The sequence below is a fragment of the Arachis stenosperma genome, chromosome 6 (assembly GCF_014773155.1).
Source record: "Arachis stenosperma cultivar V10309 chromosome 6, arast.V10309.gnm1.PFL2, whole genome shotgun sequence".
Lineage (NCBI taxonomy): Eukaryota > Viridiplantae > Streptophyta > Magnoliopsida > Fabales > Fabaceae > Arachis > Arachis stenosperma.
In genome coordinates, this window is record NC_080382.1 from 16,768,940 (window position 1) to 16,829,887 (window position 60,948).

General features: G+C 33.2%; 3 protein-coding genes and 1 pseudogene across 7 annotated transcripts; 2 read left to right on the forward strand and 2 right to left on the reverse strand.

Moving 5' to 3' along the window:
- Positions 1-26,281: 26,281 nt before the first annotated feature.
- Positions 26,282-28,156, forward strand: LOC130935046 (gibberellin receptor GID1B-like). The gene is made up of 2 exons (XM_057864592.1): positions 26,282-26,516; positions 26,599-28,156. Exons 1-2 carry the CDS (start codon positions 26,478-26,480, stop codon positions 27,631-27,633), a joined length of 1,074 nt encoding a protein of 357 aa, XP_057720575.1. The 5' UTR covers positions 26,282-26,477; the 3' UTR covers positions 27,634-28,156.
- A 2,930-nt stretch (positions 28,157-31,086) lies between these two features.
- On the reverse strand, positions 31,087-32,190 carry LOC130933762 (uncharacterized; annotated as a pseudogene).
- Positions 32,191-42,363: 10,173 nt separating this feature from the next.
- Positions 42,364-45,390, reverse strand: LOC130936346 (pentatricopeptide repeat-containing protein At2g30780-like). Of its 5 annotated transcripts, none has more exons than XR_009068096.1 (3): positions 44,921-45,390; positions 43,255-44,655; positions 42,364-42,873 (listed from the first exon to the last, which is right to left on the reverse strand). XR_009068096.1 is itself a non-coding variant. In XM_057866407.1 (3 exons), the coding sequence occupies exons 1-3, from the start codon at positions 45,338-45,340 to the stop codon at positions 42,812-42,814; spliced, it is 1,398 nt and encodes a 465-aa protein (XP_057722390.1). In that variant the 5' UTR covers positions 45,341-45,390; the 3' UTR covers positions 42,366-42,811. The 5 variants fall into 5 exon arrangements, 3 of the variants coding, with proteins under 3 accessions (XP_057722388.1, XP_057722390.1, XP_057722389.1); XR_009068097.1 differs by having other exon boundaries at positions 42,364-42,876; XM_057866407.1 differs by having other exon boundaries at positions 42,366-42,873; positions 43,740-44,655.
- A 9,071-nt stretch (positions 45,391-54,461) lies between these two features.
- On the forward strand, positions 54,462-55,207 carry LOC130933763 (phytochrome C-like). Its single transcript, XM_057863378.1, has 4 exons — positions 54,462-54,581; positions 54,668-54,733; positions 54,817-54,892; positions 54,981-55,207. Exons 1-4 carry the CDS (start codon positions 54,462-54,464, stop codon positions 55,205-55,207), a joined length of 489 nt encoding a protein of 162 aa, XP_057719361.1.
- The last annotated feature ends 5,741 nt before the right edge of the window (positions 55,208-60,948 follow it).

Here is a 60,948-nt window from a genome sequence, read left to right on the forward strand (position 1 = left end):
GATTGTGATGCCACACATTGACCGGATGTAATGGAGGTTCCTCTTGAGGCAACCAAAGGAGGCCAATCTCTCATGGGTGGTGGAATTCTACTCCAACTACCACTCACCTCTGCTCACATCAATATTTGTGCGCCGAAAGCAAGTGTCGGTCACAGTGGAAACCATCCGAGAAGTCCTTGGGATTGGACCGTTGACGGATGGATATGATGCCTACCAAGAGGTCTTGGCTACATACGATGACCGTGCATTCGATTGGGGCGCGATCCTCCGCGTCATTGCCTTACCCGACGCATATTGGATTCGGGGAACCATAAAGCAAAGACCAAAGGATTTAGATGTCCGCCACCTCACTCAAGAAGCCACGGCATGGGCTCAAATTCTAGCTCACTACGTGCTCCCAAGCACACATGGGTCATCCATTACCGCCGAGCTTGCCCTATTGATATTGTGCATCTTAACCGAGAAACCGGTCGACATCTCGCATGCCATTCGCCAATCCATGGGGCGCATTTATGCCAAGGGAAATCTGCCGTTCCCCGCTATGGTGACCGAATTAGTCGCAAAGGCCGGGGTCAACCGGGAGGCCAAGGATAGAAGAACCGCGATTCCGGTCGAAGGCGATGTTATTCCGACCAAGAGGTGCCTCAAGCCTCCAGAAATCACCAAGGACATTGGACTAGCCACACCAACTCGCAACACTACCACCTCATCTACACCACAAAAATCAGCCACCCAACGCCTTGACGACCTTCACAAGAAATTGGACCGTTATGAGAGGCGTAACCAACGCCGATATGCTCATGTGAAGAAACTTCTAAGCGTAGTCACCCCGCCTATGGAGGAACCAGATATCTCCACATCCACCGCAACTTCAAGCGGAGATAGCAATGACATTGGGGATGAGGGACACTCGGGACTCGACCACCAATTGCGCCTAACCTATAGCACGGAGGACCGTGCTAAGTTTTAAGTGTGGGGAGGTCGGCCGACCGATCTCCGTAGGTAACATCCAAATAAATTTTGTTCCTTGAACTCCATTGTAATTAGGATAGGTTGCATGATTAGGTTTTAGTTGACACCATTCGCATGATAAGTTTACTTGGTTGGAAAATGAAACTCTTTCTTAGGAAACCAACACTTTGGGGGCAACCGTGGTATTGCCAATTTTTAAAACAACACTTTGGGGGCAACCGTGGTATTGCCAATTTTTAAAACACTTTGATGTCAAATTTGCATGAAGAATTATATTTTGGAACATGGATTTTGAGTTAAGAACACAAGCTAGTGAGTTTTGAGCCTAATTGCGTGGTTACCTCTTATAACCACTTATTCTCCTTCATATGTGCATTATTCTCTTTCTATGATTGTAATCCTTGATTTGTTTGATTTTTTATGTCCAGTATTCTGTGTATTCATGCATCTATATGATTGAGACCACCATTTCATTAGCCCACTTACCCAAATGGCCTTGCCTTTGATCTTCCCTTGTTAGCCAAAGTTGAGCCTACAATTAACCCACTTTGTTCTTAATTTAGCACATTACAAGCCGTAGAGCGAAAAACAATGAATGACCTTGATTTGGATCTTTGATTAGCTTAGGCTAGTGTGTGTGAGTATCATTCAAGTGTGGGAACCTTGGGACATTGGGCGAATCAAAGGGGTAGTTTTGTATTTTTATTGAAATTATTGGAAATTGGGTGTATGCTCATGTATTGATCAATTGTAAAACCGTATGCATTGATGCTCTTGTATATGGGAAGAAAGAAAAAAAAAAGAGAAAAAAGAAAAAGAGAAAGGAAAGAAGAAAAACAATATGGAAAAGAAAAAAAAAGAGAGAGAAAAAGAGAAGGAAAGAAAGAAATAGGAAAAAAAAGGGGGACAAAATGCCCCAAAGTAATGCTCAATGAAAGTCAATGCATATGTGTTGTGAAACGAAAAGAGAATGCATGAGTATGCGGAAAGGTGAAAAATGGGTAGTTAGGTTAGAACTTAATTGTATAGGATGTCATAGGTTAGATGGGGAGTCTAAGCCTATCGAAGATTCAAATCTCAAGCTCACTTGACCAAATATGCATCCTACCTCAACCCTAGCCCCATTACAACCTAAAGAAAAGACCTCATGATAATTGTATGCATGCATTGAATAATTGTTGATTGTTAGAAGAAAAACAAATCTTGGAAAGCATGAATAGGGGAGAATTGAGTGAATCGACCCCAAACACCGAGCGACTAGAGTGTAAACACTTCCGGTGAGGGTTCGATGCTCAATCCATTGATTCCCGGCTCTCACAAGCATTCCTCATGCAATTGCATATAACGCATTTGATGCTTAAAAAATTGGCAAGCCCCATACACTGACCACCATCGTGCCCCATATGCTCGCATATATCATGGGAAGGTTGATTTGTTCCTAACCAAGTAGATAATAGCATTAGTCATAGTTACATTCATATAACTAGGTTGCACCTCATGAGTCTTATACTTTTGTGATCCCTCGGTCTTCTGTGTTTCTTTTGCATTTCTCTAAGCATGAGGACATGCTAGAATCTAAGTGTGGGGAGGTTGATAAACCCCATTTTGAGGGGTTTATCTTGTGTTGATTTCAGGGGTTTTATCAATGATTTCACACACTTTCTATATGAAAATACAAGATTTTGTGTTCCTTTCCTAGTTTTGCCCCATGGAGGAGAACATGCTTATTTTGCACTAAAATAGATATATTTCTAATCTTCTCTTGATGCCATTCGATGTCGTGACTTGTGTGTTAAGTGATTTCAGAATATAGGGCATGGATGGACCGGAAGAGAGAAGGAGGATGGGTGCAAAGGAAGGGAGCATGAGAATTGAGTCTTGGAGATCTCAGCATGGGCGCGTGCGCGCACTTGACGCGTCCGCGTGGATAGAGCAGCTAGAAGTCGAAGCTGAGAGCCAAGCCGTGAGCCGACTTGTGTAGCGGCTAAGCCACGATCTTCATGGGCGCGCACGCGTACATCACGCCTCCGCGCACATTTCCAGATGGTGGCGCATGCGCGCCGATGTTCGAATATGATTTTTTTAAGAAGTCACGTGACTTAGGCGTGGAAGCAGTTGGGAATCCCACTTTGGGGAAATGCCTTGGCGGGAAAAGCTTAAAAAGACCAAAAGAGCAAGGGTTAAGGACTTTTAGTTCATTTTTCTAGATTTTAGATATTTTGGGGGAGATTAGTTAGTCACACTTTTGGAAAAGGAGAGAGAGATTCCAAGCTTTACTAGGGTTCATCTTCATCCAATTTCTGAATTTTCAATCACTTTTTGGTGAGATCCATTGCAATTCTCACTTCACTTTGTTCATGTCATAGATTTTCTCCTCCAATTTCAAGTAGTAATTGTAATTGCTCAAGTCTCATAGATCTAGAATTCAACTTTGTAATTTTGGATTTCATCAATACTTTGAGAATTTGATTTTCATTGTTGCTCTTTGATACTTGTTGTTAGTTCCTTGTGTTGCAATACTTTTAATTCCACTTTTCTTCTCATTTTACTATGACTTTCTTTCTTGCTCATCACATGTTTGATAAAATGTCAACACTAGTTACGGAGTAGAAATATCTCACTTGGCATAGGGTTGGGCTATTAGAAGAAGTTGAATAGTTGAGTCAATTGTTGATTTAAAATTAGGGATTGCTAATTGACTTGGAGTGCACTAAAGCTAGATTCCCAAAAGGTGAAGCTAGGACTTGTGACTCAAGTTGATTATCTTCATGTGACTTTCCTCTATACCTAGGGGATAACTAAGTGAGGCAAGGCCTAATTGTTGTCATCATTGAATAAACTATAAGGATAGAAATTCTAATGCCAACCCTAAGCCAAGTCTTTTAATGATTGATTGTTTGTTTCATATTACCTTACTAAGACCTTCAAAGAATCCCAACAACGCTTTCTAATCAATAAGATGCACACTTTGGCAATTCCAAGGGAGGACGACTCGGGAGACTTGTACTCTCGGATATAGATTATAGGATTGTTTGGTACGAAATTTAAGTGTCGATTAGACTATACTCACGATCATATTCATCCTTGGATTCTAATTCGACATGCTAAATTTCGTTTATCAATAATTCCAAATTGTCTCCTGCAGAATTGGAATTTTCGCTGCTAGCAGGTGCAACTTTATGAGAACTTGGATTTTGAGGAACTGGTTCAGTGTTTTTGGGTAATTTAGCTTCAAAACCTGGACTATCATCAATGCAAACACTAGGAACATTGTTAGACTCACATAATGTGACATGCATAGTCTCCTCAACAGTTTTGGAGTTCTTGTTATAAATTTTATATGCCTTGCTATGAGTGGAATAACCAAGAAAAATGCCTTCACGTGTTTTAGGATCAAATTTTCCTAAATTTTCTTTGATATTCAGTATGAAACACTTGCAGCCAAACACATGAAAGTAACTAAGATTGGGAGGATGCCCTTTCCAAAGTTCATATAGGGTTTTCTTCAAAAACTTTCTAATGGTGGTTCTATTTAAAACATAGCAAGCTGTATTCACAACTTCAGCCCATAAGAACTTGGGAATTTCATATTCACATAACATAGCTCTAGCCATTTCTTGTAAACATCATATTTCTTCTTTCTACAACACCATTTTGTTGAGGTGTTCTAGGACAAGAGAAGTTATGTGATATGCCTAGTTCATCAGAAAAAGATTCAAAGTATTGATTTTCAAATTTTTTGCCATGGTCACTTCTAATTGAAACAATTTTTAAACCTTTTTCATTTTGAATCTTTTTGCTGAATTTTTTAAAAACAGAAAATGCTTCATGTTTATGAGCTAAAAAGAACACCCAATGGTTCGTATTTTACAACCACACTACTAATCGGCAAGTGCACCGAGTCGTATCAAGTAATACCTTACGTGAGTAAGGGTCGATCCCACGAGAATTGATGGATTAAGCAACAATAGTATTTGATAGGCTTAGTTAGGCAAGAAGAAAAGAGTGTTTGGGTGTTCAAAAAGTTTAAGTTGAAAATATCAAAAGACAGGCACACAGTAAATAAGTTGGGAATAAAATATGAGAGAAAACAGTTAAGGCTTCAAAGTTATCTATTTTTCCGGATTAACTTTTCTTACTAACTATTTTAATTATGTAGGATTTAATTTTTGGCAAATTATATGTGATTAGACCCTAATTCCTTAGACATTTCTAGTCTCATCTAAAATTCATTAACTGATAATTCTTTGGTCAATTAATTCAAATTAGAGGGTGATAATCAATTTCTAGTTTATATGCCACAAAAATTCTAATTGCTCAAGAAATAAAAGGATTATATGTCACGTATCCTGTCGAATTCAGATCATTAAAATTTAGGAGAATTTGTTTTCAAGCTGTTGTTCAAGTATAGAGTTTTTCCAAGTTATACAAGAACTCAAATAGAAAGAGGGTCATAATTCCGTTCCACCCAAATTCATAAGATAAAGAGTGAAAACAATTCTTAAATTATAAATCCATACATGAATTAAAATAGAAAAAGCAATAAAATCAATCCATACAAATAGACAGAGCTCCTAACCTTAACAATGGAGGTTTAGTTGCTCATGAAATACGAAATGTAAAATTGTATATAATTTCCTAATGGAATTCCCCTAATGGAACCTATCAATAGAAGAGAAGTCTCCCCTTTTTATAACTAATCTTAATTAATTTAAAATCTAATATTTAAAATTAAGATAATATCTTTTCCTATTTTAAAATCAAATTTGAATTTAAATTAGAATTAACTAACTACTCTGCGTCTTGTAACGTGGGGACCACTTGGCTTCACTGGATCCGCGCCTAACTTGGGTGCTAAAATGGGGCCCAGAAATCACCCCTAGCGTTTTCTGCGTTTTCTACATATGGCGCATGTCACGCGTACGCGTCAGTCACGCGTACGCGTCGATGGTCTTTTTCGCAAGTCACGCGGATGCGTCGGTCATGCGCACGCATCGCTGAGTAAATCTTCAAATCACGCGTACGCATCAGTCACGTGCACGCGTCGCCATGGAAAGCTCCAAGTCACGCGTACGCGTCGCTCCTCGCTGCCATCTCTTTTGATTCTTGTGTTGCAGAAACTCCATCAAATCTAGCCGAATGCTACCTAAAATAAACAGTATTGCACAAAACTCAAAATAGCATCCATAGTAGCCAAAATATAATTAATTCTTGATTAAACTCAACAAATTAGATGCAAATTCACTAGGAAAAGATAGAAAAGATGCTCACGCATCACAACACCAAACTTGAACTACTGCTTGTCCTCAAGCAACCAAAACTAACATAGGCTTAGGACGTGAATTTGCATGAGAATGAGAGTTCGATTAAACTCATGTCTCATTTTATAGTGGGGTTTATAACTGTAATCCTGGATAAGTTTGGCATCTCACTCTCCTTTGAATCAGGAGGATGTCATTGTCATTCGGAATTAGAATCTGGATAATATTATGAATTCTCTTATCTTTACATTTCAGTTTAATCGTCAAACACAGCAAAATTGACTTTAATTTATTTTTTTTCTTTGGTTCTTTGCACCTTGAGCATAGCCGTGACTTTAAATGTTTTATCTCAATGATTACTTGACACAGAAACACCACAAGCACTTAACTGGGAGACTCTCTTTGAGTCATGATTTTTCTTTCAGTTGCTCCCAGACAGTGGTGCCCAAAGCCTTTGGCATACTTTGTTAAACGCACTTGGTCTCGACTCTAAGTGTTCTATCTTAAGAATTACTTGACCCAATCACACCACAAGCATATGACTAGGGAAACAACTCTTTGAGCTTTTAATCATGTCTGACATCCCTAGTCATTGATGCTCAGAGCCTTGGACCTTGGTTTTATTATTATTTATTTATTTATTATTTTTTTCTTTTGCTGTTTCTTTTGCTTCAAGGATTAAATTTTTGTTTAATTCAGAGAAGTCATAATAATTCTCTAAATTTCTATTCCTTATATATCAACATCCCTTGATTCAAATTCAAATATACACTATTCATATCATGCATTCAGAATTACAATTAATACCACCACATTTAAGTAAATAGGACTACCCTTAAAATTAACTCAATTTCTCATGCAATACATCACTTCTGTATTTTTTATTTTTTATTTATTTTTATTTTTTTATTTTTTGAATTCAAGCTCAGTGGGTAATACATGAGACATCTTTTCAGAATTAAAGCATTTAAGGGGAAATTAAACTAGGCCTAGGATTCTCACTAATAATGGATCATGCAATAGACAAGGCAAAATAGTAGAAAATCGAAACATAACATAGAAAAAAAGAGGAGAAAAAAAATGAAAGGAACTCAACCACCTTAGTTATCCTGGCGGTCACTTTATTCATCGGGTTGTGCTCTTTCGTGAAGATGATTTGCGTCTCTTTTGGTGCCATAGGAATAAACAGAAAAAACCTTAAGCAAAGCGTCAACACCAAACTTAAAGGTTTGCTTGTCCTCAAGCAAAGAAGAATTGAAAATAAAAACAAATAGTGAGAGAAAAGAAGAATATAAAGATAAAAGAACAAGAGAGATTTAGGATTGGGAGAGAGAAAGAAAAGTAAAAACTGTGCGGTGAAGGCGACGCGTACGCGTGCAACATGTGTACGCGTGGGTCGCGAATTTTCTTAATGACGCGTTAGCGTCACGCACGCGTCCGCGTTCCCCTTGGTTTTGTGCGACTCGCGCGAAGGTAGCCGCGTGCCCGCACAACTCTCTGTTTGCGTGGCTTGGGAACCAAAACTTTCAAACGACGCGTGCGCGTCATTCACGCGCACGCGTGGATGGCCATCTGTGCAGATGACGTGCACGCGTCAGTGACGCGTACGCGTGATCAAATTTGTGCCTCTAGCACACTTCCAGCCCCAAGCCAGCACAAGTCTCTGCCCAAACACATATTGACGTCGATTTTTAAGGTCATGCGTACGCGTCATCGACGCGTACGCGTGGAATTCCAAAATCACGAATGACGCGCACGCGTCATGGACGCGTACGAGTGGGCTTGTTTGTGCGAAAGGCATCATTCATGCGCCACTCCCGCGCAACTCTCTGTTCACTCTTTATTTTTCACGCGTACGCGTCAGCAATGCTTGCGCGTCGTGTGCTCGTTTTTTTTCGGTTCCTGTTCTAAAATAGCTGCATGATCAGAAAATTAGTAAGAACTCAATAAAAATCAAATAAGTAAGAAAACTTGGTGCGGATTTTACAACCACACTACTAACCGGCAAGTGCACCGGGTCGTACCAAGTAATACCTTATGTGAGTAAGGGTCGATCCCACGAGGATTGATGGATTAAGCAACAATAGTATTTGATAGGCTTAGCCACTTAGTTAGGCAAGCAAAAAAGAGTGTTTGGGTGTTCAAAAGGTTTAAGTTGAAAATATCATAAGACATGCACACAGTAAATAAGTTGGGAATAAAATATGAGAGAAAACAGTTAAGGCTTCAGAGTTATCTATTTTTCGGATTAACTTTTCTTACTAACTATTTTAATTATGTAGGATTTAATTTATGGCAAACTATATGTGACTAGACCCTAATTCCTTAGACCTTTCTAGTCTCCTCTAAAATTCGTTAACTGCCAATTCCTTGGGCAATTAATTCCAATTAGAAGGTGATAATCAATTTCTAGTTTATATGCCACAAAGATTCTAATTACCCAAGAAATAAAAGGATTATATGTCACGTATCCTGTTAAATTCAGATCATTAAAATTTAGGAGAATTTATTTTCAAGTTGTTGTTCAAGTATAGAGCTTTTCCAAGTTATACAAAAACTCAAATAGAAAGAGGGTCATACTTCCGTTCCACCCAAATTCATAAGATAAAGAGTGAAAACAATTCTTAAATTATAAATCCATACATGAATTAAAATAGAAAAATAATAAAATCAATCCATACAAATAGACAGAGCTCCTAACCTTAACAATGGAGGTTTAGTTGCTCATGGAATACGGAATGTAAAATTGTATAGAATTTTCTAATGGAATCCCCCTAATGGAACCTATCAATAGAAGAGAAGTCTCCCCTTTTTATAACTAATCTTAATTAATTTAAAATCTAATATCTAAAATAAAGATAATATCTTTTCCTATTTTAAAATCAAATTTGAATTTAAATCAGAATTAACTAACTACTCCGCCTCTTGTAACGTGGGGATCACTTGGCTTCACTGGATCCGCGCCTAACTTGGGTGCTAAAATGGGGCCCAGAAATCACCCCCAACGTTTTCTGCATTTTCTACATGTGGCGCATGTCACGCGTACGCGTCGATGGTCTTTTCCGCAAGTCACGCGGACGCGTCGGTCACGCGCACGCGTCGCTGAGCAAATCTTCAAATCACCGTACGCGTCAGTCACGCACATGCGTCGCCATGGAAAGCTCCAAGTCACGCGTACGCATCGCTCCTCGCTGCCATCTCCTTTGATTCTTGTGCTGCAGAAACTCCATCAAATCTAGCCGAATGCTACCTAAAATAAACAGTATTGCACAAAACTCAAAATAGCATCCATAGTAGCTAAAATATAATTAATTCTTGATTAAACTCAACAAATTAGATGCAAATTCACTAGGAAAAGATAGAAAAGATGCTCACGCATCACCCAACCAAACCTAGTATAGTCATCCACAATTACCATGCCACAGCTTTTTCCTCCAAGACTTTGAGTCCTAGTTGGTCCAAACAAATCAAGATGCAACAACTCCAATGGTTTCTTAGTTGAGACGTCTTCCTTGGGTTTGAAAGAGGTTTTTATTTGCTTACTCAATTGACAAGCATCACAAATGATGTCCTTATCAAATTTTATATTAGGAAGACCTCTTATTAAGCCTCTTTTTACAAGCTTAGAGATTTGGAACATGCTAGCATGTCCTAATCTCTTATGCCACATCCATTTTTCAGATTCCATTGAAGAGAAACAAGTTACATTTTGAATTTTGAGATCATCTAGTGTAAGACCATAAATATTGTCACTTCTTTTAGCAACAAATAAAACAGCCCCTGTTTTCTCATTAATAACTCTACAATCAAATTTCTTAAAGGTTACAGCATATCCAAGGTCACACAATTGACTTATACTCAATAGATTATGCTTTAACCCCTCAACTAAAAAGACACTATCAATGCAAATAGAAAAATCTTTGGCAATCTTACCAATGGCAATTATTTTACCTTTATCATTATCTCTGAAAGTAACAAATCCTCCATCATACTTGTTGAGTTTAATGAAGAAAGTATCCCTTCCAGTCATATGCCCTGAACATCCACTATCAAGATACCACATGTCCATTTTCTTCTTGGATGTAAGGCAAACCTGCATGTTCTTCAACTAACCTTAGGTATCCAAATCCATTTGGATTCTTTTATGTGAAATCTTCTTGGTTGCCCAAGAGCATTAAAATCATGAACAACTTTATATAATTTACTATCATTACCAAAAGACTTAAGAAAGATGAAACATTGAGGAGGATCATGACCATTTCTATTGCACTTGTAGCAATGATTCTTGCCCACTAATTTCTGACGTTTGCTGAATCCTTTTGGTTTGAAAAGCTTGGAAGAGGAGACTTTAGATTTTTGAATGTTTTGTTTGAAAATAGCTTTATTTTCCTCTTTGAATCCAAGTCCAAATTTTTCAGACCTAAACCTTTGACAAGCAAGCAGTTTGTTCAGATTTTGAGAACCTTGAACAACTTTGCTAAGTCTTCATTCAAATTTTTAATTTGTTCATTCAGCTATTTGTTTTCAGAAATCAAAGCAGTGGAAGCAGTAACTTTATGCTTGAGTTTGAACTTCTCTAATTCAGCTCACAAAGCACTATTTTCTTCTTTTAAAAAATTTTCATTACCAGTTTTGGTAGCCTTAACCTTTTTCAAAAGAAGATCATTTTCTTTCCTCAATGCCTCGTTTTCTTTTTTACATTTTGCATACTTATCCAAGAGTTTCTTAGAGTTCACAGAAATGTCTTTGATAATGTAGTGTAGTTCATCAATAGATAAGTCAGAGAGATCTACCTCATCTTCATCATCATGATCTGCCATCAGACATAGTTGAGCTTCTTGATCTGAGCTCTTTGAGCTTGTGTCATTCTCCAAGTCCTCCCATGTTGCCATCATCACCTTCTTTTTGTCTTTCTTGGATTTTTTGCCTTTTTTAAGTTGCAGGCAATCTGACTTGAAGTGTTCAGGTTCCTTGCAGTGGTGGCATGTGAACTTGACTTGATCTTTCTTAAAGTCTTTGGATGAAGAGCTTCTTTTGCTTTTGCTTTTGTATCTCAGTAGTCTTCTCATTTTTCTTGCAAATAGCACCATTTCTTCATCTAAGAAATTGTCATCAGATTCTTCTTCTTTGATTGTCATTCTTTATTTTAGTGCTATACTTTTCTTTTTGTCATCTTTGTCTTGAGACATGTGAGTGGTTTCATAAGCCAGCAGCTTGCCTCTTAGCTCATTATAGGTGATTTAGATCAAATCATTCTTTTCAGAGATGGCTGTGCTTTTTTACTTTCCATTTCTTAGTAAGACTTCTCAGGATCTTCCTTACTAAGGTTTCTTCAGAATAGTTCCTTCCCATGGCATCCAGATTGTTTATGATTATTGAAAACCTTTCGAACATTTGATCGATGCTCTCATCTTCCTTCATGCTGAACATTTCATACTCCTTCATCAACATGTCAATTCTGGTCTTCCTCACTTGCTTAGTACCTTCATGAGTGAGTATGAGCTTGTCCCATATTTCTTTAGCCATTTTGCACCTTGACACTTTTATGAACTCTTCAAAATTGATTGCACAATGCATCAGGTTGATTGCCTTGGCATTGAGTTCAACCTTCTTCTTTTCTTCATCTGTCTACTCGCTGTCTTCTTTTGCCACAACCTCTCCATCAGCATTCTATTTAGCGGAAACATCTGGTCTGTTGAGAATGATCTTCCAGATGTTGTAGTCAAATGACTGCACGAAGATTCTCATTCTTTCTTTCCAGTAATAACAGTTACTACCATTGAAGTAGGGAGGTATATTATTGGACTGCCCTTCAGTGAGAGTGAAAGCCATGATGTTGGGACTCATATTGTTGGCCATGGATCTTTACTCCAAGCTGTGAAGCTTGACTCCTTGAGACCTTGCTCCTGATACCAATTGATGGTTCTACTAGAACTTAAAAAGGGGGGGTTGAATCAAGTTGGATTAAAACTTAAAGTTTCAAACTCTGTTTTAGCGGAGGTTAAAGTTGCAGGAGATTATTTCATTTTGTCTCGTGTGCAGAATAAGTAAAGAGTAGGAAAGAGGAGAAAAAGGCCATCATGTATCCTGGTTCGGATTTTTTGTGCAATGAATCCTACGTCCAGTCTCCACCACAAACCATGGTGAAATTTTTACTATATTCCACTTGATTATATACACCAATACTATTGAATTAATCCCTAATTCAACTAGTATCTATCCCTAAGCCCTCATCACCAAAGATTAGCTACCCAAAGTGCTGTCCCAACTTGGAAGGAGAATCTAGACCGATTCAAAACTCACCAAGTGCTAACCCAATTTGGCAAGGGGAGCTAATCCTAGTTCAACAACTCAATACATCAGAAATCAGTGGCTATTATGCATCACTCATGCTTTTTCTCTCTTGGCTTTTCAACCTCACAAGATCAGCCTTTTTTCAAAACAGAAAATGACACAAGACAGCCATAACACAAAGATCAAAAATTAAGCTTGCGTAGAAGAAAAAGATTTCAACTCAATGTTTGAGATAGTGCTATGGGTGTGTGCTCTCTTTTTCTTGTCTTCAAATGTTGGAAGGAGGTTGATTATATATCTTCAGCTTGCCTTTAATTTTTGCCTCTTCCTTTTGTTTGTCCTTGCTGCCCGTTGGAGCTGTTACAGCTAGCAAGTAGTCCTTCTTCATCATGCTCCACTACATCTGCTGGATGAGGAGCTCGACCACTACCTCTGCTGTCCTTTGTTTTTCTTTCTTCCTTGACATGCACTTCTTTTTTGTTTTGGTCCATTTCCCTGCTACTACTGCTCTAAGCAACTTTGTGTTTTTTACTCACCCACTAGCTGAATGTTGCTCAACTAATGTCCTTGAATTAATGGAGATGTCCTTGTGTCCTTTCTTGCTTTTACAAAGCAACACTTGTATTTTCTCTTGTCCAGCTGTCCTCTTGTAACATTTAGCTAATACATAGTCATTCAATTTGCTGAACGGTACTTTGAGAAGCATTGGGCTTGTTTATTACACTTAGAGCACTAAGGAGCAAATAAGCACTAAGGGTTGTAGCTTTAGCATGTTGATTTGCTGAAGCTTATGCTGGTTTGGGCTGGTGCATCATGAACTTGGACAATTGGGCCTGCAACAATTAAAACACCCATTAAACAGCATTGGATTTTCAACCCAAAGAAATGTGTCATCTGTAAACCCAAAATCAACTTAGACTTAACATAAATTAATAAAATTTATTTATTAAAAATAATTTAGTATTTATGTTAGTTAAATAATGACAAAAATATTAAAAGTTACTAACTTCACGAATTTTTATTATATTATTAAAATTTTTAAATTAGAATAGACAAATTATATCATTTAAAGTGATGGTTATAATATCTAAAAATATTTATTTAATTTATCAAAAAAATTAAAAATTAATATTTAATTTTAAAAATATAAAATAAATAATTATTAAATATTTAAAATTTTTCATAAAAAATAAATTAGATAAAAATTAAACACCATAGAATTCACGTCATTTAATAACAAGCCTAAGGATAATTCACCTAAAATAGAATTCTAGCTACCCTAAATAATAACCAATCTAATATCCATTTACTCTATCCATTGTTGTTGCCCAAAAGATTTCTCACCATATGAACCTGTGTTTTGTTTTTTGACCAGACCAGATGACTCTTATTACCAAGGTTCAGAAAATCAGACCGATTATCGCTTTAACTACTAATTTATTGGTTTATTGGTCCAACTGGTTTAACCGGTGGTTCAATCGAAGGAACCGTTTCAGAATAAAATAATAAATAAATTATATATAAACATCATAAAACATAATTATAGTCTAATATAAATCTTAAATATCTTCTAAATTTAAAACATTATATGAAATGTCAACCAAATCCATACGATCTTATCAAAATACAAAGTTAAATAGTGAAAAGAGCAATGGTGTAAACTGCAACAATACAACTAGAAATAATCATTAATCACTCCTAAATTAATTCAAAATAGTAGCATAACAAATAATCACCCCTAAATTAATTCAAAACAGCAGCATAACAAAATCACTAATCACAAATCACAAATCACTTATCACAAATTCAAAATTCAAAACACTCAGTGCCATAATTCCATAACAAAATAGCAGTATAAGTGCATAACAAGTTAACAACAGCAGCTTAACAAGTCACTAATCAGTAATCACAAATTCTAAACTCAAATCAGCAGCATTACAAAAGACCCAAGAAATCACAAATCACAAATTCAACCTCAACTCTCTAAAAGAGTAACACAGACTCAACTTTCCACAAATCTCAAATTAGTAAATCAGTAAATCAGCATTGATCAAACTAAATGTATACCAGCTACCTTCAATTTATTTTTTATTTTGCAACCCCTGGTTTTGTTTTGCAGTTTTGATTCCTTCCACTTGATCACATTAGATGTATTGAATCTAATTGCCAACGCTTCATCCAATGGCATAGCCCCCTTAACTGAAAGCCACAATTTGGTCCAGCCCCACTTGCCCATTAATGTCTCCCACAAATTGGTGCAGAAGGTTGCATATTCAGATTGACAAAAATGTCAGAGCTTCCATTTCCACCAACCTCAGAAATTTAACCTAAAATCCCTGAAAACAGAGTAACACAAACACGATGAAAATTAACAGCATGTTCTTAACCACAACACAAGACCATATCAGCAATTCTACCTACAAAAATCTACCTACAGCATTCAGCCATTCAACAATATTGCAAAATAGAGTGAGTTTCCACTTTTCAGCATTAATAAAACAGAGTAACAAATTAACAATTTGCTACACAACAATATTGCAAAACAGAGTAAGTGTAAAAGTGCAAAAGTGCAAAATAGCATTCAACCAGTTAACAATTTGCTACAGCATCCAGCCAGTCAACAATTACAAAGTAGCAAAAGCACAAAACACTAAAACACCAGTAGCCCTCTTCATCGTCTTCATGTTTCTGTATCAGAGGGTGAATTTTGAATACAATAAAAAAACTTACTAACCAATAAACAGAAATTGCAATTGAAATACAATAAAATAGAAGACCAGAATTAATTTAATTTTCAGATTATTTATTTCTTATACTAACCAACAAACAGAAATTGAGCAGAGGAATGAAGAACGAAGAAGATGAGCAGAGGAAGTTCATAGAAGATGAACATTGAAGACGACGACTCACTCACTTGGGTTCGATGGAGGGCTATTGGGCTAGGAGCCTGGAAATGCTTCAGTTCAGAGTTCAGAGGGCTAGGGTTCACTGGGCTGGGAATCAGGCGACGATGGAGGGCTACTGGTGCTGAGGACCAGGCAACGGCGGTGGCACTGACGACCTGAGACCATGGTGACGATGGAGGGCTACTGGGCTGAGAGCCTAGGAATGCTTCAGTTTAGAGGAGGAGGGTTAGGATTCACTGTGAGACTGAGATGAATGAATGGGGCTCGTGGGAAGAAGGGGGGTTGGGTTTGCGAGTGGGTCCTGGGTCGGGTCGGGTTTCAATTTTTATTTTTTAAACAATTACAAAAAAGTCGCCGTTTAGAAGAATCGGCCGGTCACCGGTCCAGTCCAACCGGCCGGTTTTTGACCGGTTCACCAGTTTTCAAGCGATTTTTTGTCTGACAATTATTAGAGGAGGATCGGACCACTTGTGTCGTCGGTTTGCGGTTAAACTGGTCGAATCGGCCGGTCTGGTCCGGTTTTCAAAACCTTGCTTATTACAAGCTTGGTATGAAATACAACTCTGTGAATCTGTAAGCCCATAAATATGCATTTGTTGTGTCGCATCACTAAACCCGTTATCCCAATTGCAATTCAGGCTTGTTTATTTTTTTATTGATTTGGTCCAATAAGAATCCAAAACCAAAACAGACTTATTCACGAAGCTGTCCACCAAGTTCAACGGATTACCAAGACAACAAAAAACAAAAAAACTCAGTTATGTATTTAGTTTAAGGTCTAAAAGATTAAATTATGTTTTACTATTTTATTTGATTTGAAATAAATATAAAGAGATAAGTCCTAATTTGTTTTTAAAAGGGGTAGAATTAGAATTTAAAGGATTAAATGAAGATATTTTTTAAGAAAATGTTATTAAAGTTTCAGTTTTTTTTTTTAAAAATTTCAATAACCTATTGTTTCTATTTTCTGAATATATTAAAAAAAAAATTTTAGTTTTAGTCTCTAATTACTAAATATAATACTAAATCTCAGTTTCTTAGTTTCAGTCATAGCCTCTGTAAACAAATGTGACGATAAAATCTTCTAAAGAAAGATGATGATTTTTGCCTTGCAATAGGTGTACAGTGTACACAAGATTTGAATATGGTTAGTGGTGCATTAAAATTTTTGGTGCTTGGTGTTCGAGTGTAAAGTATGTGTGAATATTGTAATAGGAAAAGTCTAGGGGCCAGCAGTTTTATTGAATTTGGGCCAGCATGTAACCAGCAGAGAAAGGTGAGTCATTAGATGAAATCACATACCAATCTCACACCATCAAATCATGATTGATGGCTAGTTGATGGCTAACAATTACAAAAACTGCTGGCCCCCTAGCATTGCTCTATTGTAATATTGTAATGATTAAAGTTGAGAACGGTCCAATCCATTATGTAAAACAAAAAAAAGGTAAACAACAAAATATTTTAGGTCGATATACACATATTTATGCATTCATATATATTTTCATTTTCCTAAATATTGATTGTTTAGAAGTAATGTTAGTTATGATTCCTTTTAATTTACAGTTGATAAGTGCTTATCCGAATTGATGTGGTTGTGAGAAAAGTAAGATATAACATGGACAAGGCAGGGCCTAACTGCCTTCTCAATCTCATTATTAAGGGCCTGTTCCTTGCAGAGATAAAATTAAACTATGGTTGATTAATTGGACATGATAGAAGCATATGAAACACATGCTTTATAGAAATGTGGTTGCCAATTTCTTTGAAATTGTGGAAGCTAAATATCCCACGCCACCCTATTCTCATTTGCACGTAAATTCACTTGATATGACATTCTGTGTCACTGATGATGCTGCCTACCATGAAAACATGCTCCCCACCATGGATTCAATTGTTAGGTAAGATTAAAATTAAAGTAAGTTCCCATAAGATTCGCTAGCTAGCAAACATATATGTAAATCTCAAATGAAGTTTAACTCTACATCTATATTGCCGTTTCTTTTTTTTTTTTTTAATGGTCGATCTTTTGTATGAATTTTGGTAATTCGTTCTTCATGTTTTTAAGCATGATACTTGACTACTTATTAAAAAAGAAGAAAAAATTGGGGTTGATCCCTTCTACAGATACATTATATATTATATATATTTGCACTATTTCTTTATACATATATGTCAACCCATTTTTTATTTTTTAGTTTGACTTTATATATTATATTTAAGAGAATGTTAAAGGGCTGCTATAAGAATTTATTGTTTTTGGCCATTAATTATTTATACAATAATATTAGAAAAAAACTCAAATATATTTTATTTAACATTTGTTTTAGCTGTTTTTTCTGTTTTTGAAATATTATATTAATATTTAAAAGTGTGGGTTAAATTATATTATTAGATTATTAAATTAAAAAAATTGGATTTATGACTAAAAATATTAAACATCATATTTTTCTTATATTTATTGTAAGTGAATTTATTGTTGTATATCTGAGCATAAACAATAATAATAATAATGAAGCCGGATAGATACAAGGAATGCTATAATAAGTACAAATATTGAAGATTGTACAGTCTAACTAAAATTAGTATCACATTTTGTGTTCCCAATTAAATAAGCTTAGAATATATACTAGACTAATATTGGTAAAGAAAAAATAATAATTAAATGTTTCTATTTAATTTAAGGAAATATCTCTATTTCAGCCCACTACAAATTAAAGCAGTCACCGAGTTATATGGAATTTCATTGTCATGCAATGAAGCTAGACTGCACATTTTTGTTGATTATGTATGAGGTATGATAATCATCATCCAACAATCTGCTTCACCTATAAAGGGTTGTCACATACAAATAAAGTTAGGTTTGGCACCTCTTTTTACGTGTGAGTGCAACGAATTAAATAATGATTGGACTACTAAATCTATAATAAGATTTCCCAAGATATATAAGCCAGCTTATTAAAAAAAAAAATGGTTACCGCTATAAATTAAACTTTGGCTAATGAAATTGAAGACACTAGATAGTAGATAGCTACTTTTGGTCAATGAAGAATCTTACGGATTAATCAGCGAATATTGACACAAATGCATTGCACCAAGTTCGGTGGGTATTTGACTAAGTTAAGTTTTCACAGCAGAGGGAATCAATATTTTTTTATTGTCTATATTATCTTTTAATTTGATAAATTAATAATTAATTTATTACAGATTTAAGATTTATTTAAAGATTAAGTAATGTTAGAGAGATAAAAAAAAAGAGTCAGAATTTATTTTATTTAGCATTCATTAATTATCGCAACAATTAATGAATGCTAAATAAGATAAGTTATAATTGTTTTTGGTTGATTTTTTTTGTTAGTAAATATTTTCGTTAAAAATTTATCAATGATCAATAAATTACTGTATGTATAAAATAAGATTCAAATTTTAATATTTATTTAATCGAACAAATAAACTGATTACTTGACTAACTTAAATTGGTTGCCAAGGGAATCAATATAATCCCGCCAGAAACAACCAAGCATTCATTGCATGTAACAGCATTATTGTCTTCATATACTCAATGAAAAAGGTAACCCTAGTGGACTTAAAAAGGAGCCCTAAATAAAGGCAATGCTTTGTACAATCATATATGTGTATATATATTAATTAATTAATCAAATTGCTACTTACATATAAATATATGGATGTAGTTGGAAAACATTGATGGTAATAATATTATTAATTAATTATAAGCGTTTGATGAGTATATCTATTATTGTGAATGATGATCCACTAGGACTGGTCAGTGGTTACCTCAATGAACAGTTGGATTCCATGCATGCATCCTTCCAACAAATATTGCAAAGTGAAGAAGGTCTCATTAATTAAAGTGGCCCTGGTAAAGGAACTAATAACCCTATAATCAATCACGCACGTAATTTATAAGAAGCTTACATTTAATGGTCGTATCTTATTGTTATTAAATAATTAAGAGGAAGATATATATATATATATATATATATATATATATAGCTCTAAAAGTTAAAGGAATGGGTTAGAACTTTTCAAAGACAGAAGCATATAGTAGGTTCCAAATTCCAATACAATAAAAATTATTTATATAGTGATAAATTTTTAATAATTAATAATACTCCCTATATATCTCATTTGTAAAAAAATTACTAAGAATTTAATTTATATTTTTATAATTATTATATATTTATTGTTATTATTGCATGTTATGATAATAATTATATATTTATTGTGACTATTAAAAAAATATTTACAAACAATTATATAATTATTATTAAAAATTTAAAATTTTTAATAATAAAATATAATACGAATAATATCTAATTATCAGTAAATATATTAATGATATTTTTATTGACATTTAAAATAAAATAAATAATCGTAAAAAATTAAATAACTTTTTCAGTCGTGTTCGATCAATCATTATTAATAGTTAAAAATCCAGCTAAATAAAAAAATTAATAATAGTAAGGGCTCGTGATAAGAAGGACAAATAATAGGAACAAAGATAGAGACTATTAGATGAAAATAGATAGATTGATGAATAGACATGAATATAGAGCCAGATGGAGGGGACACAATTACATAGATAGAAAATTGCAAAAGACAAAAATCAATTAGAGAATTAATTAGTTAATTAATTAGTATTGAATATAATCCAAATCCACACGCGGATTGGTTCCTTGGTAGAATTGTGTTAGGTTAGAACAAAGCAATTACTAAATTATTAAATTACAATATATATCTTGTTGCCCATTGTATTTTTTAATCTGACAGACTAAGAATTAATTTATCGTAAATTAAAATTTTATTTAAGAATTTATTGTTGATCAATAAATTACTATATATATAAAATGAAATTTGAATATCCAAAACTTACTTAAATGAGTGAGTGAGCTAACTATTCGATTAATCGAAATTGGTTATATTTATATGTATGTATATACGTGTGACGATGGAACAGAGAGAGGCATAAATGAAGTGTTTTGTTTTCCACAAACGGCACAAAAGGCCAAAAGGTGTTTCTAGTTGTTGACCTAACGCACAAAAGGCCAAACCCAAAGTTGGCCCTCACGTTATCTTTTATTTTATTATTTAAATCAATAAAACCAAAGAAGACAAAAACAATGAGAGAGAAAGAATGCATTCATTACCCAAAAAGAAATAAAATGGCCCATTGAGTAGAGAGAACCAGAGAAAAGGAAGAAACAAGGAAGCAGTAAACAACACGTCAGATATGTTTCGAATAAAATTTTTTCAGTGTATTTGTGTGTGTCACATGCTTAGCCACCGCTTATTTATTACGATATAATATTATATCTTTTTAAAAAATTAAAATGAACTAAAGTATATATATATATATATCTTTATTTTTTCTCATTTTAGATATTTATCAGATTCTATTAGGATTTATAAATGGTTTTATAGATAGTTACTTGTACTTTTATATTTATGGTTTTACTTTATATATTCATGGTTTTATAATTGCAAACGCTTTTTGGAATGTATGGCTATAGCATGTGTCAGCAGTAAAAAAAGATGAACGTTTACTTTTCTTCTTTGAGGTGGAACAGATGAAGTGTTTTTTATTTTTTCTCGCTTAATTTTAGTTTGATGATTCATTATTGTCTGTTTCTTGTGTTTTGTATTTTCTTTAATTTTATAGGAGGATAATAAAATTAAATAAAAAATATTACAAAAAATTAATAATAAAAAATTATTAAATAATAATTTAGTCAAATTTATTAATTTATTTAACAATTCTTATTTATCAACCTCACATTAAATTAGACACTTTTTTTTTGTGACTTCAACTTTCTTTTTGGTGACTTCATTAAATTAAATTAGACACTTAAATTTTTATAAAATTATTTTTTTAATTTTCGGAAAAAGAAGGTACGTGCCATGTATGTCACTCTTTACGTATGTATGTGGTGAGTTTTTTTTTCAATTATCTCCTATGATAAACTATTGTATCTTCTTTTTGGTTAGAGAATCCCCTTAATAACTCATGTATAGTCTATTCTATAGTTTTCTTCGCTATGATAAGTGAAGGGAATCCTAACAAGATAGATTCTATCAATCCACGAATACATATATGTCATGGTGACTGTATATATATATATATATATATATATGTTGTGTGTATGGCCTCCATTGCAATTGATTTTTGCTATATCTCTTTAAAGTACATGTTAGGATGATTATTTTGATTATGATAATTACATAATTTTGGTAATACTTTAAAAGAGTTATTTAAATTAAAGTATTATTTCTTTTTTAATATCTGATATTTGTTAACATTTTTTAATTTTAAAAATAAAAAGGTGCTATCATATAAAAAATAAACAATTTTAATTTTGATCATATCTTTTAAATATCAAAATTATATAATTATTGTAATTAATATAATAATACTATAAAATTATTATAAATTATTATTTTTGATTAATAATTAATCCATAATATTTAAGATATTAATTAAAAATATAATATTAAACTGTTAAATAAAATATTGATTAATTAATATAAATTAAAAATAATTAATTTTTTAAATTTTTATATATCTATATAATAATAATAATAATAATTATATTACGTATATATTAAAATTAATTAATATAATAAAATATATATTAAAATATAAATATATTAATAATTAATTTGAGTGTACAAATAGTATATTTGATATAATAACATATAGTCATTATGGGCTCTATGTATCTTTAATTCGTAGCTTCAAAAGTTGAACTCTCTAAGATGTGTAATATAGGTAGCTAGCTTACGCGTTTTGATAGAATTGGCAGGTTCGTAACATGCAAGATGATATATATGGATCATCGATAATTTAATTTGGATGTCAGACATAAATATCAAACATTATAACTCGTTGGATTTGTTCAATCTATGTTAGATTGCCGCTAGCTAATAGCTTCATTGATTGGGACCCTGTGCCAAACACTTAGCACATATATGGAAACTAACCATTAATGATTTTATCATATATCATCTACCTGTAATATAGTTTAAAAAAAAAAAAGAATAAAACGCATGCTTAGGGCTACCAAATTTGTGAAGAATGATCATGATCTTCAATAATCAATTTGGTCCAATAAGCTCCACGATTCAATCTAGCAACCATAATAGGTCATATATACGATATGATATTATATGTGACACTTTATTAATATGAATCTCATTCTCATCTTTATCCTCATCTGTGATTAAATTGCAATGAAGAACAAGGGGCGGTGGTGGGTCCCGAAATGAAATGAAGGAAGGAGTGGTAGGACACGTGTCAAGCGGAGGATTGAGGATAAAGGATCAGAGGGGTCTCATCGAAGCTAAAGGGGGCCATTGGATCATCGTATGAAACTCATTTCGGAGAATAAAGACTTCTCAAGTGGGACCCACATACCACATCAAAAACACATTACGTGACACCTGCCATTGCTCCCACTTCTCCATATACGACAAAATATTCAACCCAAAAAAAACATCAGTTTTTTCTCTTTTGGTATTTGTCAAATCTCATTTATATATTATCATTCTTTTTCAGATAATTAAACAAAAATATTATAGATACATTCAAAATATATCTCATTTTATTTATTTTTAATATAATTGGTATTAATAAAGATTTAATCATGGATCGGATAAGCCTCTTTTTAACGCTAATTATTCCATGAATAAAATATGAAATTGAAATAATCGGTTTAAGTTGTTGATTTGTAGTTTAATTTGTTTCTATGCCTTGGTTTTGGGTTTGCAATGAAGCTGTCCATTTCGATAGAAATTTTAACGAGTTTACCAGTGTTTTTTATTTGTCAATGTTGTTATTGTCTCCATTTAAGTTAACTTTTTCAAATTATTACGACTACAAAAATATTATTTATATATTAAAATTAGCCATTAAAATTATTCATTTTATATTTATGTATAAATATATATAATTTAATTAATTTTTAATATATATTTTATATTTTAATATATATTTTATTTTATATTAATAACTAAAGTTAGGTGACTTAATTCAAATACGACGGATGGCCCTTTAACAAATCTAAAGTAGACTTTAACGTTTTAATAGCATTGATGAGTGGACTTAATCCAAACTAACTTATGAAAGAAAAGAGGCTGAAATTCTTATAAATATTACATTTCATTTATATTTAGATTTAGATAGTGTATATATATATATATATATATATATATAAACTCTAAAACTAGAGAAGAAGTGAAGAACACATGTGATTTGCATAAAGATAGTTGTGTTCGATAGAAGAAAAAGAAAACATAACCTTTACAATATTAATTAAAAACTATTAATAGAATCTATCCTAACATACATAAAATTGAAGTTATAATTTGATGTATATTAAAATTTTCACTGCTAAAGAAGTCGCAACGACTTTTCAATATAAAGAATTAGGTGTGAATTTTCTAGTCCAAGTACCTAACTACACACATCTATGGAAATGTGAAATGCATTTTGAAATGTTGTTAATATTGAATCCAAAAAGACAAGAAAGAAAAGGACGAAAAACGAAGCTCCATTCTGAGGTGCTGACAAAAAACATGCCGTCACGCGCGATCCGCTACGTGACAAACCACGTGTCACGATCGGAGGGCAATTTGGAAAATTCACATGGAGAAGGTGGTGTTTGGCAAAAGCTTGTGGATGGTACCCTTTGTCGCCACGTGCCTTGGCGTCGGCCGCACGCAGGGAAACTCTTTTGTCAGCTTCTTCCAATCTTTTTTCCTTTTTCATCAATACCTCTCTCTTTCTTTCCAGTTGCCATTTTTTAAATTCAAAAAAAATTTAAATGTATCCAATACATCGGTATTTTAATAATTTTAATAGTGAATTTTAATTATAAAAAATCTATATTAATTAAAATTAACGATTAAAATTATTAAAATATTAATATTTTGAACATATTTAATTTTTTAAATAATTATCATATAAATAAAAAACAATTTAATATTACATAGCAATTTATAACATTTTACACTATTTATAAGTTAATAGTTTAATAATACTAATGTTAGATGATTATTATTTTTTTGTCATAATTTTCTTATGTCTCGAGAATATAGCATTGAACAATCAGGTAATGTCTGGAGACCAAAGAAATTAAACATGTTTATTTTATGATTAGTAGTTCGAATAATCCAATGTTGCATAATATATTACTTGAATTTGAAGTCATAGAATATATTCTTTTGACAAAGTTAATCAAAACCTGCAGATATATGTGGAAGAATAAAATTAGTTAAGATATATGCATGGATTATTGTAATAAATTATTTTGAACTGAAGTCTAGTCATTATTTGACAATTGTTGAACTAATTTTCTGTAAAACAAAGTATTTAGGAAACCACAATTTTTATTCATCATGGAAATATGGTATCATCCTAATTATTCAATCCTTTCTTTTATCAAGATGGAAAAAAGTTATTCTAAGCTCCGACCACGGACAATCTTATCAGTTAGATAATGGATGAAGATAAATGCAAAAGTGTTACTTTTAAATAGTACTTTATATAATCTTATAAATGTTCTGTTCATATCTTTTAAATGTTCAATAAAGTAAAATATAGATATAATTTCTCAAAAAAAAAAGTCTCAATAAAATTGAAACAATTGGATTTGTTGGAAACTTGGAATAGATTGATAAAAGTGGTACTGGATATCTTGTCCTTTAATTAATAATTTATATTCAAACTATAAAAGAAAAATATTTTCAGTTAGGTTAAATTTAGTTAGTGAGGTGTGAATAAACAATGAAATGATAAACTTGAAGAATGATTATTTATGGTGCTGTAAGTTATTAAATTATATTAAGCATGTAAGGATGATGAGACCAAAAAAAACAACGTTTCCAAAAATTTATAATTTATAATATTAGTAAAATTTAGAACCAGCTGTGCGACAACCAAATAGTGTGTGTACTATATATATCACCCCCTAAGACAACAATCACTTGAATCCAAAATTGTGAGTTTAGATCGAGTAATAAGTATTGACATCACAATGTCAATTATTAATTCATTAGTTTTGTGTATAAAAAATAAATCTACGATGTTTATATGTTAGTAGAATTTAGAATTTTAGATCCCCAAATTTTGAATCTAAGCACCATTATTATTAAACAAAGATTCACAAACAAACAAACCTTTATCTTCGTATAAAATTAATAATTAAAAATTATTAAATTTATTAAATTATTTAATAATTTTTAAATATCAATTTCACATACAAATAAACATAAACAAATATGCTTAAGTTTTCACTTTATTATTATTGTGAAGTTATAATATTGTTAGAAAAAAATGTTAGTTAATCTTTTTTATATGAAAATAAAATAAGTAATTTATTCAAATATTATAATTTTTTATGTCTTTTAACATTATGAAAATACACATATTAAAGAATCTGATTTTTGTATCTCAAATTTATGACCCTTTTTTATATAAAAATTGGACAGTCCAAATTTAGAAGTTTAAAAATTTATTTTTTATATTCTAAAAATTGGATGGTCTAATATCCATACCTACTAAAAATTGGAGGATCCAAATTTTTTTTATCTCAAATTAAACGAAGTTAAATTTGAAATTAACACTCTAATAATGCATAATTCATGAAATAAAAATACTATTTGTACGCTAAAATTAGTCACTAAAATCAATCACCAATGTATTTATATATTAATACATGTATGGTTTAATTTATTTTCAATGTGTATTTATATTTTAGTATATATTTTATACTAATAGTTGACTTTTGTGGCTACTTTTAGTATATACATAACATAATTCTTCGTAAAAATACCATTATTAAAAAATAAAGTGGAAATTTCCCTCCATTTAAAGGTTATTTTTCCTTGTGTGTGTGGCTCTATATACTCTGCAACCGAGCGTGTTGTCTCCAAGGCTTAATAGACACTTACATACCTCAGTTGATTATTATGAGGCGCTACAAGAGAGTTGTTGTTGCTTCTTAAGCGTATTCTATTCACAGTAGACATGGCTGGAAGTAATGAAGTCAACCTGAATGAGTCTAGGGTGAGCATTCAGCAATAAACATAACATTAATACTCTCAAATTTTCCATTCTTATTATAAAGTTGTTCTTGTTTGATTTGCAGAGTGTTGTTCCGTTGAACACGTGGGTTCTGATATCGAATTTCAAGCTAGCTTACAATCTGTTAAGGAGAGCAGATGGAACTTTCAACAGAGAATTAGCAGAGTTTCTTGACCGCAAAGTTCCATCCAATTCCATCCCCGTCCACGGCGTCTGGTCCTTCGATCATATCGATCAGAGAACCCCCGGCCTATTCTACCGTCTATACCTTCAGGACTCTCATCAACGGGGATGTGCCACCGCCGCCACCGTAATCCCCGACATGGACAAGCCTCTCAGCACCACCGATATCGTCCCCGTCATAATCTTCTTCCACGGTGGAAGCTTCTCTCATTCCTCCGCCAACAGCGCAATCTACGACACTTTCTGCCGCCGTCTCGTCAATGTAAGCAATTCCGTCGTTGTCTCCGTCAACTACCGCCGTTCACCGGAGTATCGCTTTCCCTGCGCTTACGAGGACGGCTGGACCGCCCTGGAGTGGGTCAGATCGAGAAAATGGCTCCGGAGCGGAAGATCCGAATCGGAATCGGAATCAGAATCAAAGGTTTATGTATACATGGCGGGTGACAGTTCCGGTGGAAACATAGTTCACCACGTGGCGGTGAGAGCGGCGGAGGAAGGAATCGAGGTTCTCGGTAACATCCTTCTTCATCCACTGTTCGGTGGAGAGAAGAGGACTGAGTCAGAGATAAGGCTTGATGGAAAGTATTTCGTGAAGCTTCAAGATCGAGATTGGTATTGGCGGGCTTTTCTTCCTGAAGGAGAAGATAGAGACCACCCTGCTTGTAACCCGTTTGGGCCAAGGGGTAGGTCCCTTAAGGGCCTAAGCTCATTCCCTAAGACTCTTGTTTGTGTTGCTGGTTTGGATCTTCTCCAAGATTGGCAATTGGCTTATGCCAATTCCCTTAGGTCCTTTTCTCACCATGTCAATCTTCTTTACCTTAAGGATGCCACCATTGGTTTCTACTTCTTGCCAAACAATGATCATTTCTCTTCTCTCATGGATCAAATCAACAACTTCGTCAACCCTAACTGTTAATAATACACTACTCTTTATCTTATCTTATCTTATCCAATCTTATCTGACTCATTTTTCTTATACTTGTTGTGTGTTTATCGAGCGGTCACATCCCGCTCGAATATATAATAAGTAGGAGAAAAAATGAGTCAATTTTTCTTGTTATTACTTAACTTTACCTATAGGAACGGCATACATAACAACAGGTTTGACATTTTTCATTTAGGGTACTCTCTATATATTGTTACTGTGTTGTCTCCTATTTTGTAGTAATGGTGTGTAGTTATGAAATTGTGTTGCTTCTTTTTATTCTTATTGTCATATAGAAGTGGCCAATTTGAGAGTCTTGTGTAATTGGTATACTGCAGCTTCTTGTTCTGTCTAGTCATGTCTTTTGAAGGGGTAGGAACTAGAAACCACTCTCAGTTTTATTCACTTCATATTTTAGTTAGTTTTCACCTTAGTATTAAGAGAGGTTATGGATTCTATTGTAGCATGTACTAATTACTGATATGGTTATGTATTTATTTTTCTTTTTTATTTATGTCCATGTCTATGGTGCTTGTATTGAGTGCTTCAATATAATTTTACTTTGGTGCATGCTGTGTGCAGTTATTTAGGGATATTGGCTTAGCTATTGCGACAAAAGACAAAAGACAAAAGATTAAAAACAAAGGGGCTATGATAAAGTCTAGTGTAAAACAACTTCTGGGTGGGTTGTGTCAATTTGACCAGAAAAAAGAAAAGTAAAAAAGAAATAAAAAGAAATTTACCCTTCTGTCTGTCCGAAAGGGTCATTTACCTTTTTTCATAATTAATCACCAAAAATCTAAAGTAGCATCCGAATCATAATCATAAGCAACATTATAGCATACAAGTTAGTGGTTAATAAAAAATTCTTAATCACATAAATCTAATTGAACGAACATGTAATAAGTTTTATTTGTTGACTAATAATATGTTTTAGAAAGTTAATTAGAATTGAAGATGATGATGATCTTGGTTATAGCAATAAGGCAAAGGGCATGAGTTGAGAGTTGAGACCTACGAAAAAGGTTTCGCGCATGGAATGATTGGATTAGGCAGGAGCTTGATTGATTCATGGATTTCGCCATCTTTCAACATCAATCTGATAAATTCTTGTCCTCTCCTTATTGGGTGTATTTGGAGAGTAGGAAAACAACAAAAATGAGAATTTGGCACTGCTTTCATGGGGGGAACCCATTTTCCTACACTAGTGGTTGGGATTTTTGGACTTATTCACAGGGACCACTTTTGGAAAACCCACGACCCATTTACTCCAATTAAATAAACTCATCTTTATTTATTTCACACTTGAGCTAGCCTCAATCATCATAAATTATTAAGTTTCAAATAAATGTAACAGGAATATATATTATTTTTTTATTTCTCAAAGTATTTTTTAACTTGACTAGTGAAGAACTAAACTACCACAAGTTTAAATTTTATTTAAATATTTTACGTTCATCAATAGATTTTTACATATATAAATAATATTTAAATTTATGATATTTATTTAAATAGATGAGCGAACTAATTATTTGACTAATTCAAATTGTTTACAAAAATAATATGTTATTTTATCTATAAAATTTAATTTTAATATACTAATAATATAAAATATTTTATATAATTTTTAATTATATCTATTTTTTTGGATGATCGTTTACATAGTTTATTAAAAAATAATTATTTTTATTAACATATTGTTATATAATTAGATGCACAACTAAAACCAATTTACGTTAAAAGTGAATCAAAATCAAACTCATTTTTATATAAATAAAAGTTTTCACACATGACAGGTTTTTATTTGGGTATTAAAAGGTTACAAAATATTACCCTACAACTGTCAATTATTTGTTCGAATTATAAAGTACTTATTATTTTATTTTTTATTTTTTTTGTAGAAAATCAAAATAGCTATACAAATATCAATTTTTGTAAGAAAAGAAAAGAGAAGATTAAAAATCCTTTTGGGTTTGCTTTAATTAAAGTGTTTAATGCTACTCACCAAGTGGTAGAAACAGCTAAGCTTGGACAAGGACATGGAACCCTGTCTTTTGTTGACTTCTTTTTTTTTTCCCTTTAAATAAAAAGAAAAATTGTTTACTGGTGTGAAATTTCTTTTTTCGTGTTTAGAATAATCTTGTTTTACTTTGTGTCTTATTGCTCATTGTCGTCATTAAGTAGCTGTGTAAGTCTTGACAATATTCCCTAATGAGACAAACCATGGGAAGAAGTCATTCTCAAAAAACATGTTTATTTTTTTACTTCATTGGAGAGATTAAAGACAAAAAAATACTTAATTTGTTTGGTCGGCACCTTATTACTTTTTAACACAACACAACATGGTACTATATATTCATTGCTTGCGGGATTAATGTTCACAAATAATTAAACATTATGATGATTTTCCAATTCAGGTGTGTCATTATATTTTCATTACTGCCTAATTATAATATAGTTTATTTGTAACCAAAATCATTTGTCCTCTATCCCATTCACTTTCAATTCTCAACTCAAAAAAGAGAAAAAGAGTACGCTGATTCTCGTTTCTCACAAGAGAAATTGAATTCTACAGCTCCATGTTTGAGGCTTTTAAAATTTAAACAATAGTTTTATTTTATTTTATTTTATGTATGTCCAATATATGAGACGTGGACCTACTTGCTCCATGGGTCAATGGTCAATAATTCTAAGGTGAAAATTGAAATGTCATAGCTAGTTACAATTAATAATAGTAAATATTAGTACAATAGAATCCTACACATAGGGGTAGAACTGTCTTTTTACTTTCTTAAACCTATATATTATCTCCCTAATGACTACGACCTTGGAAATCTCACATGAATAATTTTGAATTCTCCTAGGTCCTTACCAAGCTCCTAATAATCCTCTTACTTATTATTTGATATTACAAAAAAGTACTTCTTAAAAATTTGTATTTATTAATTATTTACTAGTGTTAAATCCGTGCGATGCACGGACTTATATTTAAATTTGATAAGTTAAATTAAAAAAATATTTTATAACCATATATTTTTTAAGTTTAGTACAACACTATCATCGTCATTACATAATGAACGTGTTAAATATGCTGTTTTATCTTTATTCAAAGTAAAATATAAATAGAAGTGTCTGAAGTATATAATATTCTTGAATCATAAGGAGAAAGACATGAAAAAATAAGAACATATATAACTATAAGAATAGCATGTCAATTTTATACTAAACTTTATATCAAAAAGTTAATAAAAATTTATCGACAACCTAGTATCTTACTAACTTCATTAAAAAAGCAATTGGCATATGATGTTGTGCTCTTTGTTACACATTTCATTTCAAATCTGAAAACAGAGTTATAGATAAATTAGTTATATCTAAAGTAAATATTTGTACAAAAGTGTAAATCATAACATGCTATTAAAATGAAAATAATATTATTCTTACCTAAATATTATTAAAAACCTCTTTGAACACGACATTTGTTGTTGATAACTTTGGATTGCCGTCTTCGTCTATAATTAAAACCCTGAGGCCGCTGCGACTCTTAACTCTTGACAAAACAACATAAAGTTGTCCATGGGTGAACACTGATTTTGGCAAATAAAGCCCTAAATGTGATAATGATTGACCCTGACTTTTGTTAATGGTCATTGCAAAGCATATTATTAATGAAAATTGTCTCCGTTGAAACTTAAATGGCAATCCTGAATCTAAAGGGATCATGTTCATTCTTGGAATGTACACTTTATCTCCAATATTTCTACCGATCACTACCGTCACTCCAATTACGTTGCTGCCAAGTTCGTTAACTATTAATCTTGTCCCGTTGCATAAACCTGAAGTCTGGTCTATGTTTCGCAATAGCATTACAGCGACTCTTGACTTCAAAGTCAACTTGTGATTGGGTAGTTTCGAACATTTAATGTCATTTAGGAACTCTGGTATGAACTACTCTTGTTGTACATCTTCATTCTCATCAGTTTGACATGTTGTGTCAGAGCTCAAATACTCCTTTTCTATCCCTGAAAAAATTGTCAAGACAAAATCGTTTACCTTCTCGACACTCTCAAGCGTGGGTGCAAGAATTGCCCTACTCTGAAAATACATGTAATCTGACATGTTTTGCAACAAATTTTGATATGCAAAGTCTGCCAAATGAGAGAGAGGGTCATCAGTAGTTGTAATCAATAGATCATCTGGAATTTCAACTTCTGATTCATCACTAACAACAGAGCCAATATTTCCATTTTCAATATCAAATATCCAATTAGCAAATCTCTTCATTTCACCTTTATTTTGATCCAAAGAAGACATTAGAAGCCTCATGTTCGTATGCAGTTTCAGAACCTTACAAAATGACCACATATGGGATGAGTTAGTAGCGGATGCCAATATATCGTGTCTACTTCCTTTCGAAATCACTGGAAGTATCTGCCTGAAATCACCTCCTAGAACAACAACCATACCACCAAATGGTTGATGTGTCTTATGTTGATCGATAACTGACATAAAATCCCTGAGCGTCCGATCAACTGCTTCAAAGCACATTTTATTGAGTCAATTTTTTTTAAAATACTAAATTAAGTCAATTTTGTCGGAACAACATTAGAAATAGAATTAAGTATAGAAGAATGTCAAATTAATTTTTTTTAAATTAGTATAAATAACCTCACATCTTAATAAGACTGATAATTCTATTTACTTTATGATAATCCTTTGTAATTAGCATAATAACTTATAAATTATATAAATCTTTAAAAAATATTCTCAAACCCAATTGCTTACTTAAAAATTCAAAAAAATAAGTATATTTGAATTTAAATTTAAAATTCTAAACATAATACTATGATTAAAAATTATAATTAGATTTATTTTTAAAATAAGTACACATTAAAAATTAATAACTAACTTAATTGTATCAATAATAATTCAAAGGAGAAATTTATAACTTTATGACATTAAATATTAAATTAGAAATTATCAGAATATCAACGGTGAGAATCAAATTAAAAATAAAACCACAAGTAATAACCAAATAACTTCAATTTATATTTAAAAATATTTTAAATTCTAAACATAAAAATCGAAAAGATTCAAAAGAAAAATAACAACTCAAGAAAAGATAATGTTTCCACCAAAACAAACGTATGCTTGGCATTATTCTATTAGATAGACTCTAAAAGGGATTCCAAAACATGTGCATCCAAATTCTCAAGTTTCATTCTCAATCTTGATCTTCTTGCAAGTTGAGGATATCCTTGCACCTTTGAATCTTCCGACTCCGAAGATAGTCGCTTGGTTGGTGTAATAGCATTTTCCAACACTTCAGATTTATCATTGTCCGCAACTTCATTGGAGAATTCAAGCAAAAAATTCTGTACAAAATACTACGTTAAATTAAAGACTTCCTTCTCACATTTGATTTTATCTCAATAATATTTTTTGAATAAAATAAAGATCTAACTTTGAGAAAATAAACAAACAAAAAATTTATTTTTTGAACAAATACCTTAACATCTTCTACTTTCTCCCATTCAATGATTTAGGATACCTTTGAAGTTGGAAGCAAACCACTGATAGTCAAGATCCTAAAATTATAATTAGTTATTAATTATTATTTATAAATTAGATACTACTAATAATCAAGGAAGAGAAAATAAACTGATTTTTAATAGAAAGTGCGCTTATAACTATATTCACAATTTGAATAGGGTGAGCCTTTTTGAATTTATTTATGAGGTCCATATTATCAGTCATCTTCTTAACTTTATAAGAAGGTGAAAAATGTGGATTATCAGATATTTGAACTTCAACGATAAAAAGAAAGGTCTTATCAATTAGGTTGAGCAAAAGTGTAGGAATATTCGATAGATCTCCTTTCTGCAAGGTATTACATAATATATTAATAATAAATAATATAAAACTTACAATTAAAAATATCTTCACTAATATTTTTAGAAATAAATATTAGTTAGAAGGAGTGGATCAAGTATCTCTACACAACTCTTTCTCAAAATTTGTTTTGCCTCCTTGTTAAAGACTACAAAAAAAAATATTTAATTCATATGCATAATTGCCAAAAAATACACACTCCATTATTTTTCTATGTCAAATAGAATGTTTAATGTTAAATATATTTTTTATAACAAAATAAACAAAAAATAATTACAGCTAAAAAAGTAGCTCCCAATAAAATAATATCAAATTATATATATATATATATATATATATATTTTAAAATTTAAAATTTAAAAATTAACAATAAGATTAAAACGTCAAACACAATTTAAAAAAAAATAATTAGTTTATTAATTATTTTAAACTCAAAAAAATTAACTACAGAAAGAATGCTTTTTATTAAAATTTTTTTAAAAAAATTTAAATACTTTTTTTCAAAATCAATCCGAACTCATTTTTTTAAAAATATTTAAATACTATTAATAAAAAAACATTGCCTTTAAATAAAAAGTTTGTTACCTATTAATAATATTAATAAAAATATTCATAATAAAATAAGTTAAAATAACAATTTAAAAAGATGAGAATATCAAAATTTTTAGATTTATAGAAGTAAATATATGATTACCCATCATCGATCTCTAATTCAATAATAGTGTATTTGGTAGATTTGCTATTCTTTTCAAGAATCTTCTCACTCTCAATTCCAATAAGATATCCAACAACATCTGAAATGATTTAAAATAAAAAAAACTTTATTGTCAATAAATTTGTTAAAAAAAACAGCCAAAATTATCAATAAAATAAATAAATTTATAAATAAATTATATTTTTTTTAAAACAATAAACTTACCAACTAAATAGGTGTAATTGTACCTAGGAACATTGAGAGTGTCAAAACTCACAAAATTAAATCTATATTGTGGAATACTTGACGATTCTGAAAGTCTTAACACATCTGTATGTTGGTTTAAATTAACCACATATTCATAATGTGTAGTCTTGAAGTTACCCTCATTGAGTCCAACATCAAAATATCTTATTTGGTAAGATATTTCTTCCTTTAGCAAATTCACGAATCCAGACACAAGAGCTCTCTTAACTGAGGTGTGTATTTTTCCTCCCTAAAATTGATAAACAAAAATCAAAGAATAATTAGATGGGGATAAACAAACAAATTTAAAATATAAATAATATAAATTTAAAATAAAATAAAATAATATTAATAGAAAATTTACGTTTTTATCGAGTCAAACCATCTCAATTGAGTATGACAATGAAAAATTTTCGTAACTTGGTAGTGTCCATAACCGTATCACTCATATACATACACACAAATTGTCGATTGTATGATTGATTTCTGCGATTTTTTGAATACCGACCATTGGAATAAGTAGAGAAATTTTAGATTTTGGATGTACGTAAAGAAAGGATTTGATGTACCTTGAATTGTGGTGCTATATATGTCTCATAACTTATACTTTTATAGTTGACTCATAATTAAAATTTTTTAAATTTGATTGACATTAATTTAAATTTAAATTAAATTTGCAGATAAAATAAATAAATATATTAACAATTTTTAAAATTCTAAATTAACGTAAATATATTTAAATTTACGTATGTAGCTGCAATTTTTGAAAAAAAAAATCTACAAAAATTTAAAAAATAGTACTAAAAAGAATCAACAAATTTTTGAAAAATAGTGTTAAAATTTAAAAAATAACAACCTAAGTAAAATAATTTAAAATTTAAAAAATAACAACCTAAGTACAACAATCTAAGATTTAAAAAATAACAACTTAAATAAAATAATTTAAAATTTAAAAAATAACAACCTAAGTATAACAACCCAAACAAATAATTTAAAATTTGAAAATAACAACCTAAGTAAATCATAATTTATAATTTATAAATATAAAGATAAATATACTATAAAGATAAATATAAATCTAAAAATTTCTAGTGACGACACCTAAGCAAATGAACTCCCAAATTCAACGTATGAGCGCCACGTCAGGATATAAGCTCCCCATTTGTATACTATAAAGAAGAAATAAGTACACATTAAAAATTAATAACTAAATTAATTGTATCAAAAATAATTCAAAGAAGAAATTTATAACTTTATGACATTAAATATTAAATTAAAAATTATCAGAATATCAACGGTGAGAATCAAATTAAAAATAAAACCACAAGTAATAACCAAATAACTTCAATTTATATTTAAAAATATTTTAAATTCTAAACATAAAAATCGAAAAGATCCAAAAGAAAAATAACAACTCAAGAAAAGATAATGTTTCCACCAAAACAAACGTATGCTTGGCATTATTCTATTAGATGGACTCTAAAAGGGATTCCAAAATATGTGCATCCAAATTCTCAAGTTTCATTCTCAATCTTGATCTTCTTGCAAGTTGAGGTAGGGAATGGATTCTCTCAATTGTTAAAAAAAATTGAGAGTGTAAAGTGTAATCTCTAACCTTTCATTGTTCTCTCTCTCATATTTATTATTGGTCCCACTCAAAAAATTAATGGTGAGAGATCCCACTTTACTCCCTCAATTGTTAAAAAAAATTGAGAGGATCCATTTCCGTTGAGGTATCTCCTTCTACCTTCGAATCTTCCGACTCCGAGGATAGTCGCTTAGTTGGTGTAATAGCATTTTCCAACAATTCGGATTCATCATTGGCCGCAACTTCATTGGAGAATTCAAGTAACAAATTCTGTACAAAATACCACGTTAAATTAAAGACTTCTTTCTAACCTTTGATTTTATCTCACTAATATTTTTTGAATAAAATTAAGATCTAATTTTGAGAGAACAAACAAACAAAAAATTTATTTTTTGAACAAATACCTTAGCACCTTCTACTTTCTCCCCTTCAATGATTGAGGATGTCTTTGAAATTGGAAGTAAACCACCGGTGTAGTCAACATCCTAAAATTATAATTAATTATTATTTATTATTTATAAATTAGATACTACTAATAACCAAATAAAGAAGCAAAAAATAAACTAATTTTTAATAGAAAGTACACTTATGCTGGTTTAAATTAACCATGTACTCATGATGTGTAGTCTTGAAGTAACCCTTATTCAGTCCAACACCAAAGTATCTTATTTAGTAAGATATTCCTTCCTCCAGCAAATTTACGAATCGAGACACAAAAGCCCGTTTAACTGAGGCGTGTATTTTTCCTCCCTAGAATTAACAAATAGAAATCAAAGAATGATTCGATGAAAATAAATAAATAAATTTAAAATAAAATAAAAAAATATTAGTAGAAAACTCACGTCTTCATTAAGCCAAACCATCTCAATTGAGTATGGCAATGGAGAATTTTCGTAATTTGGTAGTGTCCATAACCGTATCACTCGCATACGTACACACAAATTGTCGATTGTAGGACTAATGTCTGCAATTTTGTGAATTCCTTTGGATATATGTAAAGAAAGAGATTGATGTCCTTTAAACTGTGGTGCTTTACGTCTCTCATAACTCATACTTTTATAGTTGACTCATAACTAAATTTTTTTAATTTTGTTGATTTTAATTTAAAATTTAAAAAATAACAACCTAAGTAAAACAACCCAAACTTAAAATTTGAAAATAACAACATAAGAAAATAATAATTTAAAAACTCTAAATTAACGTAAATTTTTATAGTAATTTTAGTATGTAACGACCAAAGTATCATTAACGTAAATTTTTTAAAACTCTAAATCTCTTTAAAAGAATTAGCTGCAAATTTTTAAAAAATCAACAAAATTTTAAAAAATAATATTAAAAAGAATTAACAAATTTTTAAAAAATAATGTTAAAATGTAAAAATAACAACCTAAGTAAAATAATTTAAAATTTAAAAAATAACAATATAAGTACAACAATTTAAAATTTAAAAAAGTAAAATAATTTAAAATTTAAAAAATAACAATTTAAGTACAACAATCTAAAATTTAAAAAATAACAACTTAAATAAAATAATTTAAAATTTAAAAAATAACAACCTAAATAAAATAAATAAACAAATAAAATAATCTAAAATTTAAAGACTTCTTTCTAACCTTTGATTTTATCTCACTAATATTTTTTGAATAAAATTAAGATCTAATTTTGAGAGATCAAACAAACAAAAAATTTATTTTTTAAACAAATACTTTAGCACTTTCTACTTTCTCCCCTTCAATGATTGAGGATGCCTTTGAAATTGGAAGCAAACTAACGGTGTAGTCACATTCTAAAATTATAATTAATTATTAATTATTATTTATAAATTAGATACTACTAATGACCAAAGAAGCAAAAAATAAACTAATTTTTAATAGAGAGTATACTTACGCTGGTTTAAATTAACCACGTACTCATGATGTGTAGTAACCCTTATTCAGTCCAACACCAAAGTATCTTATTTAGTAAGATATTCCTTCCTCCAGCAAATTCACGAATCGAGACACAAAAACTCGCTAACTGAGGCGTGTATTTTTTCTCCATAGAATTAACGAATAGAAATCAAAGAACGATGGGAATAAACAAATACATTTAAAAAAAATAGAAAAATATTAGTAGAAAATTCACGTCTTCATCGAGCCAAACCATCTCAATTGAGTATGACAATGGAGAATTTTCGTAACTTGGTAGTGTCCATAACCGTATCACTCGCATACGTACATACAAATTGTCGATTGTAGGACTAATGTCTGCAATTTTGTGAATTCCAGCCATTGAAATAAGTAGAGAGATTTTGGATATATGTAAAAAAGGGGATTGATGTCCTTTAAATTGTGGTGCTTTACGTTTCTCATAACTCATACTTTTATAGTTGACTCATAACTATTTTTTTTAATTTTGTTGACTTTAATTTAAAATTTAAAAAATAACAACCTAAGTAAAACAACCCAAACTTAAAATTTGAAAATAATAACCTAAGCAAATAATAATTTAAAAACTCTAAATTAACGTAAATCTTTATAGTAATCTTAGTATGTAACAACCGAAGTATAATTAACGTAAATTTTTTTAAAACTCTAAATCTCTTTAAAAGAATTAGCTGCAAATTTTTAAAAAATCAACAAAATTTTAAAAAATAATATTAAAAAAATTAACAAATTTTTAAAAAATAGTGTTAAAATGTAAAAAATAACAACCTAAGTAAAATAATTTAAAATTTAAAAAATAACAATATAAGTACAACAATTTAAAATTTAAAAAAGTAAAATAATTTAAAATTTAAAAAATAACAATCTAAGTACAACAATCTAAAATTTAAAAAATAATAACTTAAATAAAATAATTTAAAATTTAAAAAATAACAATATAAGTAAAATACCCAAACAAATAAAATAATTTAAAATTTAAAAAATAAGAACCTAAGTAAAACAACCCAAATTTAAAATTTGAAAATAACAACCTAAGCAAATAAATAATTTATAATTAATAAATATAATTCTAAAAATTTTTAGTGACGACACCTAAGCAAATGAACTCCCAGACTCAACGTATGAGCGCCACGTATGAACTCCTCATTTGTATACTATAAAGATTTTTTTTTATTAGTTAAAATAACATTTTAAACATATAAATATAATAAACCTCTGAAAAGAAGGTATTGCCTTTTTCATCTTTAACTTTTGATAAAATAGACTTAAAAAAAATGATATTTTAATTCTCAAAAAATGATTTCATTATCTTGTTGGGTTTATTCTCATAATAAAAGGGGATAAGTTATACTAGTGGCATCTCATAATTAGTGCCTTTAACTCATTATGTAAGTTAAATTCTAGACTTTTTTTTGATTTGGTATATTCATATCTAAATACATTTACTCATAAAAAAATAGAAAGACAAGTCATACCTCAGAATTGTATAAAGGAAATGTTATCCCACAGTCACTACAGCCTTTGAAAACAAGAAAAGAAAAAGAAAATAATAACAACAATAATAGAAGGAGACAACAAAATGCAAAACCTAATAAATATTTTTATTTTTCATTTTTTATTTTTTAAATATACCAACAGATGGAACGTGAGAAAATACAAAAGGTGGCTAAGAGATATTGAGGAATTTTATTGACAAAGACCAGGGAAAGGACTATAAAAGAATGTCATGGAAGATCCAAACATGGCTACTTCCATGAACCATGAATAGAGAGCTTTGTCTTTTCAAAATTTAGATGCTTTAACAACCTTAAAAAAAATAAAAATAAAAAATGAAAGATGCAATTCTTAATTATTATACTATACTATACTATGGTTGATTTTATATATAATTTAAAGAACACAGAATATCCCACAAAGAACTAATAGTACTACTATTAATAAGAAGAAAGAAGAACAAAAGTTTTACATTTAAAATAGGAGAACAAAAATAAAATATCAACTACCACAAAAGACAAGATTAATGACAACTAGCTAGGATTAGTGTGATTTAAGACCGCGTTTGTTTTCAGAAACTGATATTTAGTATTATATTTCAGTATTATATTTAGTGATTAGCACTAAAATTAAAGTTTCAATTTTTTTAATACTTCTAAAAAATGGAGATATGTTGGACTGAAATTTTGTAAGAAAAAAAAATAAAAATATTAATAATATTTTTTTTTTAAAAAATTTTATTTAATTTTTTAAATTTTTAATTTATCTTTCAATATTTATATTTATCTTAAACTAAACATTATATTAAAATATAACCCACTCAGCATATTTTACATCAAATACAATACATAAATTTAATTTAGTTTAGATCTTTTAATTTTTATTTCATGGTCTCAATTTCTCAATTTGAGCCTTCTTTCTAAATGCAATCTAAGCGAATTTTTTTTTTTTTTAAATTAGGTATCTAACAACTAACAAGTACTAGTAATTGAGAATGGGGCCTACATATGTTATTGAGTGTATCTAGCAAACAAGCTTCCAAAATTGGTATCTCAATCTGACGGTGATGCCCAAAAGGTACACACTACATAGTTCCAATTCCATATACACAGGGGATTGTTGTCCCATTAAAAAAGGGCTTTTCATAAAGAAAGAAAAAGGAAATTAGACCAACCACGCATGCCAATTGCCAAAAGCTGTTGAACAAGGAAATTCCCAGAAAAAGAAGAAACATTTTCTCTTTGTCTTTTGGGACTTGGGAGCACTACATCATTTGCGTGTTCTAATAAATTCATAATAGTAATCCTTGTTGAGACAAAAGATCTATAGAATCCTACTTAAATTTACCCAAATAAAGAAGGTTGAGACTAGGGGGTGGCAAACGGATTTAAATCCGTTGGCCGGTCTGCGTAACCCACCAAAAAGCGCGTCGAACTGGAAATTTGGAACTGTCAAATAGTAAAAGTTCGTCTAATTCGCACCATTTAAACCGTAGATTTTGGCGGGACGGACTTTTTTGTTGGGCTTAGTGTTTTTTTTTGTAAGAAGGTATTTTTGCAATTTTTCTTGTCAAAACTCAACTTTTTTCAACCCAACTTACAAGAGAATAAAGATGAAAATGAAGTGTTTTGGATTATGTTTATTTTGCTTTAGAGATAATATTTATAATTATGTTTTGGATTATGTTTATTTGCTTTGAAGACAAAATTTATAATTATGTTTTGGATGAAAATTTGGTTTATAATTATATTTATTAGATATTTATAATTACAAAGACTTTAATGTTTGTGAATATAAAATTATAATTTGTTATATCTTTATAAATTATAAATTTATTAAAATGATTGTGAAATTATATATATTATTTAATAGATAATAGTAAAAAAAAAGAGATTTGGCGGGTTTAGCCCGTCAACCCGCCAATTCATAATTAGGCAGGATGGGATGGAATTTTAGGACCGCCTCACTAGGTGGAGCGGGGCGGGACGGGACGGACTTTCCCGCTTGCCACCCTAGTTTATACAGAATCAAAGAAGTATACAGTATATAGTATAAATATATAAAAAAAATTCACAAAATATAATATATATATATATATATATATATATATTTAAATATTCTCAATATTTTTATCTGAATAAGTACCATAAGAAAAAGGTGTTGTGATTTGTGAATAAGCTTGGATAAAGTTAAGAAGGCAAACATCCAATAGTAACGAATGGATACTTTATGAATTTAACTAACATATATATATATCCTTATATATTTGCTTTGTATTCAGTAAACTAAAAAAGTTTTTAAAAATATACTAGTAATAAAATCCAGTTAAGATTTACTATTTTGAGAGTCGTCCTTTTTTATCGTTTCCATTAACCGCAGTTGAAAAAACAAGCAACCACGAAACCTAACTTTTTTCTAACCTCTTTAACCTAAAGTGACATTTGATATTTGTCAATCTTTTCTTTTTTTTTTTTATGACATGTTATTTGTCAATTTAATTAGTTAGAACTTTTAAAATTTCATGTAAATATTTTTTCCGGTAAACCAACAGGGTCAAGCCCCAAAAAAGAAAACTAAGCTATTGTACTTGGGGTATCACTTCCTCCATTTACATCCAGAAAGATCCATTTTCCCAGTTCATATAAATATTAGATAAATGAAGTTTTGGATTATAAAAATCATGTCAATGAGTGGGCTAGGCCCCCTTGTTTATTAGACCAAAAAACATACTAAAATCACGGAGAGATAAAATATATGATTAGTAAAATGTATTTTTTTCAAATATATAAATATTTAATAAAATATAATGATTGTCTTAATAGTTATTCATAATTAAAAAACAGAAGGAAAGATTAATGAGGAGGAAGAAGTATGACTGGCCAGATGATTGGAGACTAAGAAACATAGTACTGCGAGGAGTGAAAAAGAAGTATATGCAATTCTCTCTTATACAAAAGAATAATATCAACCGTCTGGATTAAAATTTTTCACCCTAACCATTTATTACAAGCATAATCTGCCAATGAATTCAGGACATCTACAACAAAATTTAGCTGACAAAAATTTGCAAATTTTAGCTTCGAAACAAACGGCTTTGAAGGGGATAGCCATTCAAAGAATTGATTGTTTGGTGCATGCTAATGCAAGCTCCAATTTCATGAATATGTATTAAATAAATAAATGTTGTTGCCATATCAACTTCTTGCTCTTCCAAACTTCCAACATGGTTTCATAAGTGGTAAATAGAATCAGCATAAAGATCAAGAGTTGCTCTCTTCTGTGTATAAGTATCAAGAAAGTGCTATTCAAACTTTGCAAACACAGCAGCACTCAATGTGTTGGGGACCCTTCATCTCCCAAAGACTGCACATGTACAACACCATCTGCAATAACTACTGTCGTAAAGCAGAAAATGTAAGCAATCATTTTGTATATTACCTAAATGGTTGGATTAAAAAGGAGTATCCTGCTATGTTATATTATAAAGGCTATATATTGTCACACTATCCAGACTTGCATAACAAAGCATAACTTCAAATCATGCATCTTAAACAAAGTATCCTTGTGCAGAACCAGTTCCAGAGGCACCACTCAAACAAATACCACCATCAGAAAATTTCAGAATTATTATTGTTAACAATAGAGGAGTGGTAAAATGTTCATAATCAAAACCCAAGCATGTATCGATTAACATTATTAATGGCATGACAGCAAAATAAGTAATACACCAGAACAAGAATATCTTAAAAGAAGCCTCAAGAAAAGATGCATACCTACAAATTATTTAAATGACAAGCTGCTGAAGATGTCAGTTGTTGCACTAATTTTATTTTTCTAATATTAGTGCATGCTGCCATGTGCAACCACTGGTATAAAACTTGAATGATTTTCAACATAGAACATATGCAATTAACTGCAAGTTCCTTCGTTAGAATTCTAGACAAGTTCAGCTTCGGGCAAGAGTAAGGAACAAATTTTGCAATAATCTGCTGAACCAACATGCTTACAATAACTGAAACAGGTGATATGAATGACAATATAATTTATGATGGAAATGCATGCAAGGGGACTTCATAACCATGCTTGAACATTTGTCCCAGTATTTTCAGAACCATGGATCTCTGACCATGGTTCAGGTAAGCTTTGTACATTATCCACAATGTTTTTTTTGTGCAATTAATTTTAACACCTTCCATTTCATCAAAGACATAACGCATCTCATCAATACGATTATGTGATCCATATAAGACAAGCTTACAATGATACAAGGACCGACAGATTCTCCACCCAGCACATTCAGCACGTTTCACAAAAGCTTCTAGCCTTTCTATTGCATTACACCGATAATAAGTTGCAGTAATGCATCTCATAGTACTTGCTGAGGCTATCCGGGTTCTGCGCTCAAAAGCCTCATTAATTGTAATCTCCATTTCCTCTAACCAGTCCTCCTGGGAATAGAGCTTAATCAACAAGGCGTCCAACCATGGTCTGTAATGTTCTTGTGGAATAAGCTTCAGCAATCCCTCTACCTTCTTCACTCTATCCGAATCTGAACTTTTACAATACGCACATATCATGGCCCTGATCAATGGAATTTCTTTTTTGTTTACATGATCCCTTACTAGAGAATACATCTCTTCCATCTTCTCCAGATTACCTGATTGTCCATAGCCTCGAAGCATTAGCAGGTGGGTTTTCAAGTTAGGCTTGACAGGGCCTCCCTTCATCATTTGAAAAACTCTCTCCATGTCATGCCACATCGAAGCCGAGATATATCCAGCAATCAAATAATTATAAGTATTCTCACTGAGTTGGAGGTCCGACTCTTTTATCGCCTGGTATGTTTCTTCCATGTAATCCACCAGCACCAAGCGGGAGTAAAGTGATATGAGAATATTGTATGTGGCAATTGAAGGAGGACAAGCTGCATGCTTCTTCATATCACAGAACAACTCGTGACAATTCTTTGCAAGACCATTGAACATAAAAGCACTCATCAATGCATTGTAAGTGCTGGTCGTTCTCATGCCCTTCTTCGCAGCGTCTCGAAAGATCTCAACGGCATGATGAACATCTTTACATCTACCTGCAGCTTTTATGCCCTTAGAATACTCATATACACTCATTGGGGAGTCAACACCAGAATTCTTCTTCTCCCTCCTCCAATCAAACACCTAAATCATGAACCACCCAATCTAATAAGAAAAAGGGATTACCTTCCAGGTCAAACAAGTGCTCTGATTCCTTTAACAAACATTACTCCTTCATACTTTATAAAACTGTTTAGGTAAGATTCCAAGAAGAAAAATCATAAAATAAATAGCTTTAGCTTATGAAAAACATTAATTACAGAAAATTCAATCATAGGATTGCATTTTTGTTTTCCTCATTTCAAATTCGAACTTAACACAATCCAAGTTGGGAATCTTTGCAATATACCTGAAGGGCCAAGGAAGGCCACGAATCCAACTGATTCAAGAGCTCGAGCAGCACAGATCCACCTACATGACTTTCAATCAGTGATGCAGAGTTCTCATCGAGGATCTCAATTACCCGATTGGAATCCGAGGCTTCGAGAACCAGTTGGTTCTTCAAAACCGATGCTTTATTGATGAGATCCTCTCCGAACGGAAGCCTGCGTTTCTCGATGAAGAGGGGAGTAATATCTTGGAGCGGGTGAGGAGGAGGAGGGGTAGCGGAGGTGCAGTGGCGGCGCGTGAGGCCAGGCGATGTGAATGCAGCAGTGGTGGTAGTAAAGGACGGAATATTAGGTTTAGGGTTAGGGGTGCCATGGGAGTGGAAGCAGAAGTGTTCGGCTTGCGCTACTGCGTCTGAAGTGAATCTCCAAACTCGCTTCATCGTTTTGGTGATTGAGATTTTGTTAGGGTTTTACACTGAACAAGAAAAATCCTCCCTAACCCCTCATTCCCCGCTGACGCAGGCACGAACAACAAGGTCACAGAATCCATGGGCTTTCTTTTTGGTAAATCTGGGCTTGGGCTTTCCATTTTATTTTCCTTTCCTATTAGGCTGTCCAGCAGACATTCATTTTTGCAAAGGTCCATTCAAACAATTTCTTTTTGGAACGCTTAAATTTGAATTTAGAGCATTATGCAGGTAAAAAAAAAAAAGAAATTGGACTTAGACCCGTATGTTTACCAAAAAAAAAAAGAATTTATGCATAGACAGATAGTACTTAGGTAAATGACCAAAAACAATGAAAAAAAAAAAAAAACTAACGTCTCTTTCCGTACACAAGAACTTTACTTGCAGGGAACCATGGAAGCTCCTAGTGAGCAAACTGAAAGAAGGGCATCTGAACAAGAGCTAGACCTCCTTCATCGGAGCAAAAAGAAAGTTAGAAAGGAAGGAGAAGGTTTCTCAGAGACAGTGACTAGGGTACCAAGAGAGGAGCCATGGATGGTTGATGAAGAACCAAGAGGAGAAACAAAAGTATGGAAGGGAGTTAGATCCTTTGCTGAAACAGTTAAAAGGGGACCACAATCTGATCGGATGGAAGAGGAGGAAGAGAACCCCATGCTGGAAGAAACAGAAATGGAGAATAGCTCAGAGGAGGAAGTGGATTTCGAAGAAGATCTGGAGCAAAAAGATGCACCTGAAGGCGAGTCTTCTCCATCCCAAGATATCACTATTACCAAGATAGAGGAGGGGTTGTATAACCTGCGCATAAATGAGACAACCATCAGAAAATTATGGAACCGTGGTGGAATTCATTAATAGTAAAACTGGTGGGAAGGAAAATAGGGTATGCTGTGATGAAAAGAAGATTAGAAAACATGTGGAGTGGTAAAGGTATCATAGATGTAATAGACTTGGGACATGATTTTTATTTGGTCAAGTTTTACTCACAGGAAGATCTAGACTACGCTCTGTTGGAGGGACCATGGAAAATATGACCATTATCTTGCTGTCCGATGCTGGGAACCAAATTTCAACCCTCTCCTAGCCACGATAGACAAGATTACAGCTTGGGTGAGACTCCCAGGCCTCCCGATAGAACTATACGACAGAAGCATACTTAGAAAAATTGGAGAACTTATAGGAAGGGTAGTCAAAGTGGATACAAACACTGAAAAGATGTATAGAGGTAAGTTTGCTAGACTCTGTGTGGAGGTTGATTTAACAAAACCCCTTATAGAAAAATATATGATCAATGGAGTGTGCTTTAAAGTGGAATATGAGGGACTTCACCAAATATGTTTTACTTGTGGAAGAGCTGACCATGACCAAAAAAATTATATAGTGGAAAGGAAACAAATGGGAGGGGAATTGGGAGAAAATTCAAGGAAAGAATGTGAGAAAAAAATAGACCAAGATCTGCCGCATGAAGAAAATAAGGAAGGGGATATTAACAGAGCTAAAGAAAAATGTAAACAAGTGTTTCAACAACCGAGTGATAATTTTGGGCCATGGATGATTGTACAAAGACCAAAGAGAGAAAGAAAAAGTGAGGGAGACCCAAAAAACGAAGCAAGAACTAGCAAAATGGAGGAAGGAAATACAAGCAATTCCAGATTTCAAGTGCTGGAGATAGAAGAAGCTAAAAATGGGAACGAAGGGGATGCAAATATGGAACCAAATGAGAACACAATAGCAGATGCACAAAGAAATTCAGCAGATCAATCAGTTAAGACCAAAGCAAGAAATAACAGGAACAATCAACAGAAACAGCAGATAAAAAACAACCAAAACACCTCAGATATGCACACACAAGACTAAGGAATAGACAATGCAGAGAAAAAAATAACTTGAACCAAAAGGAAGTAAAGAAAAGGAAGCAAACCAGAAGATCACAATACAGGAAAATTCCATTATTCACCATCAGGATAATTGGCAGGAGAACAACTATGAGAGCCCAAACACAGATCACATGGAGGAAGAAGTGGACATATCTCAACAAGCGAACCCCCCAAATGGAAAGCCCCCTGACCCAACAATAGAGGGTGGAAAGAGAGATGCAAAGAGAGACAAAGAGATGGAAAAAGCTCTTGTGAACAGCATGGACTTCACCACCCCTATCATTAAGGGGGTAGGAGAGGAGGAAATGCAGATTAACTAAGTGTCCAGCCAAGCCTTTGGTGTTGGTGTTTATTCAGCTCTTTGGTCTACACAATCCTTGTTTATTTGTTTCTCTTAATGATTATCTTAAATTGGAATGTAAGAGGTGCGACTAGCAAATCCTTTAGTCGCATATTCAAAGAGGTAGCGAACTAATATAAGCCTGATTTAACTATCATTGTGGAACCAAGATGCAGCGGAAACCAAGCTAGTAAGGTTATCAAGAGTCTGGGTTTCAATAATTACATTATTGAGGAAGCTCAGGGCTTTTCTGGTGGTATTTGGATTTGTTGGAATAGACAAGACATAAAGATTTCGATGGAAGAAACTCACCCCCAATTCATTCATGTCAAGATCAATTTCAGTGGAGGAGATGAGTGGTACCTAACAGCTATTTATGCAAGTTCTCAGCCCCAAATGAGAAAACAACTTTGGTCTAAAATCTCATCCATGACCCCTAATATAAATAAAGCCTGGCTCCTTTCTGGTGATTTTAATGAGATAAAGGATGTTTCGAAGAAGAAAGGGGGTGCAAACATTGACAAAAAAGCTTGTACTTCCTTTGCTAATTGGATTAACGACTGCGGTCTTATTGATCTAGGATTCATTGGTTCTAGATTTACCTGGAGAGGACCCCAATGGGAGGGGCAAGAGAGAGTCTTTAAAAGACTCGATCGAGCCTTAGCTAATGCGGAGTGGAGGACGAAATTTCAAGAAGCAACAGTGGAAGTGCTCCTAAGGATTGGATCTGATCATCACCCTCTTCTTATAACTCTTCAAAGTAGAGATGTCATGCAAAGAAGGGATAGACCGTTCCGCTATGAAGCTATGTGGGAGCATCACTCAAATTTTAAAGAGTTTGTTAAGCAGGAATGGAACATTAATCAGAACCTGACCCCCACCCTTTACCACTTAAAAGGGAAGCTTCAAGATTGGAATAAAGACACCTTTGGAAACATCTTCAAGCAAAAAAGAAAGATCATGAATAGACTGAAGGGCATACAACGCCACACCACCTACGGCAAAAACAAATTTTTGGATAAATTGGAAGCAAATCTACACAAAGAAATGGAAGAAATTCTCAAAAAGGAAGAGATCTTTTGGTTCCAAAAATCCAAAGCTCAATGGATAGTTGAAGGAGATCGCAATACAAAATTTTATCACACCAAAACTATCATTAGAAGAGCCAAAAATAAAATCAGCAAGCTTAGAAACCAGCAAGGAGAATGGATAGAAAATGGGACCGAAACCAAGGATCATGTTGTTCAGTTCTTCAAAGACCTATATCAGAATGAGGTAAACATCATTCCTTTAAATTTTACTGCTCAAACAAGTCCTAAAATAGATTCAGTTTTTTGTAAGGATATGATAAAGACACCGACTCTAGAAGAGACAAAGAAGGCAGTCTTTAGCATTGGTTCCTTGAAGGCTCCAGGAAGAGATGGTTTTCCGGCCCTCTTCTTTAAGAGGAATTGGGAGATAGTGAAAAACAAGATGATGGAGCATGTGACAAGGTGCTGGAACAACCCAGAAGAAATAGAAGAAGCCAACACAACTCTCATAACCCTCATCCCAAAAATTCAAACTCTGGAATTTATCACTCAATTCAGACCGATAGCTCTATGTAATGTCAACTATAAAGTGATTACCAAGATTCTTGTCAACAGAATTAAGCCAACCTTAAACGACATCATAGCTCCCTACCAATCCAGTTTTGTGCCGGGAAGGAACATCCAGGACAACATTATTATAGCAAAGGAAGTGATGCACTCTATGAAACGGATGAGAGGGAAAGCCAAATTCATGGCGATCAAGATTGATTTTGAAAAGGCGTATGATAGAATCAACTGATATTTCTTAGAGAAAAGACTGTTGGAGATTAATATGCCTAGAAATTGCGTTAGCATTATCATGAAGTGTGTGAGAACAGTTAAATACAATCTGTTGTGGAATGGGAGCATGACAGAGGATTTCTCACCTAAGAGAGGAATCAGACAAGGAGATCCCATCTCTCCCTATCTTTTTGTGATATGTATGGATGCCCTATCCCAGCTTATAGAAAAAACTGTTGAACTGAATAATTGGAAGCCGTTCACTATCGGAAGAAGGGGGCCTGAGATTTCCCACATTCTCTTCGCAGACGACCTTTTAATTTTTGCAGAAGCTACCCCTACTCAACTTCAAAATGTGATTGACACTATTAACACCTTTTGTAATGCCTTAGGTCTTAAGATAAACCAAGCAAAGACTTCTATAGTTTTCACTAAAAATGTCTCTAATCAAATAAAGCAGGAGATGTATAACATGTCTGGATTTAAAGAAAGCAAGGAGCTTGGAAGATACCTTGGAGCCATGATCAAAAACAATAGAAAAGGAAAAGACAACTACAAGAATGTCATGGATAGAGTCCAAAATAAGCTCAAGGGGTGGAAGAGCAAATGTCTCTCTCTTGCAGGGAGAATCACCTTAGCTCAAGCGGCCATCAGCCCTATGCTCAATTACGAAATGCAACATAGCAGAATACCTAAAGGAATGTGTAATGATATTGAAAAAATGCAGAGAAAGTTCATATGGGGGGATGAGGAAAATAAGAGAAAAATGCATCTTATAAGCTGGAAAACTTTATGTCAACCGAAGCAGGATGGAGGTTTAGGATTCAGAAGACTCAACTTAATGAATGATGCATTTCTACTAAAAGTCATTTGGCGGTGGAAGAATAATTCGAACTCTTTATGGGCAGAAGTTTTAAACCACAAATATGAGAGAGATCAAGGAATGGATGACATCATTCAGTCTAGAAATTCAGATTCAGCTCTTTGGAGAGAAATGACCAAATTATGGACAACCTTCCAGAAAAACACCATTCACTATTTAGGGAATGGGCTTGCGACAAAATTATGGACAGATTATTGGTTGGACAAAGGCGAATGCTTGATCAACTACAACCAGAACTCAACATTTGATGAGAATAGCTTAGTTTGGGAGTGGACAGACAATGAAGGAGAATGGGATCTGAGTAAGCTCAAACAAGCTTTACCAAATCAGATAATCGATAAAATAAGAGCAATCCCTCCACCAAACTTAGAACAGGAGCAAGATACCATGGGTTGGATGCACTCTTCGGATGGAGACTTCTCTGTGGCAAGTACCTATAAATGGCTAGCTGGATGGACAGAACCTAAAAGCTCTATTTGGGACAGAATTTGGAAGTGGAAGGGCCCTCAAAAAAATAAAATCTTCATGTGGTTAACTATGCATCAAAGAATCCCTACAAAAGAAAGGATGAAGAAAATTTGTGGTGGGAATGGTTGTTGCCACCATTGCCCAGATAAGGAAGAAAACATCCTTCATGTCTTAAGGGACTGCCCCAAGGTCTCTAGAATTTGGACCCAGTTAATTAAACCAGAAGCTATTGGAAGTTTTTTCGGCCATCAACTATTAGATTGGGTGGAGCAGAATCTAAATCAAGAACTAGGAAAAGAAAATAACTATAGCTGGAGGGACACTTTCATGACAACATGCTGGAGAGTTTGGTTTTGGAGGAATCAAGAAGTACACAATCAAAACTACCAGAGACCGAAAGAAGCTACCAATGAAATTATATTACAAGTACAACAAAATAGTGAAGCTTTTAAGAAAGATGAGCACCTGACTGAACAGAAGAGAAGAACTGAGATTTATGTATCCTGGAAACCACCCTCGGAAGGCTGGGTGGCTTTCAACACGGATGGAGCTGCAAAAGAGAATCCTGGCCTGGCATCCTGCGGAGGTGCAATTCAAGACCATCAGGGAAGGTGACTAGGGGGTTTTTCTCGCAGCATTGGCCTATGCTCGGCTTTCAATGCTGAGCTTTGGGGAATCCATGACGGCCTAAACCTTTCCTGGACTATGGGAATGAGGAAAATCATTATATATAGTGATGCCGCTGCTGTTATAGCCCTTATCAATAATCGGCGAGAACTCCATAACCATCCCAATCCTTTGGTGCGTTTAATTGCAAATTGGAAGAAGAGAAATTGGAAAACTTGTTTCAGCCACATACTCAGAGAAGGTAATAGAGTGGCGAACAGATTGGCGAGAATCGGCGCTGAAATTGATCCTGGTCTTGTCTTTTGGGATGCTCCGCCGCAAGAGGTGAACGACTTTGTGCATGAAGATGGGAGAGGGATAATGCTTTCCCGTATCTCCAGGCGCTAGTGTGCTTTCTTTGTTTTCTTTTGTGTTTTTTTTGTTTTTTCTCTTTCTTTAGGCCTATGGCCCCTCATATCATCAAAAAAAAAAAATGACCAAAAACAAAAGAAAGAATGGCTCAAGATTCGGTGGTCCCAAAACGTTTGGATCATTAAATTGTCCCATAACAAAATATGTTTTTTAAGATTTTTTAAGAACTGCTAAATAGTCCTTTTTTAAATTTAATTATAAATTAACCCCATATATTTTATTTAATTATAAAAATAATTTTTTATTTTATAAATAATTATTTTATTATAAATCTATCATGTTGATTAACAATTAAGAACAAAAATAATAACAAATTAGATCTTCCATTGATCCTAATAACTTTTTTGGTTATTCTAATCGATTAAAAAATTAAATTTGATCCGGAACGCTCGTAAGGAATCACAAAATCGTGTTTCCTTGAAAATCAATCGATTGAATTTCAATTTATCACTAAATAATCGATTGAAAATTGTAAGAAAGCATGGTTTCCGCATAAATAAATCAATTGGTCATATTAACCAATCGATTGAACGATGAATTAAATGTAGATTTTATGTAATTCAATCGATTGTTTAGAATTTTCAATCGATTGAATTTTTCAAAACAATCGATTGAATTTTTCAAAACAATCGATTGGGTAACACAATTCAATCGATTGCTTTTGTTATTCAATCGATTGAAGTGTGCTACCCAATCGATTGAAATGTGTACTATCCTATTTCAATCTTGTTATCATTTTTAGAAATTATCTTGTTATTCATGTATCTTATCTTTAAAATTCTATCTTCAATTTTTGCAGTTTTATTTTGATTTAGATACTCTAATCTTATCATTTCCTTAATATTAAGGTGATTGCTACGGTACGATGATAAATTAATACGTACTGATACGCTTAAGATATGGACAAATAACAATAAGCCATGTGGAATTTATTTTCCACGTCAGCATTTAATTTTTTCTTTTTTAAATATATAGTATATCACCACTTTTACTAAAACACCTTTTTAATTAAATAAAAAAAATATTTATTTATTTAATTTTATAAAAAGACTTAAACATCCTTTCTTTATTTGATGAGACAAAAATATCCTTTTAAATTAATCAAATTTTAAAATTAAAAAATTAAACAAAACAAAAATATATCTAAAAAAAATTGTTTTTGAAATCTAGGTTTTAGAAATCCTTTTCATCTTGTCAAGTTCTTCTAATAAAAAATTGTTTCTGGGTTTCAAAAATCTTCTTCATCTTCTCAAGTTCTTCCCTTCCCTTCGTATCTCTCTCTCTCTCCCCCTGGAGCTCGGTCTCTCTCATCTCTCTCACCGTGGCGTCGCCGTTGCTCTCTGTCTCGTCATCGTCTTGCACATAGTCGCGTGCGCCTTCGTTGCGCTCTTCGTCGCCGGCGGCAGAAGCAGCAGGTTCAGGGGCTCGTCGTCTTCTTGCTTCGAGTGTCGCCGTCAGCCTCCTTCGCGCAATCAGAAGCTGCTTCATGATTTGGTGAGTTCTAACAAAGGTAGGATTTTATTGTTCCAAGTTAGTTGAAAATTGAAACCGTGACGCTGATGTTTTCTTCCCTTTTCATCGCCACAAAGAATCCTTATATTCTGGCTCACCCACTTCACTAGATCACACTGTCATTTGATGATTCCATCAATATCATTGTTTATTTAGTTGTTAATCAACCACTTTGTTAATGTAAAATAAATTGAAATTCTAGGTTTGGGTAAAGTGGGGACAGAGACGCCAGTTCATTCCCCAGAACAAGCTAGATAACTTAATTGATAATTTTTTATAATAGATCAGTTGTTCATTCCTTCTTTGAATTGTCCAGTTATATTTAGGTCTTCCTAGTTTGTTATTAGTGCAACAATTGTCAGTGATTTGACTTTTAGGTTGGATACTACCTGATTTTGTTACAAAGTAGAAATTTGCTTCGATTCAATTTAATACATAGGTGTTTACTCAGCAGTTTATTGTTTTCCATATTGTTCCATCATTGTGACTAAGCATGAACTTTGTTACTCAAATATTACAGGGAAATCATTTGGATTTACGGCTTGTTCGGAACCAGTGGCTTTTAATAGATCCCAAAATACATTTTCTTATGTCAGAGGCAAATGAAGACAAAACATCTGGAGATTATATCTACCTACTCTTTTCTTTTACTATTTCAAATGATATATAATTCCCATGCTCATTGCATTTCAGGATGGTTATGTTCCGTATCATTCTGCCAGAATTGAACCGAGTTCAGCGGCTTCCTTGGATTCCTCTAAAAGAGGGAAAATCTTCCATGAGATGCTAAATAATTTGTTGGGCCAAATCCAAAGTGACTCTGACCATCGTGTGGTAATCCGATGTGATGTCAACTTCAACACGGCTTGCTTTGGCAGAAACTTAAACACACTTATTGGACGCACTGCACATATTGAGTTCTTGGAGTCCGACATTTTCGCCAAGTTCATAATGTGGTCTTTCCCAGAGCTGTTCAGATAGTAAACAACTGAATTTCCATAATTCAGGCCATTTTGTCAGTTTAGCAAAACAGATAGGTCGACCGAAGAAGGCTTTCGGAGCAGTGTAATTGAAATAGCCAAGAGATGCTGAATTCATGTCCGTCAAATGTCAAAACTCCATGGCATCCGGCTTGATTCTCGCAGTCTGAATCATAATCCTCCAAAAAATGTGCCCGCATTTTGCTTACATGGGGAATCTTGTGGCATGTGTGGAGCAACAGGCCTTGCATGGAAGGGGAATATACATTACCAATATCCATTGCTATCGCTTTGTGTCTTATTTCATTGTCTTTTAGCCTTCAGTTGGTGTTCATAAGAGAGACCATCTGCTTACTTTATACATTAGTGATCTGATTTTCTCTCTTTGTTGAAGGGTGAGGAACTGAGAAAACTTATCGGTGCTCCAGTTTACATCGAATGTAGTTCAAAAACACAGCAGGTACATATATGTTCTCTGCATCTATAAAAGTTCCAAAGGTTAGATAATATCACGTCCCTAATGATATCTGCCATTGAATATAGAATGTGAAAGCTGTTTTTGATGCGGCCATCAAAGTAGTTCTCCAGCCTCCAAAGCAGAAGAAAAAGAAGAGAAAGGGTCAAAAAACCTGTTCCATATTGTGATCTTCTCAGTTCTAAATTGGTAGTTGGCAGAGGATGACATGACTGTAGCCTTTTCTTGGTAGTCTTTGCCATTCTATATCTTTGCTGCATAACACATGATGGTGTTGGTGTTCCGGAAACATTACTGAACCAAATGTTCGGACGAGAGGGACAAGAATCCGAGGAGGGTATTAGTCTGCTCATCAGCAGAAAGTTGCTGAAGCTGATGAATGGAGACGTGCGGTATCTGAGGGATGCTGGCAAATCATCTTTCATCTTAACAGTTGACTGGCTGCTTCCCAGAAATTGATTGCTTAAAGTTATAGGAAAATAAATACTTTGAGTTTTTGTACATCATAGAGACTGACATAGATTGGTTGAGACAAATTTTGTACAGAAGGCTCTTTCTTTTCATTTTGAAGATTGTCCATTTTGGTTTCTTCCTTGTATCATTCCTTTGAAAGTGTAAAAATAGCACATGAATGAAAGAAAGTTATTGCATCTCATTTGTTGACTAATTTATTTTTTATTGGCTTTATTGAATCTGAATCATCTTTTATATCTTTATGCAGCAATTCAAAATTAAGTTCAACATTGTTTTGAAGAAATTCACTGAAGTTGATGATTCGTTTCATTTAAATTAGAATTTTGAATGGCGGTTGAAACTACAATTGTAACTCTGTTATGAACTCACAGTTTTCTTATATTAGAAGTGAAAAGAAGAGACATTCCATGTCATTATAAATAGTAACACAAGCTAGAGACATTCCATGATTGAGTGTCACGAACTTCAATTTTCACAGTGATTCTGGTTTTGCAGAGGGCTGTGTTATAGAACTGCAAATTCATATCTTAACCTTTAACATCTCCATTTGCATTCATTTTTGAACACATAGACTGCTCATAATTTCAGAATGCAGGAAAAAAAGGTGAAGAGAACATTTAATTATCCAAACTTGAATCCAATTTTGATTTGCTGCATAAATAAGAGATGATTCAGAAAATTTAACCATATATTGAGTAAAATTACAGTTGGCCTGGGATGAAAATAGAACTTAAATCAGTTAAATGTAAGACTGATCTTTGCTTTTTGAAAATGTTAAGGCATTGCTAAAACATCAATAAAGAAATAAGAGAACAGACATATATAAATAAATAAGCCATACATCCCATGTTAGAAATTTCTTTAGCTATAAAGGAGATGTTATTAGTTGAAATTTACCCTTTGTTAGTGTAAAATTGCATTGGCAGGTGGTGGAATTAGCTTCTTGTGTATCATTGGTGCCATGAATTAAAGTTTTCTATAATTCTATCCCTTTTTCTATATTAAAATCTTATAATTTTTTATATTTGAGAATTAGTGCAACCTATGAGAACAAATGAACAATGAAGTATGGTTTATCTTACACCAGGCAGAATTGTTACTACTAGATACTGCATATGGTTCCCTTTGAAGAGGTAAGATAAAATATTTAAAAAAGAAAAAAAATGAAATACTAGAGTAGTTGAATTCTTTCTTTGTCATTAGACCAAAAAACAGAGGAAACACTTTGAACTTGTCATAGTAATGGTCATTCTTCTTTCATTTACTTTAAAAAATGTGTAATCTTTACAAGTAACCTATTGTACAAAATGTGTGTACTAATCTATGTCAGTATCCTGCAGCATGCGATTCATCGTCAATTCAAGTGAGAGGTGATTTGTTGGAAGACATCTTCACTGCATGAAATTGTTAGACCTCCCAGAGGATGATCATTGACGAATGAATTTTTGCCGGTGTAGAAATTATCAAGTGATCAATCGTAGTATAGTCTAAACCGACGCAAAATCTATCATCAAACAAATCTACAATCTATATCCGAGAGTACTAGTCTCCCGAGTCGTTCTCCCTTGGAATTGCCAAAGTGTGCATCTTATTGATTTAGTAAGCCTTGTTGGAATTCTTTGAAGGTTTTTTTAGCAAAGTAATGAGAAACAAACAATCAATTATCAAAAGACTTGGCTTAGGGTTGGCATTAGAAATTCTATCCTTATAGTCCATTCAATGTTGACAACAATTAGGCCTTGCTTCATTTAGTTATCCCCTAAGTATAGAGGAAGATCAAATGAAAACAATCAACTTGAGTCACAAGTCCTAGCTTCACCTCATGGGAATCTAGCTTTAGTGCACTCCAAGCCAACTAGCAATCCCTAATTCCAAATCAACCATTGATACAACTATTCAACTTCTTCCAATGACCAAACCCTATGCCAAGTGAGAAATTTCTACTCCATAACTAGTGTTGACATTTCATCGAACATGTGACAAGCAAGAAAGAAATTCATAGTAAAATGAGAAGAAAAGTAGGATTGAAAGTATTGCAACACAAGGATCTAACAACAAGTCTCAAGGAGTAACAATGAAAATTAAATCCTCAAGGTATTAATGAAATCCAAAATTACAAAGTTGAATTCTAGATCTATGAGAATTGATCAATTACAACTACTACTTGAAATTGGAGAAGAAAGTCTATGACATGAACAAAGTGGAGTGAGAATTGTAATGGATCTCACCAAAAAGTGATTGAAAATTCAGAAATTGGATGAAGATGAACCCTAGTGAAAAGCTTGGAGTCTCCCTCTTCTTCTCCCAAAAGTGTAACTAACTCCCCTCCAAAAATATCTAATTCTAGAAAATGAACTAAGTGTCCTTAACCCTTGCTCCTTTGGTCTTCTTAAGCTTTTCCCGCCAAGGCATTTCCCCAAAAGTGGGATTCTTAACTACCTCCACTCCTAAGTCACGTGACTTCTAAAAAATCATATTCGCGAATCGGCGCGCACGCGCAAAGTACGCGCACGCGCCATCGAGGCGTCTTGTAATGTGCGCGGAGGCGTGATGTATGCATGCGCGTCCATGAAGATCATGGCTTAGCCGCTACTCAAGCCGGCTCGTGGCTTGGCTCTTAGTCTCGGCTTCACGTTGCTCTATCCGCGCGGACGCGCCCGGTGCGCGCACGCGCCCATGCGGAAATTTCCAAAGCTCAATTCTCATGCTTCCTTCCTTTGCACCCGTCTTCCTTCTCTCTACCGGTCCATTCCTACTCTATATCCTGAAACCACTTAACACACAAGTCACGGCATCGAATGGCATCAAGAGAAGATTAGAAATGTGTCTATTTTAGTGCAAAATAAGCATGTTTTCACTCATGGGGCAAAACTAGAAAAGGAATGCAAAATCTTGTATTTCCATACAGAAAGTGTGTGGAATCATCGATAAAACCCCTGAAATCAGCACAAGATAAACCCTCAAAATGGGGTTTGTCAACCTCCCCACACTTAGATTCTAGCATGTCCTCATGCTTAGAGAAATGCAAAGAAACACAGAAGACCGAGGGATCGCAAAAGTATAAGACTCATGAAATGCAACCTACTTATATGCATGCAACTATGACTAGTGCTACTATCAACTTGGTTAGGAACAAATCAACCTTCTTATGACATATGCGAGCACATGGGACACGATGGTGGTCAAAGCATAGGACTTGCCAATTTCTAAGCATCAAATGCAATATATGCAACTTTGCATGAGGAATGCTCGTGAGAGCTGGGAATCAAAGGATTGAGCATCGAACCCTCACCGAAAGTGTTTGCACTCTATTCGCTCAAGTGTTTAGGGTTGATTCACTCAATTCTCTCCTAATCATGCTTTCTAAGATTTGTTTTTCTTCTAACAATCGACATATATTTCATGCATGCATACAAGTATCATGAGGTCTTTTCTTTAGGTTGTAATGGGGTTAGGGTCAAGGTAGGATGCATATTTGGTTAAGTGAGCTTGAAATTTGAATCTTTGATAAGCTTAAGCTTCCCACCTAACCTATGACATCCTATACAATTTCAAAGCTAGCCTAACTACCCATTCTTCACTTTTTCACATACTCATGTATCCCTTTACATTTCACAACACTTATGCATTGATCTTTATTGGACTATACTTTGATTTGGGGCATTTTGTCCCCTTTTTATTCCTTTCTCTTTTTTTCTTCTTTTTCTTTTTTTTTTTTCTATATATTTTTTTTTCTTTTCCATATTATTTTTTTTCTTTTTCTTTTGTTTTTTTCATTTTTTTTTCTACATACAAGAATCTCAATGCATAAGGTTTTACATTTGATCAATACATGAGTATGTACCCAATTCCCAATATTTTCAATAATAATACAAAATTACCCTTTCATTCACCCAATGTCCCAAGGTTCCCACACTTGAATGATACTCACACACTCTAGCCTAAGCTAATCAAATATCCAAATAAGGACATTTATTGTTTTTCGCTTTAAGGCTTGTAATGTGCTAAAATTAAGAACAAGTGGGTTAATCGTAAGCTCAAATTGGCTAACAAAGGAATATAAAAGGGTAGGCTATTTGGATAAGTGAGCTAATGAAATGATGGCCTCAATCATATAAATGCATGTATACACAAAATAATGGACATAAAGAATCAAACAAATCAAAGATTACAATCATAGGAAGAGAATAATGCACACAAGAAGGGGAATAAATGGTTATAAGATGTAACCACACCATTAGGCTCAAATCTCACAAGCTTGTGTTCTTAACTCAAACCCATGTTCCAAAATACATTCTTTCAAGCAATTTTTGCATCAAAGCATTTAAAATTTACAATGCCACGGTTGCCCCAAAGTATTGGTTTCCTAAGAAAGAATTTCATTGTTCCAACCAAGTAAACTTATCATGCGAATGGTGCCAACTAAAACCTAATCATGCAACCTATCCTAATTTATTCAGATTTATTCAGATGTTACCTACGGAGATCGGTCGGCCGACCTCCCCACACTTAAAACTTAGCACGGTCCTCCGTGCTATAGGTTAGGCGCAATGGGTGGTTGAGCCCCGAGTGTCCCTCATCTCCAATGTTATCGCTGTCTCCGCTTGAAGTTGCGGTGGATGTGAAGATATCGGGTTCTTCCATAGGTGGGGTGACTATGCTTAGAAGTCTCTTCACATGAGCATAGCGGCGTTGGTTACGCCTCTCATAACGGTCTAATTTTTTTGTGAAGGTCCTCAAGGCGTTGGGCGGCCGATTTTTGTGATGTAGATGAAGTGGTAGTGTTGCGAGTTGGTGTGGGAAGTCCAATGTCCTTGGTGACTTCCGGAGGCTTGAGGCATCTCTTGGTCGGAATAACATCACCATCGACCGGAATTGAGGTTCTCCTATCTTTAGCCTCTCGGTTGACGCCGGCTTTCGCAACTAATGCCGTCACTAAAGCGGGGAATGGTAGATTTCCCTTGGCATGAATGCGCCCCATGGATTGGCGGATGGCATGCGAAATGTCGACCGGTTTCTCGGTTAAGATGCACCATATCAATAAGGCAAGCTCGGCGGTGATGGATGACCCATGTGTGCTTGGGAGCACGTAATGAACTAGAATTTGGGCCCATGCCGTGGCTTCTTGAGTGACGTGGCGGACATCTAAACCCTTGGGTCTTTGCTTTATGGTCCCCCGAATCCAATATGCGTCGGGTAAAGCAATGACGCGGAGGATCACGCTCCAATCGAATGCACGGTCATCGCATGTAGCCAAGACTTCTTGGTAGGCGTCATATGCATCCGTTGATGGTTCAATCCCAAGGACTTCTCGGATGGTTTCCACTGTGACCAACACTTGCTTTCGGCGCACAAATATTGATGTGAGAAGGGGTGAGTGGTAGTTGGAGTAGAATTCCACCACCCATGAGAGATTGGCCTCCTTTGGTTGCCTCAAGAGGAATCTCCATTGCCTTCGGTCAATGTGTGGCATCACAATCGGACTGAGGTGAGCCGGTAAGACTAAGAGGGGTTCCGGATGATAATTCCTATCAATCATTCTTGAGTAAACAAGTTCGCAGTAACGGTTGGGAAACTTGTTTGAATCCTTAGGAGGGTTGTCCTTCTCTAGAACATCAACGGGGCCCTTGGTCTTCTTTAGGAGGGGCTTGGCCGTTAGTTCTTGGCGCACTTTATTGGAAGCTGGCTTCTTGGGGCCTTTCCCCTTGTTCTTTTTGATGACCATC

Excerpts from the sequence above, each read along its gene's own strand:
- LOC130933763 (XM_057863378.1), top strand. The coding sequence starts at position 54,462 with ATGTGCCCGCATTTTGCTTACATGGGGAATCTTGTGGCATGTGTGGAG. Across the intron at positions 54,582-54,667 it reads GCTTTGTGTCTTATTTCATT|GGTGAGGAACTGAGAAAACT; the intron begins GTCTTTTAGCCT and ends TCTTTGTTGAAG. Across the intron at positions 54,734-54,816 it reads GTAGTTCAAAAACACAGCAG|AATGTGAAAGCTGTTTTTGA; the intron begins GTACATATATGT and ends CATTGAATATAG.
- LOC130935046 (XM_057864592.1), top strand. The coding sequence starts at position 26,478 with ATGGCTGGAAGTAATGAAGTCAACCTGAATGAGTCTAGG. Across the intron at positions 26,517-26,598 it reads TCAACCTGAATGAGTCTAGG|AGTGTTGTTCCGTTGAACAC; the intron begins GTGAGCATTCAG and ends TTTGATTTGCAG.
- LOC130936346 (XM_057866405.1), bottom strand. The coding sequence starts at position 45,340 with ATGAAGCGAGTTTGGAGATTCACTTCAGACGCAGTAGCGCAAGCCGAA. Across the intron at positions 44,656-44,920 it reads GGCCTTCCTTGGCCCTTCAG|GTGTTTGATTGGAGGAGGGA; the intron begins GTATATTGCAAA and ends TTCATGATTTAG.